General features: G+C 44.8%; 2 protein-coding genes across 4 annotated transcripts; one reads left to right on the top strand and one right to left on the bottom strand.

Annotated features, from left to right (window-relative positions):
• Positions 1-13,963: 13,963 nt before the first annotated feature.
• On the top strand, positions 13,964-18,001 carry LOC115173957 (TLR4 interactor with leucine rich repeats). Its single transcript, XM_029732481.1, has one exon. It carries the CDS (start codon positions 14,268-14,270, stop codon positions 16,860-16,862), a length of 2,595 nt encoding a protein of 864 aa, XP_029588341.1. The 5' UTR covers positions 13,964-14,267; the 3' UTR covers positions 16,863-18,001.
• Positions 18,002-18,769: 768 nt separating this feature from the next.
• On the bottom strand, positions 18,770-51,938 carry LOC115173958 (cyclic AMP-responsive element-binding protein 5). 3 transcript variants are annotated; one of them, XM_029732482.1, is made up of 11 exons: positions 51,791-51,937; positions 36,765-36,831; positions 36,500-36,590; positions 34,827-34,936; positions 32,812-32,996; positions 29,567-29,696; positions 29,246-29,326; positions 23,804-24,151; positions 23,227-23,463; positions 22,793-22,901; positions 18,770-20,193 (listed from the first exon to the last, which is right to left on the bottom strand). In XM_029732482.1, exons 2-11 carry the CDS (start codon positions 36,816-36,818, stop codon positions 20,066-20,068), a joined length of 1,473 nt encoding a protein of 490 aa, XP_029588342.1. In that variant the 5' UTR covers positions 36,819-36,831; positions 51,791-51,937; the 3' UTR covers positions 18,770-20,065. The 3 variants fall into 3 exon arrangements, with proteins under 3 accessions (XP_029588342.1, XP_029588343.1, XP_029588344.1); XM_029732483.1 differs by lacking the exon at positions 51,791-51,937 and adding an exon at positions 51,337-51,738; XM_029732484.1 differs by having other exon boundaries at positions 20,081-20,193; positions 22,750-22,901; positions 51,791-51,938.
• Between the last annotated feature and the right edge of the window lie 294 nt (positions 51,939-52,232).

Here is a 52,232-nt window from a genome sequence, read left to right as displayed (position 1 = left end):
GTACATGTGTAAATATTTTGTTGTTTTAAGTATTTTGATTGCATTTTTAAGCAACTATTTGTTTTTGTGACTTCTTGAATTTTCTTAATATTGGGTGGTTTTGTCCAATGGAGTTGCTGGACTAATGGCGCGACAGTTTGTTTTCCGCTTGGCTAGGTAGTTGGGTAGCTGGCTATTCAATCATTTGAATGATGCATCAATACAGCACAAGCATTTTTTTTATTGCTGGTTGCATCAACGATGTGGACTTGTGCATGTGACGTTAAATATTTTAAACTTGAGAGAAGCCCACCTCGTAGGGAACTGTTTCCTGACTACTGCCTAGGTGTGGTGGTCTTTCTGTCGCGTATAGCTGTCAAGCATCACCCAGGTGGGTGCTACACTTCAGTAGTGGACTATCCAGCCTACCTACAGAGGAGGAGGAGACAACAGACGAGGTGCCTGATGAAGATCTCTGGGCTTGTCTAAGTAACTGACTGACACTGCTCCCTCTCTGCGCCATCGAAGCTCCCTCTTAAACTACTGCCCAGCCTTTCTGAACTGCCTGATGAAGAGCTCAGAGTCTGGACCTGTCTAAGTAACTGGTGCTGCTCCCTCCTCTTAAACTACTGCCCAGCCTTTCTGAACTGCCTGATGAAGAGCTCAGAGTCTGGACCTGTCTAAGTAACTGGTGCTGCTCCCTCCTCTTAAACTACTGCCCAGCCTTTCTGAACTGCCTGTATGAACAACACCTTATCATCTGAATCTGTGGAAGACCATCGCCCAAGACCTGACAGATCTCTACATTTGTTTTGTTTGTTTTTACAGGGTCTTTGAGATTCTCTTTAATGAAAAGCGCAATATAAAATAAATGTATTACTATTAGCGCACAGGGAGCAGCGCAACCAGCGACGACGTCATCCAAAAACATGAGACATTGTTTGGATGAATATAAAATGTTAATATCTTCGTTGTGAGTGATAAAAAAAAATTGTCCTCAGCGTCAATTATTTGAATAATTTAATGAATGTTTTGTGCACTAAGTCATGACTAAAGTGTGTAATTAGGACTTTTTAAATCTGACTTCTCTAGGGCTCCCGAGTGGCGCAGCGGTCTAAGGCACTACAGACACCCTGGTTTGAATCCTGGCTGGAACACAACCAGCTGTGATTGGGAGTCCCATAGGGCGGTGCACAATTGGCCCAGCGTCATCTGGGTTTGGCCGGTGTAGGCCGTCATTGTAAATAAAAATGTGTTCTTAACTGACTTGCCAAGTTAAATAAAGGGTAAATAATAAATAAATGTGGCCATCTACAGTATGGAAATGGTCTTTCTGGGCTGGGTGTCAGTTAAACTGCAGTACTGAAGCAAAACTGTAGGAGCCGTACAAACCGTGCTTCTAGACCGGAACCCTGGCCCCTTGGGGCCAGCCCAGCAAGGTATCAAGCTGCATTAGCTTAACAAATTTCATTAAAACCTTGAATTTGTGGTAAAACATGTTGGTGTTTGGAAGTTTAGATATTCATAATGGGGATTCAACTGAAATTCAAAAAACATCTTTATTAACCCGAAGGGAAATTCTTGTGATTGTAGCGATTCCCATCTTGCACAGGTTGAGAGCAGTTCTTGACGTGTCTGCATAGAAATGGTTTTGTTGTGGGTGATGTTCCCATTTAGGTCTATTGCAGGGTATAAAATACAGAGTTCCATTAGGGCTACATTTGATTACAGTACAAATGTGATAAAGTGCGTTCGAGTGAGACGGTAAGAATCGCATGCTCTCCTCTCACCTGTGTTAACACTTCCTGGTCACCGGTTTGTGTAACATGTGACCTGCGGCTTATAACCCCATGTGAAAGTGCCCCTACAGGGATTGTCAGAGAGGAAGAGGCAACGTGAGAGGGTCCACTCCCATCAAAATCTGTCCACATGGGAATACATCTCATCATTATGTACAGTATCTCTGGGATTGTCCATCAGTCATCTATAAATCAAAGCGAAATGCTTGTGCTTTAGCTCCGACAGAGCAGTAATATGTAACAAGTTACACAACATATACAACATACACAAATCTAAGTAGGAATGAATTAAGGCTATATACATATGGATGAGCGGAATGGATTAAGATACAGTAGTATAGAATACAGTATATACATATGAGATGAGTAATGCCAGATATGTAAACATTAAAGTGACTAGTGTTCCATTCCTTAAAGTGGCCAATGATTTCTAGTCTATGCCTGTAGGCAGCAGCCTCTAATGTGTTAGTGATGACTGTTTAACAGTCTGATGGCCTTGAGATAGAAGCTGTATTTCAGTCTCTCGGTCCCTGCTTTGATGCACCTTTACTGCCCTCACCTCCTGGATGATAGCGGGGTGAACAGGCAGTGGCTCGGGTGGTTGAGGTCCTTGATTATCTTTTTGGCCTTCCTGTGACATTGGGTGCTGTAGGTGTCCTGGAGGGCAGGTAGTTTGCCCCCGGTAATGCGTTGGGCAGACCGCACCACCCTCTGGAGAGCCTTTGCCGTACTAGGCGGTGATACAGCCTGACAGGATGCTTTCAATTGGGCATCTGTAAAGGTTTGTGAGGGTTTTAGGTGACAAGTCAAATTTCTTTAGCCTCCTGAGGTTGAAGAGGCTCTTTTGCGCCTTCTTCACCACACTTTCTGTGTGGGTGGTCCATTTCAGTTTGTCAGTGATGTGTATGCCAAGGAACTTGAAGCTTTCCACCTTCTCCACTGTGGTCCCGTCGATGGGGGTACACCCTCTGCTGTTTCCCGAAGTCCACGATCATCTCCTTTGTTTTGTTGACATTGAGTGAGAGGTTGTTTTCCAGGCACCACACTCCCAGAGCCCTCACCTCCTCCCTGTAGGTTGTCTCACCATTGTTGGTAATCAAGCCTTCTACTGTTGTGTCGTCTTCAAACTTGATGATTCAGTTGGAAGTGTGCTTGGCCACACAGTCATGGGTGAACAGGGAGTACAGGAGGGGGCTGAGAACGCACCCTTGTGGGGCCCCAGTGTTGAGGATCAGCGGAGTGGAGGTGATGTTTCCTACCCTCACCACCTGGGGGCGCGTCAAGAAGTCCAGGACCCAGTTGCACAGGGCGGGGTTCAGACCCAGGGCCTCGAGCTTAATGATGAGCTTGGAGGGTACTATGGTGTTGAATGCTGAGCTATAGTCAATAAACAGCATTCTTACAAAGGTATTCCTCTTGTCCAGGTGGGATAGGCCAGTGTGCAGAGTGATGGCAATTATACACTCAAAGTGTCTGTGTAAGAGAGAAGTGAGAACCTGTACTACTTGTATAAGTCGGTGTCACATGTTGAGAAGTGGGCACACATACTTTATACTCTTGACAAGCAGTTTCTTTAGGACTTTCTCTTTTGGGAAATAACCCACACTGTTCAAATTATGGTTTTTCCCAAGCACACATATTTCCCTACAGTGGTTTAGTGTGCTTTACTCAGCCTCAATTCTAGATTTGTTTACTCAACAAAACACATTTCTTCCTTTGCATGACATGAATGACACTTCCTGCCCTAGCCTATTGCTATGACAACACAGACAGGGAAAACAAAAAGCAGAAAAAACATTGTCTGAAAGGCTCGCCGCTGTTGTGTGGGGCCGCTGCCCTAGCCTACCATTGGCTTGGTCTAATGGTGGATTTGAGCTCCCTGTGTTCATTGCTATTATTGTGTGTGTGTGTGTGTGTGTGTGTGTGTGTGTGTGTGTGTGTGCGAGCGCAAATCAGAGATCACTCTCCAGACTCACCGTGGTTAATTTCCACATAACATGCCTGACCAGAATAATTGTCCCAATGGTAAAGACACAGCCTGACCACCACCTAATGCAGAGTAGACACACCCTCAGCTACATCTGTCTACAGACACACACACACACACATAGTGAACTAAGTTATGAATGGCATCTACTTATGTACTACTTGTTCTTTCTGATATGTTTTGGTGATGAAGAGGACACACAATGTCATCCTCAACAAAACAAAAAACAGCAGTAAAAGTACAGTACAGTCGACTGTAGCATTTTGGATGCAGTAATTGCAGAATAACTGCACTCTAACTGCAGTTATACTACAGTGGAGGGCAGTTATAATGCACTCTGACTGCAATCTTTTTTCGTAAGGGCCCCTATCCCCTCTCATCCACCATCCCCTCCAACCAACTCCTCCTTAGTCTTTCGTCAGAGCGATGACATCACATTGTTATCGATGCACATACGTTACTATTGCTACAAACATATCTGCATAATCAGATAGATTGGCTCCATTTCAATAGTCTATGGTGGCTTCCTTCCTGGACTGTGCCAATAACAAATCAACAGCCACCACATTTGTGTCACCTATCCTGTGTTCTTTGTTACGATGTACCCCTTCACCCTAAACTACTGTGACTGATCAGACACACTCATCTACAGTAAAATAGCCCAAGATCACACAGGTGTCCTGTACACTGAGTGTATAACACATTAGGAACAACATTAAGATCATCTTCCTAATATTGAGTTGCACCCTCCCCTTTTGCCTTCAGAACAGCCTCAATTTGTCGGAGCATGGACTCTACAAGGTGTCAAGCGTTCCACAGAGATGCTGCCACTTGTTGACTCCAATGCTTCCCACAGTTGTGTCAAGTTGGCTGGATGTCCTTTGGTTGGTGGACCATTCTTGATACACACAAGAAACTGTTGAGCGTGAAAAATCCAGCAGCGTTGCAGTTCTTGACACTCAAACCGACGCGCCTCGTACCTACTACCATACCCTGTTCAAAGGCATTTACATATTTTGTCTTGCCCATTCACCCTCTGAATGGCTCACATACACAGTCCATGTCCCAAGGCTTAAAAATCCTTATTTAACCTGTCTCCTCCCCTTCATCTACACTGATTGAAGTGGATTTAACAAGTGACGTCAATAAGGGATCATATCTTTCACTCGGTCAGTTTATGTCATGGAAAGAGCAGGTGTTCTTAATGTTTTGTACACTCAGTGTATATTGAGGAAAGGGTGTCATCTAGAGGTTCACTGCAGTCTAGATTCCAACTCTGTGCCACTTCCCCATAGCGTTTCTCACCGAGTCTGTGGAGGGTGCTGTTGTACCAGGCCAGTCCTAGAATGTGTATTAGGCTTGCTTGTCAGGCTTGTAGCAGTGAAAGCAGAGATCATTCACAGCTGCCCTTCAGATGTTATGGTCCCTAACTAACCTACATAGTAGCTTGCTTCAGTGGTGAAAACACAATGACATAAAGGCTAAATACTCCTCTCTCTGTCATCAACCACAACTGGTCTACACTGGTCTGTTACAGCTTGTACTTAAGTAGTGATGGTGTGAATGTGTGTGTGTCTAGGAGGCTGTCTTCTCTTCCAGTATGTATGTGTGTCTCAAACAACAATGGAATGGAGTCTAGAGTGTATGTCCCTTTAGTGTAATTATGTGATTGGACTCCATTACGTTTGCAGATGTTATATCAAACACATGCAGTGAAAGGTTTCTAAAGCCCTCTCTCTCTTCATTCTCCACCTCTGCCTTCATTTAACCGCTGCTCTCCCTCTCTCACTGCACTCTCTCTTCCCCTCATTTCTCTATCGCTCCAAACAGTTTCTCTGTACTGTATCGCTTTCTCCCTTTCAACTGAGAAATAGTGTGCTTCATAATGTGTTCCAGATGTCGACCTCCCTCTACCTCTCCCTCTACCCTTCCCTACTCTGTGTTCTCAGAAGGCTGACTGAAGTCCTGATAGGTTGGCCACCCCACATACCACACCGCCCCCTTCCCCTCCTCCTGTATATGTGAGGTGGTACCCAAAACGTCAAGGGTGACTGGAGTTCCCCCAAAACAGTATTGAGAGACTAGTAAATGCATATTCCATATGGTGATTCTCATGAAACCAGTTTTAAAATGAGTTACAATACGATTCATTTTCAAAAATCAACAATCATTCTAAGGACCACAATGTCTAGTTTTTGGGAAAGTGTCTTATTGTAAATACATTTGACATTTTCCCCTGAATTCTCATGACCAAAATGCATCAGGGTTAAAGTCTCAGGTCCTTTTATTTCAACAATTATTCTGATTTGAATAAAACTCATATGTTGCTGTAGTTTGTGCATAAATTATAACAATGTTATACTAGTTGAAGTTTACATTAATCTATAATATTTATTATGTAGAAACACAGTGTCTGTGGACATGTCTCATTACCGTAACACTTTTTCAAGTTCCTGTAAAAACTCCAATCAGTTTTTAAATAAAGTTGTATTCACCCATGATGTATCATCCAGTGGAGTCATCCTTAGATGAGCACAAGTTAAGTTATTAGCTTATATGGTTTCAGAATCAGGTTTGTATTCTCAAAAAAAAACTTTACCCCACATCAAATTGTATTTACAGTGAAATGCTTACTTACAAGCCCTTAACCAATAACAGATTTTTTTAAATGCTCCAAAAAAGTAACAAATAAAAGTAACAAATAATTTAAGATCAGCAGTAAAATAACAATAGCGAGGCTTTATACAGGGGGTACCAGTACAGAGTCAATGTGCAGGGGCACAGGTTAGTCGAGGTAATTGAGGTAAATGTACATGTAGGTAAAGTTGTTAAAGTGACTATGCATAGATAATAACAGAGAGTAGCAGCAGCATAAAAGAGTGTGGGGGGGGGTGTTATAGCTTGGGGGTAGAAGCCTCTTGAACCTAGACTTGGCGCTCCAGTACCGCTTGCCATGCGGTAGCAGAGATAACAGTCTATGACTAGGGTGGCTGGAGTCTTTGACGATTTTTAGGGTCTTCCTCTGACACCACATGGTATAGAGGTCCTGGATGGCAGGAAGCTTGGCCCCGGTGATGTACTGGGCCATACGCACTACCCTCTGTAGTGCCTTGCGGTCAGAGGCTGAGCAGTTGCCATTCCAGGCAGTGATGCAACCAGTCAGGATGCTCTCGATGGTGCAGCTGTAGAACCTTTTGAGGATCTGAGGACCCATGCCATATCTTTTCAGTCTCCTGAGGGGGAATAGGTTTTGTCGTGCCCTCTCCACGACTGTTTTGGTGTGCTTGGACCAAGTTAGTTTGTTGGTGATGTGGACGCCAAGGAACTTGAAGCTCTCAACCTGCTCCACTACAGCCCCGTCGATGAGAATGGGGACGTGCTCGGTCCTCCTTTTCTTGTAGTCCACAATCATCTCCTTTGTCTTTGCCTTCTCATTACCGAAACGGCTAAAGTGCTCAAATTGGGAAAAGTCAGATTTAATCTTATAATTGTATAATTTCATTAGAAAATTATTTTCAGTATTATGTTTAACTCAGGTCTTTCATTAGGGGATGTTAAAACAATATTAGAAATATTGGTTTGTTTTGGGGACTTGTTTTGGGGACTTAACAGTAATTCTAATTTTGTCAACATTTTGATCAAATGCATAATGTCTGATTAAAAAAAACATAAGTCATTATAAAATAGATAAATCAAGATCCTAATCTCAATGATTCAAGAGGAAATTCTGTGAAACATAACACTTAAGAATTGTTTTGGACAGTTTTGTGAGAATGACTCCCATGTTGCAGTAATGTTATAAACCCTTTTGGATTTTTTTCTGGGTTTTTCGAAGTCATTGTAACATTGTAGCAGTGTTGCATGTGAGATGAGACTGATAGCCCAGCAAAGTCTTCCTCACCCTATCCTCTCTCTCTCCCTCCCCTCTCTCCTCACCCCTTCCCCTTCTTCCCTCCCTCGATGGGAACCAGCTGGGCCTAACTGGGGGATGTGTGGTGGGATAGAGAGGGAGAGGGGGCTGGATGGAGAGCAGGCATGGGGCCCAGGTTCCTCCTTCATGCTCATAATACAGGTCTAACACAGACACACACTATCATGCAGGTTTAGACACTCACTGGTTTTGACTTGCACACAGTAACACACACAAGCAAACACAAATACATACACACAAACACGCTCACTGAGCCAGTGGGACCAGAGATAGTTGGTGTGGTTCAGATCTGTGATCTCTGGCTTGGGTTAAAGCACTTAACGATCCAAACAGCTGCTGCTCATGTAAACTTTCCAACCCTCTCTCCCTCCTCTCTCTGTGTCTCTCTGTCTGTCTCACTCTCTCGCTCACCCTGTCCCCCTCTTTCTCCAACTACCTCTCCCCTCTCTCTCCCTCTAAATCTCTAACTTCCTTCTACCAAAATTGTTTGCTCTCTCCATTTTCTCAAGCTGGTTATATGTAAACACATACACCCAACATATATGGATTACTGGAGTATCTGTTATTTGTTGAGTTTTCTCCATTGATTAGTCTGCCTGTTGAAGACTAACCAAAAGCACAAAGGGATCATCTATCCACTTCCTGTACTATCATCTCTGTTGATTGTCATAAGCCCAAAGAGACCAGCCTGGTCTCATAGACTAGATGTAACATACTGTAGTAAACATAAATCCGGCACACTCAAATTAGTTTGTTACGTTTGGTATGGTTACTTAAGGCAAAAACAAAAGTAGGGTGGATGGGTAGGCGTATAACGAACAACTTTATAATTTTAGCAACTTTGCAACTACTTTTGCACTACTTTGTATCTACTTAGCATGTTAGCTAACCTTAACCCCTAGCCTGGCTAATGTTAGCCACCTAGCTAATGTTAGCCTTAGCCACCTAGCTAACGTTAGCCACAATAAATTGGAATTCGTAACATATCATACTTTTAGCAAATCTGTAGCATATTATACCAATTGCAATTCGTAACATATCATTTGACATGAAAGATGGACATCCACAAATGAATACATACCATAGGAAACATAACATATACTAGTTGGAGTGGTCCGAATGTACTTTTACTATGTTACTTCTACCCCTGAGTCCAGGTTGAAGAGATGCATCTTGTTGCATGTGGCATTTCCATTGGTCTGCATGGGGGTCTGTTTCGCATGCAGTTAATCCCTGTTGAGTCTTGAGGTCCTCTGAGAAAAGCAAGCTGCTGTGATTGCAGAACTGTTTTCAGACAAAAAACGCCATGTGTGTCCAATTAGGGGAATTCCGCCGCTTTGTGTGTGTGTGAGGCAGATCATTACCTCAGAGCCCTCTCTCACCCCCGCTGTGTGTGTGTTCAGAGAGCCCTAAGCTGGGTGGTAAATCATCATCACTTCAAGGCCATATCACCCTCTGTGTTTTTATATTTGTATATGTGTATATTTGTCATCCCGGGGAGACCAAAGGCCACTAAAGCTGTTACAGATCTAAAGACTACATTTTTTTGCTTCGTGAACTAGTTCAACTCAAACTGTCACAGTTCTGTTAGATAATTATACATGTGTCATGCGGATGCATAAGGTTTTCAAAACACACAAACAGCGATGCTCTACTTGTCTCACACACAGCCACAGATCCTGCAGAATCACTCAACACAGATACACATACACACAGATCCTGCAGAATCACTCAACACAGTTACACATACACACAGATCCTGCAGAATCACTCAACACAGATGCACATACACACAGATCCTGCAGAATCACTCAACACAGATACACATACACACAGATCCTGCAGAATCACTCAACACAGTTACACATACACACAGATCCTGCAGAATCACTCAACACAGATACACATACACACAGATCCTGCAGAATCACTCAACACAGATGCACATACACACAGATCCTGCAGAATCACTCAACACAGATACACATACACACAGATCCTGCAGAATCACTCAACACAGTTACACATACACACAGATCCTGCAGAATCACTCAAAACAGATACACATACACACAGATCCTGCAGAATCACTCAACACAGATACACATACACACAGATCCTGCAGAATCACTCAACACAGATACACATACACACAGATCCTGCAGAATCACTCAACACAGTTACACATACACACAGATCCTGCAGAATCACTCAACACAGTTACACATACACACAGATCCTGCAGAATCACTCAACACAGATGCACATACACACAGATCCTGCAGAATCACTCAACACAGATCCTGCAGAATCACTCAAAACAGATACACATACACACAGATCCTGCAGAATCACTCAACACAGATACACATACACACAGATCCTGCAGAATCACTCAACACAGATACACATACACACAGATCCTGCAGAATCACTCAACACAGATACACATACACACAGATCCTGCAGAATCACTCAACACAGATGCACATACACACAGATCCTGCAGAATCACTCAACACAGATACACATACACACAGATCCTGCAGAATCACTCACCACAGATACACATACACACAGATCCTGTACACACACACACACACGAGTGCTGACTCAGGTGGGCTTTTTCAAACCTGAGCTGTACAGCCGGGAAAGCCAACCCTCCCTAGACGACCTATATACTGCACTGTCTCATTCACATACACACACACACACACCCTCATGACCTAAACATCGACACACATGCACTTTCACACAAACATTAAATAACCTAGATAATATCTCACTTACACACTTACTGACACATTCACAGAAACAACTTTTCTTTCTCTCTCTCTGTCAGAATGAGGCTTCTCTGTGTGTTGAGGGAGTGAAATGTCGAAATGTCATCTGCGCTGGTGTTGATTGGACGGTCCAAGGCTGTGGGGAATAGAGGGGTGATTGGAGAGAATGGCTGATGAAACCAGACTGTGTCCATCTTTGTGCTCAGGCATACTGACAGACAACTCTGTCCGGGGTCCTGAATGGACCTCTTTGTGAAAGTCTGGAATTGGATCAACTCCAGAAGACTACAGCTCACTGAAAAGAGGTTCTCTGTCTACAAGCATGTCTGCCTATTCTCTCTCTTTCACGCCTTCTCCCTCTTTCTATCTCTAAGTTTCTCCGTCTCTTCTTTTTCGCTCCCCCCTGTCATCAGCTCTCTTTACTGAATATCTGTTTACTCTCATAACTAACATTGACTAGGTCTGCATTACGAAGAGACTTTCCAATAAGACTACTACACTAATTTGTGTGTAATTTACAAAACCATGCAATTACATAGGATCTGTGCAAAGCTGTATAAATGAGTGTGAAAAATCCAATTCTATTGCATGACACTACATAGACTGACTGACAGTGTAATTCGGCGAGTGTTCACGGACAGTGTGTGTGTGTGTCTCCACTGATCCAGGGCTGTATCTTGGCTCTCAGAGAGAACTGGGCTTACAAAAATGCATCGAGAGAGAGAGAGAGAGAGAGAGAGAGAGAGAGAGAGAGAGAGAGAGAGAGAGAGAGAGAGAGAGAGAGAGAGAGAGAGAGAGAGAGAGAGAGAGAGGGGGAGAGAGGGGGAGAGAGAGAGAGGGAGAGAGAGGGGGAGAGAGGGGGAGAGAGGGCGAGAGAGGGAGAGAGAGAGAGTCCTCCCATCGGTCTGTCAGACTGAGAGAGAAATTCATATGAAGGGCCAGACAGGAAATGACCTCGCCGGGGCAGGGGGGTTCCCAGATGGGCTGCATTTCTGACACACGCACACAGCTGCATTTCACATACACACAGTTACTCACTCATAACAGAGCGCCCCTGATCCTAGTTCTGTGGAGAGCCATGACACACTGATCTCTAACAATAGATATGCATGAGAACGGGTATAATGCTCTTCTCTAACTCTGGGTTCTCCCTCACTGTAAAGGCAATCCTAGGAATTTACCGCTACAATAGTAAGAAAAAATGAATTGTCCTGGAAAAATTGCATCACTTGCTTTTCTATAATCTGCGGTTAAAAAGATAAGAAAGATCCTAAAAAAATGCTTCTCTTTGACATCACAGGATAGGATTAAAAGTAAATCACTGATTTTCAAAATCTGCAACGAGTATCTAACCGCGAATCTCAGTGTTTGAAAATCACTGTTTTTCAAATGTTTTAACTTTAGATGATGGCATTGGGTACAACTTTTTAACTACAGATTTTTTTTCTACAAAGCGTAGAAATGCGCTGTTTTCACACGTTTACACTGGTAATGTGCTGGAGATGATGAAAATGAGGTGGAAAGTGGAGTGCTGGAGTTGCCCTGACTGTAAGTCGCTCTGGATAAGAGTGTCTGCTAAATGACTACAATGTGAACATGTAAATGCATGTGGTACATGTGCACGATTGGCTGGGTGGGCGTGTGTGACCACTATTTTAGGACAAATCTGCAACCTTGTCTCCAGAGTCAGTGCTCCTGTAGGATTTACTGCAATGTTCTTTCACTCTGGTCTTCTACAAGATGTTGTGGTTACATTGCAAGTGCACTACCTCTTGTGCCATCAACATCCAGACCTCTTGATTCAAGCTGTGGGGCACTAAAGACTGCGTGTACACAGGCAGCCCAATTCTGATCTTTTGCCAAATTTATTAGCAAAAGATCTGATCTGATTGGTCAAAAGACCAATTTAGTGGCACAAGATCAGAATAGGGCAGCCTGTGTAAACGCAGCCTTTAGAGGAAGCAACGGCTTGTAGAGCTCTTACACACAGTAGGCAGCATTACACAGTCAGCCTGGTCTCATAGACTAGACGTAACATAGTAAATGTAAATCTGGGACTCTCAAATTAGTATGATATGTTACGTTTGGTATGGTTACATAATACTGAAAGTAGGGTAGTTGGGTTGGTGTATAACACAAATGTCTAGCAACCCAAAGGTTGCATGTTCAACTCTCATCACGGACAACTTTAACATTTTAGCTAATTAGCACCTTTACAACTACTTGCTACTTAGAATGTTAGCTAACACTAACCCTAACCTTAACCCTTTAACCTAACTCCTAACATTAACCCTTTAATATAACTCCTAACCTTAACTCCTAGCCTAGCGAATGTTAGCGTTAGCCACCTAGTTAACATTGGCCACAACAACTTGGAATTCGTAACATATAACTTTAGCAAATTCGAAACGTATTGTACGAATTTCAATTTGTAACATATCATACAATTGTAAATCATAACATCATACAAAATGGATGATGGACATCCACAAATTAATACATAGGAAATGTAACATATACTATTTGGAGTGACGCATTTACTATGTTACGTCGACCCCTGAGCCCAGGTTGACAGTATACAGACTACACTAACCTACATCCTACAGTCCACTACATGGCTCACTGCACTGAACCCTGACTACATAGATCATGCTTTGTACCCAGCCTTTCAAGTAGAGATCCTAATCAAAGATTTGGCACCCCACCTCTGTAGTCTTAACACAGGCACCATGACCTGAATTCCTCTTGCATTAATGTGAACCATGTGTGTTTGAGCCCCAGCCCTCTCTAAGGTACCACTGACCAGCCATCTTGAATACATTGGTGTTCATTGATGATGGCATGGAGGTAAATGACTGTCTGCAAGCAATTTGAATTCTAGCAGTTACACACCAAATTAAGTGTTTTTCTTCAGTGCAACATTTGAGATCCTGTGGAATGAGAACGTTTTCTTTTACTGTCTTCCTCTGGTGCTAGGCCTATGCTGTCTGGAGAGATCCATTATGCATTTTGAAACGTGTGCGAGGAGGGAGTCCAAGACTGAGTCACTCAGTCCGGGGTCCCCCGGGGGACCCTCGTGGGAAGGAAGGCTTCCCGTCTGCTTTTTCCATACCGAGTATCGAATCTCACCTCGCGAGCCACAGGGGGTGCGGGGGCACGCGGAAAATTCGGTCAAAGGGTTCAGCCACGTATCTCTCTCTCCATGCCTCGAATACAACAAGATACAGTATATGCGTCCTATCTTCCACGCATTTGATTAGATTTAGAGGACGTGTGTGTGTGTGTGTGTGTGTGTGTGTGTGTGTGTGTGTGTGTGTGTGTGTGTGTGTGTGTTCAATGCACGCGCAGCTCTGAATCCTGTGCGCCAGGCGCTGTACACGAATGGTGGTGGCGGGGACCGGAGATGCGGGGGAGGGGCTGAGCGCGCGCGTGTGTGTGTGTGCTCCGCGCGTGAACCCTGCGTTTTGCGGAGGTCTGTAATTTGCTCCAGATGACCACTTGGGGCCGGGATATGGATCATTCTGGGGAGGTGAGCGTTTCCTCACACGGCATGACAGCGCAGTGCACAAATACATTTATTCTTTGAACAGCAGTTTTTAGCCATGGATCCAGACACCTTGTCACACTAAACTAAGTGGAGGACAACTTTCCTCCAAAATGACGGAGCAACAAGTCAATAATGGACATATGTATCGGACACCAAAGTGAGAGTGGAGAGTCGGGGTAACTGCACGTGAACACAAAGGGGGAATGCCGCATCAGAAGCTTGTGCCAACTGCCGTTTTGGAATGGATACCGGTAATTTCGTGGGTGTCATCTGCTTTCTCATTTTCTCTTGTGAAGGGTTCCTCTCGCCTTCACCCGCCAGCGGCTTCTGTCCTGAGCGCTGCGACTGCCAGCAAGCGCAGCACATCCTCTGTACAAACCGGGGGCTGCGCGCGGTGCCCAAGGTGCACTCCTCGCGGGTCCCAGAGGACGTGCTTGTCTTCAGCCTCGGGGGAAACTTCATCGGTAACATCTCTGCCTTCGACTTCACACGGTATGGAAATCTTATAAGGTTGAACTTACAGTATAATCAAATACAGACCATTCACCCAAAAGCGTTTGAAAAGCTCTCCAAATTGGAGGAGCTGTATTTGGGCAACAATCTGATATCAACAATACCCCCAGGAACTTTACAGTCACTGGCCAAACTGACTACTTTGTATGGCAATAACAATAACATGAAGAAGATCACTCCAGAGCTGTTTGGTAACTTAGAGAGCGTTGTGAGGCTGAGGTTAGATGGGAACGCCATAGAACTGTTACAGAACTCGGTCTTCAAGAGCTTGACTAATCTACATTATCTCCATCTAGAATCGAACCAGCTGAGTCACATTCACAGAAACGCCTTTTCCAAGCTCACCAAACTGCGCTTTCTCAACCTGGCGCAGAACAAACTGACAGCCGTGCGTAATGTGTTTACGTTCTCCCAGCTCAGGTCACTGAATACGTTGCTGCTCTCTGAAAATGAAATACAACACGTCGGAAACCACGTCTTTCAGAATCTGAAAAAGCTTTCTAAACTATCCCTCAGCAATAACAACATCTACCATTTGGAAAGCGAGTCGTTGAAAGGACTGTCGAGCTTGACAGCATTTCTGATTGACGGGAACGAGCTGGAGAATCTTCCTGCAGGACTTCTCGACCCGCTGGAGAGAGTTGAGGAGCTGGACTTTAGTTGCAACCAAATTTCCACGGTGGACCCCTCGGCTTTTGAACAACTGAAGCACCTGAGTGTTTTAAAACTCAAAGACAACAGGCTCACGAGCCTCTCGGGTAACATATTCGCCCTCAACAGCGGCCTTTACGATTTGGATCTCCATGGCAACAACTGGACGTGTGACTGCCGCCTGGGTGAGCTGAAGCAGTGGATGAAATCGGCGCACTCTCAGGGGAAGCTGCTGACCGTTTTCCTGCAGTGTCATCACCCAGCGACACTGAGGGGGAAGTATCTAGATTATATCAACAGCTCCCAGCTGCAGCCCCCAGGGAACTGGAGCCACTTGTGTGAGACCCAGACTGGGCCTGAGGAGAGCAGAGGAGGGGGTGTCCTGGAGAAGGAGCTGGAGGAGAGGGAGAGAGGGCAAGAAGAGGTGAGGAAGGAGATAGAGGGGGAGAGGAGAGGAATAGAGGCAGAGGAAAGGAAGGATGGAGAAGAGCATAGGGAAATTGGGAGTAGAGAGGGAGTGGAGAAGAAGGCAATAGAGAAGGTGAGCAGGAGTAGCGAGGGAGAGGATAGGAAGGAGGGAGAGGAGGAGGTGGGTATCCAAGGGGACCAGGGAGGGCAAGAGGAGCGGGACAAATCCCTGTCGTCGAACAGGAAGAGGAGGAAGAAAATATCCGCCAGCCCTAGGTCGCGACCTTCTGCTGAGGCTTCTGGGAAGCGTGAGAAAGGGAGGTGGGATTCCGTTCCGGGCCGCAGCGTTCCTCAAACACAAGCCCCTCTCCTGAACAACCCCACACCTCCAACCACAACCTGGCCTCAGACAGTTGACCACCAAAATAGCCATGGTAACCATCTCAGTGGGCCAATCACAGAGCTCCTCACCGCCTCTCCTCCCAGCCTTCGGAAAGAGGAGCGGTTTGACCTGTTCAGAGGTGGTCAGGAGGACGTTATACCTGCAGTGACTGACCCCTGTGTGTTCAACCGTCACTTCATCACCAACGTGACCGTCGACCAGGTCGCCTCCAGCACGGCCACGGTCCACTGGACCACACGCGACCACAGCCGCTTCACACCGGGAGCCGGACCGGGACTAGAAGAGGTCCACTACCGAGTGCTGTTTGACCGCTTTGGGTCATCTGACCGTTTCCCTCGGTACGTGTACGCCCGTGGCGGGGCGCGATCGGTGATGTTACGAGAACTAAGCCCAGACGTCACCTACATGGCTTGTGTTGAGGGTGTGGTGGGAGGGTCCGTGTGTCAGGTGGCACCCAGGGACCACTGCGCCGGATTGGTCACTCTTCCAGAAGAGGCTCATCACCAAGAGACACTGACCTCTGACCTCCAGCTGGTCACCGTGGCAACACTGGCCGGCAACGCCGTCCTTCTTCTGGTGATTGGAGGAGCCTGGCTGGGGCGAAGTTTGAGGCGGAAGCTGAAAAGGAGGAAGTCAGCAGTGCATGTGCGCCACATGTATTCCACGCGGCGACCGTTCCGCAGCTCCATGACAACAACGGCGGCGGTGTCAACAGACTTCACAAGTTTCCAGAGCAGCCGGCCGCCACGGCTCGGAACCCTGGAGGAAGGGGGCGACCTTATAGAGTTCCCCTGCGACCGTTTCCTTGACAACAGCCCCACCCGTAGAGACAACAGTGACATGCAAAGGTTCTCAGATTAATAGAACACCAGAGACCTAGAACTTGAAAACTTGTTTGCGCTGTGACCCACTTAAGCTCTAGAATATATATTTTTTTATTGTGAGCATTAGATAATCCATATCTAGAACCTGAGAACACCAAGATGCCATCACCAGGAAGGAACATCCTCAGGAGAATGTGTAAGATGCTGCAGAGACAGAGACAGAAGTGGACTGGTATTTAACCTGTACTCTGGAGCACTTCATGACCATAGCAGGACCACAGCCAGGGTTGAGTTATGACCATAGAACCACAAGGTTGTATTCATGACCACAGAACCACAGTAAGGTTGTGTTCAGGCAATATGACCATATGACCACAGTTATAGTTCTGTTCATGGGTTATGACCATATGACCACAGTTATAGTTCTGTTCATGGGTTATGACCATATGACCACAGTTATAGTTCTGTTCATGGGTTATGACCATATGACCACAGTTATAGTTCTGTTCATGGGTTATGACCATATGACCACAGTTATAGTTCTGTTCATGGGTTATGACCATATGACCACAGTTATAGTTCTGTTCATGGGTTATGACCATATGACCACAGTTATAGTTCTGTTCATGGGTTATGACCATATGACCACAGTTATAGATGTGTTATGACCAAAGTTATCTTTATGGGTGACCAAATAGCTGAGCTCATCAGGGCTGATTCAGACACTACAGGAAGTCAATCTGACAGACTTCCTCTAAACCTCATGCATTTCCTGTTCCATTGCTTTGCACCTGTGTGTGTGTGTGTGTGTGTGTGTGTGTGTGTGTGTGTGTGTGTGTGTGTGTGTGTGTGTGTGAGAGAGAGAGAATTACCTGATTTCATCTGGTGCTAATTGTGTGTAAAATGTCATTTGTAATGTGCTTGAAAATGCAAGAAAAGATGGCTGCTGGTTGGCAGAAATAATTATTCGGTTTTATATATTGTTTTTATACTTTTATACTCAACTATGTATTGTGCTATGAGCACAAGTAAGTAACCATGCATTTCCTGACTGTGTGACTGTTGGACATAATGGTCCATTTGTCTGTATGAAAAGAAAGACAGATGCCTTTGCAAATAATGGTATAAGTCCTTTGTTCAAATGGCTCCGATACAAATAAAGAAACTGATATTACAGTTTTGGTATTTTTACAGAAAGGCAGTATGTTTAACATTTGTAGTAATACTGCATATTCATTCATTAGAAAACATGTTTGTGTGTGTAATGTTTGTGCAAGTGTGTGTGTGTGTGTGTTTCATCATGTACTTAAAGGGTGTGTGTGTGTGCGTGTGTTTCAAGACAGAAAGTCTGGCAATAGTTAGGTGTTTTTTTTGGGTAGACGGGGTGGAGTACCTCCAACACTCAGGCCTGATCAGCTCTACACTCCAAGCCTGTCAACAGTGTGTTACCATAACAACAGCAGACACAGACAGACATATAGACCAGGAAACACGGTCTGAGATATGAAACAGAAACAGCATAATCCACTTCAATATCCTAGTCATATTTGGTTAAGACTGATATGTTGCTTCTTAGGTTTTTGTTAAAGTGGATTGGGCCTGCCCTCTACTGATAGTGAATAAAAGTCATCACTATTGACTTTGGTTAGTTCTTGGCATTTTCTTCACTCAACCTGCTAAAGCTAAGTTATAGACCAATTTGTAAGTCGCTCTGGATAAGAGCGTCTGCTAAATGACGTAAATGTAAATAGACGGGTAAATAAATCTGTGATCGCTGACCTTTGACTCATTCAATCAGGGTGGCTCAAACCGTCTTCAGTTCCAGAAGATATCGCTAGGGGGCAGACTAGACCATTAGTCTGACAGGCCCATTCGATCAAATTACATTTTCTCCTCAGATCTCCTGATGGAGGCAACCGAACTTGAGTAAAAATCACAATAAGATACCAGAGAATAAGTGCTTTTATTTTCGTATTAGGTTTGTAGCGATTGTCAATATCTGTACAAAAAAAAACATGAAACAAAACACAAATCACAATACAGACACAGAAGGATACATAGATACAGGTTATAGGCCAACGTACTGTGTGAGCCTAGTTTACATGATAAATACACTGTAGGAAACTAGTAAGTGCTTTACAGAGGTTAAACAAAGGGCCAGGAGTTATCTTGGTAAAGTGACATGGTCAAGGAAAACTCTGGGCCCAACTTAATGTATGTACAAACATTGCAATACTTTCAAAGGGAAAAGAGGCTCTGCATTACATTGTTACAAAACAAGGGCATCCTATTCATAGGACTTGATATAAACTTGTATAAAATGTACATTTGTATTAGTTTTCGTTCATGTTCTGCATTTCAGAGAGGCTTATGTTACACATACAACCATACACATACGCAATTTAGTAACATTATTTAGTCATGGTTAGAGCCAGGAGTTTAACCTGACCCAGTGACCTGACTAGGTAAAACTCTGGTCCAAAATAACAGGCTATTTTTAAGCCCCAGAGTTGTTCCTGGAGAAACTCCTGGTCCTAGTCATGGTTTAAGTTACAAGACCCAACTCCGACACATTCAACAACAAAACAACTGCCACTAAGAAAAAGGGGATATGATAATGAGTATGTTTGCAGACACAGCGCTATGAAGCAGTCCTGGAATAGATAGCACAGTACTTGTCTGATTTCCCACTAACTGAGACACATTGGTCGACTGATTCCCCCAGACACAATACGATCCAGTTCACAGGTGACTATGATCACACAGTTAGAGAGACAGAGACTAGGGTTGCAAAAACCCTGGTAACTTTCCCAAAATGCACAGGGTTTCCAGAAATCACGGTTGGGAAAGTTACCGGAATTTTGCAAACCTACCGGAGATGTAAGGCTTATAGAGACCAGTCCAGTTCTGCTATACATGTGTCCATAGAGGCTAGGAGACCAGGAGAGGGAGCCATTTTAGACTAATGAGATGCACCCACCTAGGGTTTAATCCCTGATTCCAGGTAGAAGTTGCCTCTAACCACAGATCAAAGATCAGCTCACCCTTCCCCATCCTAACCTTAACCATTAGGGGGGGAACACATGACTGACCTTAGCTCAGTGTTTAGGAGGAACTACATCCTGTACTCAATTGGAGGGGGGTTGATTCTGAACCATAGAGATGTACTAGAGAGTTTGTCTCCTGGGACATTATTGGAAGCTCTCTATCCAACTCTATGTTCCGAACCCACCCGCGCTTTCATTTTGAATTGCTGTGCGCTCCATCGCCCCCTCCAGCTGAGGAGGTGGAGATGCTGTTGGATTGGATGGCCTGCTGCTGCGACCCGGGACACAGGGGGGAGGGACTTCCTGTCGAACTCCCTGGACCTGGGGCACAGAGACAGCTGTCAATCAAATTGACCTGGCTAGTGTTTGACAGCTCCCTCTCTCTCTGTTTAAGATTTGGGTCCAGAGGAAAGTCTACAATAAAAACACTACATATAGAAATAACAAAATGTCACTAGAAATAGAGCAGTCATATGTTATATAATTAATGACAACTCATGTACAGTTCATATAAGGAAAATAGCTATTTTATTTTGACATTTGCTTTACTGTGGAGCAAATAAGGCAAACATTGTAAAATACCAATAAAGTAAATCTGTCTGTGACACCCAAGAATGTGCTCACTGGTTACATCAATTATCATTCTGAAAGAATAGGCATCATAGATGTTTCCATTCAGTCATCAAGGTGCAAAGGGTTTTTCAATCTCACTTTTCAACCTCATACGCCAACCATTGTGAGACTGTAGCCCTGTGTTTCTGATACCTGTATTTTTGACTCTGGACGTTTCTTGAATTGGGGAGACACTCTGACAGGGGAGCTACACAGGGGCGTCAAGAAAACTTTAGGCTTTAAGCTGCTATCCTGGACATGTAACATTTTGCCGGTGTGCGAGGCACTTCATCAAGTGTTCTTGGGAGTGAATCATACCTTGAATTTATGAAAGTTTTACGCAGAGCAGCACAAGTCTCTCACAGGGCCATCCCACTGGGCACATTTCAATGTCTATTCTACGCTGGTTCAACCAGTGGAGGCTGCTGAGGTAGGACGGCTCATAAAAAAGGCTCTAATGGAGCGAATGGAATGGCATCAAACACATGGAAACCATGTCTTTTATGTATTTGATACCATTCCACAGATTCTGCTCCAACCATTACCACGAGCTCATCCTCCCCAGTTAAGGTGCCACCAACCTCCTGTATGTTCAACATAATTGAATTGAAATGACGTGGAAACATCGTTGATTCAACCAGTGGGTTGCTGCTAAGACCCAGGTTTCATTAAAAACAATAGGAGTGTCTCACACTCTGCAAAAGTGTCCTGTGTAGCAGGCCCATCACACTCACATGGGACCATGTAGATGGTACACATAGTACAGTATGTATCCTTGTGGGTACAGTCTGTGTTTTGGGATAGCAGTAGGAGTCTGTGTTTGGGATAGCAGTAGGAGTCTGTGTTTGGGATAGCAGTAGGAGTCTGTGTTTGGGATAGGAATTGGAGTCTGTGTTTGGGTTAGGACTAGGAGTCTGTGTTTGGGATAGGAATAGGAGTCTGTGTTTGGGATAGGAATAGGAGTCTGTGTTTGGGTTAGGAGTAGGAGTCTGTGTTTGGGATAGCAGTAGGAGTCTGTGTTTGGGATAGGAGTAGGAGTCTGTGTTTGGGATAGGAATAGGAGTCTGTGTTTGGGTTAGGAGTAGGAGTCTGTGTTTGGGATAGCAGTAGGAGTCTGTGTTTGGGATAGGAGTAGGAGTCTGTGTTTGGGATATGAGTAGGAGTCTGTGTTTGGGATAGCAGTAGGAGTCTGTGTTTGGGATAGGAGTAGGAGTCTGTGTTTTGGATAGAAGTCTGTGTTTGGGATAGAAGTCTGTGTTTGGGATAGGAGTAGGAGTCTGTGTTTGGGTTAAGAGTAGGAGTCTGTGTTTTGGGATAGGAGTAGGAGTCTGTGTTTGGGATAGCATTAGGAGTCTGTGTTTGGGATAGCAGTAGGAGTCTGTGTTTGGGATAGCAGTAGGAGTCTGTGTTTGGGATAGGAGTAGGAGTCTGTGTTTGGGATAGGAGTAGGAGTCTGTGTTTGGGATAGCAGTAGGAGTCTGTTTTTGGGATAGGAGTAGGAGTCTGTGTTTGGGATAGAAGTCTGTGTTTGGGATAGGAGTAGGAGTCTGTGTTTGGGATAGCAGTAGGAGTCTGTGTTTGGGATAGGAGTAGGAGTCTGTGTTTTGGATAGAAGTCTGTGTTTGGGATAGAAGTCTGTGTTTGGGATAGCAGTAGTAGTCTGTGTTTGGGATAGGAGTAGGAGTCTGTGTTTGGGATAGCAGTAGTAGTCTGTGTTTGGGATAGGAGTAGGAGTCTGTGTTTGGGATAGCAGTAGGAGTCTGTGTTTGGGATAGCAGTAGGAGGCTGTGTTTGGGATAGGAGTAGGAGTCTGTGTTTGGGATAGGACTAGGAGTCTGTGTTTGGGATAGGACTAGGAGTCTATGTTTGGGATAGGAGTAGGAGTCTGTGTTTGGGATAGGAGTAGGAGTCTGTGTTTGGGATAGGTGTCTGTGTTTTGGGATAGGAGTAGGAGTCAGTTTTGGGATCGGAGTAGAAGTCTGTGTTTGGGATCGGAGTAGGAATCTGTGTTTGGGATAGGAGTAGGAATCTGTGTTTTGGGACAGGAGTAGGAGTCTGTGTTTGGGATATAAGTCTATGTTTGGGTTAGGAGTAGGAGTCTGTTTTGGGATAGGAGTAAGAGTCTGTGTTTGGGATAGGAGTAGGAGTCAGTTTTGGGATCAGAGTAGGAGTCTGTGTTTGGGATCGGAGTAGGAATCTGTGTTTTGGGATAGGAGTAGGAATCTGTGTTTTGGGATAGGAGTATTGTAGAGGGTAGGGGTATACCTCTGGGTGTTTTGAGGATGGGCGGGGTCGGGGTGTTACTCACTGAGGTACCCCTGTGATTCTCTCTGGCGGGCGGAGACAGGACAGTCTTTATGGGTCAGCAGGATTTGCTTCAGCTGGCCAACCTCTGACCTCAGAGTGGTCACCTCGTTCTGGAATGGCATGAGGGACAGAAACGTTAGTGATAGTGTGACAATGTGTGAGTGTATGTGTGTGTGTGTGTGTGCGTGCGTGCGTAAACTCATGTTGTCTAGGGTTGTCACCATACCAGAGGAAAACGTCCTAATGTTAGAAACAACCTTATGTCACCCTGAATCATTTTTTGATTTCCGTGCTATAGCACATAATATTTAACATTAAATAGGTTTTTAAAGGACCAAAGAGTTTAGTCTGCTTTGAGTTTTACTTTTGTCCAGGGAAAATCAGTTATGGTAGTATCGCTGTACTGGTATGGTGACAACCCTCGTATAAACCTACCTGCAGCTGCATGTTGTTGTGCGTCAGCTCCTCTGCCTTCTTCTCCAGAGCAGACACCCAGACCTTCCTCTTCTGTCTGCATCGCGTGGCCGCAGCTCGGTTGCGTTCCAGGAACTTCTGCCTGCGCTCGTCTGGGTCCTGGTCCACAGACCTCCTGCGACGTCCTCCAGTCGCCTGGCCTGCATGCAGGGAATGTGTCTGCTGGGCTGAATGCATCTGCTGCGCTGCTGGAGACAACTGCACAACAGTCAAACACGGGTCATTAAACACGGGTCATTAAACACGGGTCATTAAACACTATTTACTAAGAACCTGTAAAACTTTGGATCCTCTGTGATAAGGACTGTCTTCCAAATAGCACCCTAATTCCAATTAACTTTTGAGTGCACTACATAGGAAACAGGTTAATTTGGGATTCAAAAGGTCTATGCAATAGTGCCATAATATTGATGCAAAAGGGGTGATGACAGGCAATTTTACAGATGTCAGATTACAGCTATTGGCAACCACCCTCACGCTAAACTAACAAAGCTTGATATAGAGTGGTTGTCATGTCAACACCTAGGTAATACTGTACCTGAGCAGCTATGGAGTGGAGGGGCAGGTGAGGCGAGGTCTGGTGGGTGTGGCTGGCCTGCAGGTGCGAGGGAGGTGATTGGTGAACCGGATGATGTGGCACGTTCCCTGATTGGTGGCCCAGGCTGTGGGCGTTTCCCAGGTGATGTGGAGGGGCGTGGCAGTGCTGCTGGTAGGAGATGGGCGGAGCCTGCTGCAGGTGCTGATGATGCTGCTGCTGCAGTTGACTGTGCCGTTGGCGCGGTGACATCTCCATCATGTTACCCATGGTGGGACCCATGTTGCCGTTGGCGACAGCTCCCGGGTGTTGGTGTTGGTGTTGGTGGAGGTGACCCACGGTTTTAGCTCTCTAAGGAATAAAAACATAACAAAACATAATACCATGAAATTACAATTAAAACTGATCTCTACAGGCCATTTCTTACCAACACCCAAGTGATTTTATTTTTGTCCAAAATCCAGACTTGGTCCAAAAACCAGACTTGGTGATTAAAGGCATTAAAGCATTTCCAACAAACATCACCACTGAACTGAGGAAAGGAATACAACTGAATGTCGTCATTGTGTTTCTTATTCTTTCTCTTCTTTTACAGCTGTGAAAACAGTTAGAGGTCAAGAAGTACCAATCATCAATGACACTTTATATCTTAAGTTAAGTCAACAGTGTATCACTTGATATCTTAAGTTAAGTATATCACTTGTGTGTATCACCTTATAGGGGCGGCAGTTAGCCTAACGGTTAAAGAGGTGAGCCAGAAACCGGAGTTAGAATCCCAGGTCCAACGACGGACCTGGGATTCGAACGGAAAGTGAGCTGGCAAGCAGGGGGTTGCTGGTATCAAATCTCAGGGCTAGAGGCTTCACTACAAACCCTGGTTTGATTCCAGGCTGTATCACAACCAGCCGTGATTGGGAGTCCCATAGGGCAGCGCACAATTGGCCCAGAGTCGTCCGGGTTTGGCCGAGGTAGGCCGTCATTGTACATAAGAATTTGTTCTTAACTGATTTGCCTAGGTAAATAAAGGTTAAATAAAAATAAATAAAATAAAATTCACCTGCGGGATCGTCTGAGAACAGCCACCCATACAGCTGATGAAACTGTGGGTTTGTACAATCGAAGAATCTCTGCACAAACTGTCAGAAACTGTCTCAGGGAAGCTCATCTGTGTGCTCGTCGTCCTCACCAGGGTCTTGACCTGACAGCAGTTCGGTGTCGTAATTGACTTCAGTGGGCAAAGGCTCAACTTCGATGGCCACTGGGACGCTGGAGAAGTGTGCTCTTCATGGATGGATCCCGGTTTCAACTGTACCAGGCAGATGGCAGACAGCGTGTATGCCGTCGTATGGGCAAGTAGTTTGCTGATGTCAACGTTGTGAACAGAGTGCCCGATAGTGCCTGTGGGTTTATGTTGTGCGCAGGCATAAGGTACGCACAATGCACACAATTTCATTTTATCAATGGCAATTTGAATGCACAAAGATACCGTGATGAGATCCTAAGGCCCATTGTCGTGCCATTCATCCGCCTCCATCACCTCATGTTTCAGCATGATAATGCAGGGCCCCCCGTACACAATTCCTAGAAGCTGAAAATGTCCCAGTTCTTCCATGGCCCGCATTCTCACCAGACATGTCACCCATTGAGCACGTTTGGGATGCTCTGGATAGACATGTACGACAGCGTGTTCCAGTTCCTACCCAATATCAAGCAACTTTGCACAGCCATTGAAGAAGAGTGGGACAACTTTCCACGGGCCACAATCAACAGGTTGATCAACTCTATGCGAAGGAGATATGTCGAGCTGCATGAGGCAAATGGTGGTCACACCAGATACTGACTGGTTTTCTGATCCACGCCCCTACTTTTTTTTTAAAGGTATCTGTGACCAAAAGATGCATATCTGTATTCCCAGCTATGTGAAATCCATTGATTCGGGCCAAATCATTTATTTCAATTGACTGATTTCCTTATAAGAACTGTAACGCAGTAAAATCCTTGAAATTGTTGCATGTTGTATATATCCATTGTTTAGCTGGAATGGAATGTTCGTATCATGTATTTGTGATTGATATGTGGTTGTCTCACCTAGCTATCTTAAGATGAATGCACTTACTGTAAGTCACTCTGGATAATATCTTTTTTTGAAAAAAATATATAAATTGTCACATGTATAATTTGTACAGTTCTTTATAAAAAATGTAGTTATTTGTTATATTTGACTGTGTAAAACATAATAGTACTAAATTTTTCCCTGAGAGTGAGGAGGATATTTGGCATTTTGCAAAAAAACATGATCATTGGTCTCTCTGAAGTGAAACCATCAAGTGATAGATTTTAAACAAATACATGTCTGTCACTGAACAACCCCCATGATGCCATGATTAGATAAAAAACACACAATTCCATTAAACATTAAAAGCAAATTGACAAACATTTCTGAAAATGAATATATAGCGATTTGTAATGAAACTCTTCACTTCTATTATAGAATATAAATAATTCATAGGCAAGTTATTTTACATTTTATTGTTTTATAAAGTGGGATTAAAATGTATTTCATTTTCATTTTTTGGCAACAATCTACACAAAATACTATGTAATGTCAAAGTGGAAGATATTTCTATTTTTTAAATAAATAAATTCATAAATAAAATATTGTCGTTGCATAAGCATTTAGCCCCTTTGTTTAGGCAACCCTAAATTAGTTCAGGATTAAAACAAATCACATAAATTACATAGACACATAGTGTGTAAAATAGTAGGGGTTGATATGATTTTTGAATGACTAACCCTTCCTCTGTCCCCCATACATACAACATATGTAAGGTCCCTCAGTCAAGTATTGTATTTCAAGCACACATTCAACTACAAAGACCAGGGAGCTTTTCGAAAGCCTTATAAAGAAGGGCAGTGATTGGTAGCTGGGTACAATAACAAATCAGACATTGAATATCTCTTTAAGCATGGTCAATAATTATGCTGTGGATTATGTACTAAACCACCCAGACACATCAAAGATACAGTCGTCCTTCTGAACTGAGCTGCAGGATTGGAATGAAATTGCTCAGGGATGTTACCCTGAGGCCATTGGTGATTTTAAAAAACAGCTACAGATTTCAATGTCTGTGATGGTAGAAAACTGAGGATGGATCAACAACATTGTAGTATACAAATATACAGAATAAAAATATTCCCAAACGTGCATCTTGTATGCAACAAGGCACTAAAGTAATACTGCAAAAAAACACGGCAAAGGAATACACTTTTTTGCCTAAACGCAAAGCCTTATGTTTGGGGCAAATCCAACACATTTTTTAAATGTTTTTATTTAACCTTTATTTAACTAGGAAAGTCAGTTCACAGCTCTAGCAGTGAGCTCTCACACTCAGCAAGAGAGGCCAGGCAAAGTCTGTGTCCCAATTGGCACCCTATATAGTGCGCTACTTTTGACCAGAGCCTATAGACAGGCCATAGGGCTCTGGTCAAATGTAGGGAATAGGGTGCCATTTGGGACAGAAACAGAGAGTGTTTCTGGGGAATGACATCATCCAACATTACTATTGCTCTCGGTTATGCAATATTTCTTTAAGAGAAGTAGTTTATTTTTTCTGTTCCATTCACCAATGAAAAAATAGAGTACATTTAGAGAGTGCCAACGATGAGGTCATGTAGCTGTCTATGCCAGTTTGCCAGCCACACAGACACACACACACTCTCTCTCTCTTTCCTCTCTCGCACACACACACACACACACACACACACACACACACACACACACACACACACACACACACACACACACACACACACACACACACACACACACACACACACACACACACACACACACACACACACACACACTCAGCAGCAACAGTATAAGAGTCCTGGAGATCTGTTTACTACATTAAAACCCTGTAACACTGGCTCTATGATTCCGTCACAGTTCTATACTGGTACATTACTCCAACAGGTTGATATTTCTGTCTGGCTGATCACCCTGAAACCATGGTGTACTGTACTCTACCTCATGTGACAGAGTCAAACAGATATCCATCACTGTTTCACACATGGAATACGTCCCAAATGGCAACCTATTCCCTTTATAGTGCACTACTCTGGTCATAAATTATGTAGTGCACTTTATAGGGAAAAGGGTGCCATTTGGGATGCATACAATCCCTCACTGAAGGCCTCACTATTTAACTTATTAAACTTGCAGAGTTCTTGAATTCTAGAACGGAGCTAACTTGACCTACTTTCAGTAAAGCTAACCTTCTCTAATCTGCTGAGCCATTTGTCAAGCTAAACAATAACATGTTTAAAATACATCAACTTTAGAATATATTTTTCCCAATACAAAGTCCAGAAACGAGTCATTCAATTCATTATAAAATTCCAAGACAAGCAACAGTTGTACGTTGGCCATGTCAAAGTCCTCAGGTTAAAACAGGTACAGATATGAGTCCATAGAGAGAGCTGCTACTCAGACGAGAGGAGGAGAGTGTTAGAACACAAAGGCCAACCAGCCCCAGGCTGTGGGTCAGATGTTAGCCAGAGACCTTTCTGGTTCAGACACATGACACCATATAGTCCCCAAGCACAGGGTCAGCACGTGAGCCCATTTCCTGTGTGTGTTGTGCGTTTGTGTGTGACTGGGGAGTCTCTTGGAGAGTCTAGTGCCTGTTTAACGTTGTAGATTGTGAAGTGTTTTGTGTGTGTTTTGTGTGCTGGATTTTACTTAGAGCAAATTCTTCAAGACAGCCTTTAAAAACTAAAAAAGGTGAATAAGTGAGAAAAAGGTCAAGTTAAACAGAGAATCAGAAATATGTAACTTTTGAGTGAATTACAGGGATAAAGAGGGCTAGAGGGAGAACATGTAAACTGTGACTTCCTCTGGTTGGGGATAGTGTATGTAAAGGTGTAGAGTTACACTCCATTTCCTCTCTGTTCCAGCCTAGGAGGAATGAGAATAGCCAGAGGGTGAATGGGGCCCCACAGAGAGAGAGGGAGAGAGAGAGAGAGAGAGAGAGAGAGAGAGAGAGAGAGAAAGAGTGTGTGTGTGTGTGTGTGTGTGTGTGTGTGTGTGTGTGTGTGTGTGTGTGTGTGTGTGTGTGTGTGTGTGTGTGTGTGTGTGTGTGTGTGTGTGTGTGTGTGTGTGTGTGTGTGTGTGCGTGTGTGTGTGCGTGCATATGTGAGAAGGAAAAGGTGAGAAAGTGCAAGAGCATAGGCAGCATGAAAAACATGACATACATAAGAGGTGAGTAGCTGTTTGTACCATGTTTGTATTGGAAGAAATAGTTCAGGATAACAAGCCCAAACAACAGCTCCTCTAATCTCTGTCATCATAGAGAACCATGCAGAAACATGAACATCGTGTGAAACAAGAAAGAGCCTTCTAATTGGTCGGTACCATGAAAGAGTATTCTGATTGGTCAGTACCTGAGGTGAAGAGCAGGCAGAGTTGTGGGCGGGACCTTGGATGCTCATCATACTGGATCCCATAGACATCTGTCTTTCCATCTGAGGAACATAACAAATTACTTATTATTTCTACACAATTTAACCTTGAAAACAAGTCAAATCTATTGAGATCTATACAGCCTGTAAATGCTTCCCGTTTCAATCAGTTCCAAAGGATAATTACTAGATAATTACAATGTAATACTAGGACTTGGTAATAGCAATGTAACAAGCAATAGGTATTTGTCAAGTATAGGCTCATTAAAGAAGGCCAGTGTAAGTAACGTTGTATGTACTCACAGACATGTGCTGGGCAGATGCTCCCTGCATGGCTGGGTCTGGCAGGGTGCCAGGCATGGAGGCGGCCAGGGGCTGTCTCTGTCTGTTGTTCCTCAGGTGCAGTAGGGAGGAGAGGGGCCCAGGGACAGGTCTGAGATCATCAGTGGGAGAAAGAAATAGTCAGACGTCAGAGAACCTCAGTAACCAGCCTCTACACTGGTCTCAGATCAGGGACAGAGAAAAGAGAGAGAAACATGGGACAGTGGTAGAGTGGAGAGGATGAAGGAGACAGAAGAAAGCGATTGAGATGTAAAGGGAGAAAGTTTGATGTAGCTGAGAAAGAGATGGAAAGTACGGTGAGATGAAGCGATAGAAAGAGAGGAGGTTCAATTAAAGTGATAGAGGGATAGAGTGATAGAGTGAGACAGAGACAGAAAGATGGAAAGTAGAGGGGGAAAGTAATAGATTGAGCAGAGGGAGAGACATGCGCCACAGAAGGGGCTGGGGTGCGATGTGATGATGTAATGCATTTGGCCCTCAGCCAATCAGACTGCGTGGTCCTCCCTCGCTGCGCTGAGGTCATCCCTGGTGATGTCACCACTGACTCTGTAGCAAGCAGCGAAATAAACGTGCAAAAAGAAAAGAAAGAACCCGAACCAAAACAACGCCTCCTAACGTAACCATAACAGTCCGCCCGGGCCAACAGCCAGACACTCGGAGATGGGGTTGTCGTAGAAACCAGTGGTAAACACAGGGAGAAACAGTCAGATCCCCAGAATCCAACACGGATCACCTCATTGCTAGCTCGGCCTGGGCTACAGAGCCATGTGATATGGTCACTTCCCTTCCCTAGTCAATGTGCTCTAATAGGCAGTACTATGTTGTAATCAACTGGACTGTACTACTCAACTGTACTATGCTGTGGTGTGCTCTGCTGTAGCTAAGCCCACTCTAACTCTTCTGAAGAACTTCTGTTACTTCTGAAACTCTAGGTTTGTGTCCCAAATGGCACCCTATTCCCTATATAGTGCACTACTTTTGACCAGAGCTCTATGGGCCCTGGTTTAAGGAATAGGGTGCCATTAGGGACTGAGAATAGACCTCTAGCAGCAGTGTCTTGAAGTTCTGAAACATACATTCTGAATCAATCAATGAACATCACCGATTGGCCAGAGAGCGAATGTAAGGGCTCATAAAGGTATGTTAGAAGGTATCCATAACACACCATCTTTCCAGCACATGGACTGACTAGATAGCTCAACTCGCTGCCTCACACACCAGAGATTCACGTAGCTACCTAGCTCTAGTTAGTAGCTGTATGTGTGACAGGTTTCACAAAGCAGGGCCAGATGTCTGGAGTTGAGAGGAAAGACAGAGCCGTGCCTAATCTCCATGCGCTGCAGTGTGATAACCACAGCCATGTAACCCACACCACCACACTGCCCTGGGCCCGGGCTGAAGCAGGGGCTGGAGTTGGTTGGGTTGGGCCCGGGCTGAAGCAGGGGCTGGAGTTGGTCGGGGTTGGGCCCGGGCTGAAGCAGGGGCTGGAGTTGGTCGGGTTGGGCCCGGGCTGAAGCAGGGGCTGGAGTTGGTTGGGTTGGGCCCGGGCTGAAGCAGGGGCTGGAGTTGGTCGGGGTTGGGCCTGGGCTGAAGCAGGGGCTGGAGTTGGTCGGGTTGGGCCTGGGCTGAAGCAGGGGCTGGAGTTGGTCGGGTTGGGCCGGGGCTGAAGCAGGGGCTGGAGTTGGTCGGGGTTGGGCCCGGGCTGAAGCAGGGGCTGGAGTTGGTTGGGTTGGGCCCGGGCTGAAGCAGGGGCTGGAGTTGGTCAGGTTGGGCCCGGGCTGAAGCAGGGGCTGGAGTTGGTCGGGTTGGGCCCGGGCTGAAGCAGGGGCTGGAGTTGGTCGGGTTGGGCCCGGGCTGAAGCAGGGGCTGGAGTTGGTCGGGTTGGGCCCGGGCTGAAGCAGGGGCTGGAGTTGGTCGGGTTGGGCCCGGGCTGAAGCAGGGGCAGGAGTTGGTCGGGGTTGGGCCGGGGCTGAAGCAGGGACTGGAGTTGGTCGGGGTTGGGCCGGGGCTGAAGCAGGGGCTGGAGTTGGTCGGGGTTGGGCCGGGGCTGAAGCAGGGGCTGGAGTTGGTCGGGGTTGGGCCGGGGCTGAAGCAGGGGCTGGAGTTGGTCGGGGTTGGGCCCGGGCTGAAGCAGGGGCTGGAGTTGGTCGGGGTTGGGCCCGGGCTGAAGCAGGGGCTGGAGTTGGTCGGGTTGGGCCGGGGCTGAAGCAGGGGCTGGAGTTGGTCGGGGTTGGGCCCGGGCTGAAGCAGGGGCTGGAGTTGGTCGGGGTTGGGCCGGGGCTGAAGCAGGGGCTGGAGTTGGTCGGGGTTGGGCCCGGGCTGAAGCAGGGGCTGGAGTTGGTCGGGTTGGGCCGGGGCTGAAGCAGGGGCTGGAGTTGGTCGGGGTTGGGCCCGGGCTGAAGCAAGGGCTGGAGTTGGTCGGGGTTGGGCCCGGGCTGAAGCAGGGGCTGGAGTTGGTCGGGGTTGGGCCCGGGCTGAAGCAGGGGCTGGAGTTGGTCGGGGTTGGGCCCGGGCTGAAGCAGGGGCTGGAGTTGGTCGGGTTGGGCCCGGGCTGAAGCAGGGGCTGGAGTTGGTCGGGGTTGGGCCCGGGCTAGAGCTTGGGACCAGATGACTGGTTTGTGTCAACGGCCGAGGGAGAGATGACGGGTGAGGAAATATGGGGAGAGATGGAGAGAAAGAGATGCAAAGGGAAAGACAGAGTGATAGATAGGGGGATGGGGGTTGAATGGGACCAATGGTGTATTTTAATAGCCAGTAGCTCCTCCCTCCCTCCCTCCCTCCCTCCCATCTCTCTCTCTCTCTCTCTCTCTCTCTTCAATTGTTTTCCCTCTCCCCCATCTCCCCATCCCCCCTCTCTCTCGCTCTCTCTAATTCATTAAGGCCTAATAAATGAGACTGTCTGGGGAATGACAGCCTGCTACAGACAGAATGAGTTATGGTTAGGACAGCAGAGGGGGAGGGGTGAGAGCTACAGGGAGGGAGGGAGAGAGAAAGGTGAGAGAGAGGGGTGAAAGGTAGAGGTAGAGGACAGTAGCATGTTGACAAGATGTGTTTGTGTGTGTATGTGTGTGTGTGTGTGTGTGTGTGTGTGTGTGTGTGTGTGTGTGTGTGTGTGTGTGTGTGTGTGTGTGTGTGTGTGTGTGTGTGTGTGTGTGTGTGTGTGTGTGTGAGTGGGTGTGTCTGAATCTTTGTCTCTGTGTGCTTACCCTGAGTGTGTGAGCATGGAGTGGGCCTGGGTGATGACTGAGTTGGACTGGGCAGAGGGCAGTGCTTGCTGTCCAGCCATACTGCAGCTTAGACCCCTCATACCACCATGGGACTGTGGTTGGTGTTGGGAGTGTGACTGGGGTTGGTTCACACATGATGATCCATTCTGAGGGAGACTCTGAGTCTGAGAGACAAGGAAGAGAAGACTCGTTTTAATATGCATTCTGTTGTTGTTTGAATGAATACACACTTCTACATACCAATTTTACATCTTGGAGTGTGTGGCATTGTGTGTGAGTGTGTGTTGTGGGTCTGCGGCAAAGTGTGTGTGTGTGCGTGAATGCGTGTGTGTGCGCGCGTGTGTGTGTGTGTGTCTGTCCGTCATGTGTCAGTCTGTCTAGCTGCTTACCCTGCCAATAAGAACGTGATCACCTGGTGTTTCTTACCTGCCGCAGGTCAAATATCTAAACCTGCCTGAATGTCTGTCTGTCTGACTCTCACTCACCAGTCACTCAATACTTCCCCGTCAGTCAAAATACCTGCCAACCTGGCAGTGGTGTAAAGTACTTAAGTAAAAATACTTTTAAGTACTACTTAAGTAGTTTTGGGGGGTATCTGTACTTTACTTCACTATTTATATTTTTGACCACATTTACATTTACTCCACTACATTCCTAAAGAAAATAATGTACTTTTTACTACATACATTTTCCCTGGCACCCAAAAGTACTCGTTACATTTCAAATGATTAGCAGGACAAGAAAATGGTCCAATTCACTCACTTATCAAAAGAACATCCCTACTACCTCTGATCTGGCAGACTCACTAAACACATGCTTCGTTTGTAAATTATGTCTGAGTGTTGGAGTGTGCCCCTGGCTATCCGTAAATTTAAAAAACAAGAAAATCGTGCCATCTGGTTTGCTTAATATTAGGAATTTAAAATGATTTCTACTTTTACTTTTGATACTTAAGTATATTTGATCAATTCCATTTTCTTTTGATACTTAAGTATTAAGACTTTTACTCAAGTAGGACAGTTGGGTACTTTTTCCACCACTGACCCTGGTGACGGTCTCCTATTTGCTGGTCTGTTCCATTTGCTAGTTTCATACAACAGCCTCGAAACCTTGCTGGCTCTTTCTGGGTATCTGTAGAGCACATTGTGACAATTGCTGATGTAAAAAGGGCTTTTGAAAATATATGTGATTTGATTTGAAAACTAGCATGCAAGACTATCAGTATGCTCTCTTGATACGGTGTTTGTTTAATGTGCTAGTACAGTAATTACTGTCATGATAAATTACAGTTTTGTTAGTTCAAGTCCATAGAGATAGAAAACTCTATTGCCCAAAAAGCCTGTTTTAGCATGGGCAGTGCCATTGAGGACTTTCACCATTTTGAAGTAGTCAACTGGGTGGAACTTCCTATGGGTTAAGGAAGGATCACATAATTCCATCCAGGTCACCAGGAGCCAATGAATTATACTGTGGCTCAGTTGGTAGAGCATGGTGTGTGCAACTCCAGGGTTGTGGGTTTGATTCCCACGAGGGGCCAGTACAAAAAAAAAAAATGCATGAAATGAAATGTATGCATTCACTACTGTAAGTCGCTCTGGATAAGAGCGTCTGCTAAATGACTAAAATGTAAATGCAAATATTCCATTACTGCAGGTATATCGCCAACCTTGGCTTTATACCAGTTCAAACAACACACTCAAGGTGGCAGAGTGCACCCTTTCAGTTTGTTTGCCAACTCATAGAAGTAGTAGAAGTGGAGATGGCCTTCAATGGCACTGGCCGTGCTCTCACAAATGCCATAATTGGACATATAAAATGAAGCAATGTCTATGCTAGTCGGAAACATTTAACTGGTTGTACACGTGCCTCGTTCAACGAATCAGAAAGTCTGACATTTTGGAGTTTCCTAGTTCCAGCTAGCATATGTTCAAGTCTCATCCGCTTGCTCTATATGTCTGAGGTTTCATGGGAAATGTAGTTTTTTCGGGTGTAACCTGTTTATTGTTCTGCTCCTCCTGTGCCTGGCGGAACTCCTGTTCGATCTCATTGAAGAGGCCCACCTCCTCACAGTTACGCAGGAAACGGGTCGGCGTTGGGGTCTGGTCTGATCACACAGCACAGAGAGAGCAGACAGACGTTAAGCATCAAACAGATATCATAACAACCATGATATTGTTACATTTACATTGTAGTCATTTATCCCGAGTGACTTATTAGGTTTGAGTGCCTTGCTCAAGGGTACATCAACAGATTTTTCACCTAGTTGGTCCAGGGATTCTGGCCCAATGCTCTTAACCACTAGGCATATGGAGGTACACAGAGAGGTTTTGGTTGTGGCAGAGACAGATCTAAATAGCACTTCAGGCAGCTTACAGCTGGCATGGTTTCAACATCACTGGAACTATGTTCAACCTGCTTTGTGTATCCTTCCCTACACCACCATGACAGCCTTCCCAGCCACAGGCTCAGGAGCAGATCACGATGCTGTAGGGTGATGTTGCCCCTAGCCACTGATCTTGGGTCAGTTTTGTGTCTTCCTCACTAATGGCTAAGGTTAGGATTGGGGGTGGGGAAGCTGATCCTATATCTGTAGGGGAAACTTCACCCCAGAGCGATCACCATAGTAACCAAGATAAGATCAGACAGAGACTGATTCTCTCACCTATAGTCTAAACTATCAGGGTTGAAAGGTCGCGAGGTCAGGAATCAAGAGTCACAAGCTCGGCACTCCTTTGTTTTGACAGGACATTTCCTCCAGGAGGGCTGAGTGTCTACAGGCCCCTGCAGGATAGAACCTGGCTGGTGTGGGTCAAAGGTCAACAGAGATGTTTAAGCCCAGAGACAGACAGCCGTTGCCACGGTAACAGACAGACAGGGTCTTCGTCTGGCCTGCATGATTGAGAGTGTGTTTTTGTCTGAGGCTGAGCCTTGGCCACCAGTGCTCTAGTCTGCTGTGGACTGACTGTTCTCGTCTCTGTATGGGCTGCAAATACTATAATATCTTACCACTACTGGTTAGCAATACAACTCATCAGTATACTGTACTGTTCTCTACGTCATCATTTTATCATCAACCACAGAAGAGGTCCCACGCGCATGCAAGCATGTAAGCACACACACACACACACACACACACACACACACACACACACACACACACACACACACACACGAACATGCATACACATGCTCACACACACACGCATACCCACACACACGGACACACAGGCACACATGCCTGAACCAGACAACACTACGCTTGAGTGACAGACAGTCGGTCAGAGAGGTGAAGGGGGGAGGGAGGGAGGAGAGAGGAGAGGGGGAGGGATAAGACTTAGAAGGACACTTGTATTCTACCGATCGGAAGGGACGAGAAATATTGTCATACCAGTCAGACACACAAACTCTATACTAAAAAATCCTGACAGACTGAGAACATTAGTGAAACATAAATAAAGAACTCTGGGTAATAAGTTAATAAGGGTCAGGGTGAAACAGGGGAACAGAGAAAGATAGAATGAAATAGTCAGGGTGAAACAGAAAAGGAAAAAGAGGGACAATCTATGGCAGTGGAGGTTATCCTTGACTGGAAACAGAATAGAAATAATCATCATTACAAAACTAATGTCCTCTCTATGCTGTCTACATCTATACATGTTATTCTCACCTGCGAGAGGATCAGCCTTGGTGGAGGAGAACTTGAGGGTCATCTCATGCTTGTGTCTGTGGATCATCAGGTGGTCTTCTGTTTGGAAACACTGTATGGGGGCGAAGAGAGAGAGAGGTCAACTTAGCATGCTCACTAAAACATTGATTTATGGAATGACTTAAGTGGCATAGATGTATCAAATCTGACTTATGATAAAATAAGATATTAGATATCAAATCATCATGCAGTGAGGAGATTGTTTACTAGAGGTCCACACACACACCTGCGAGCAGCCAGGAGCGCTGCACCTATAGGGCCGGTCCTGTTCATCATTCATCTCTATTACAAACCTACAGTCAGAAAGACAAGAGAGACAAACCCACAGTCAGAGAGACAAGAGGAGAGACAAACCCACAGTCAGAAAGACAAGAGGAGAGACAAACCCACAGTCAGAGAGACAAGAGGAGAGACAAACCCACAGTCAGAGAGACAAGAGGAGAGACAAACCCACAATCAGAGAGACAAGAGGAGAGACAAACTCACAATCAGAGAGACAAGAGGAGAGACAAACCTACAGTCAGAAAGACAAGAGGAGAGACAAACCCACAGTCAGAGAGACAAGAGGAGAGACAAACCCACAGTCAGAGAGACAAGAGGAGAGACAAACCTACAGTCAGAAAGACAAGAGGAGAGACAAACCCACAGTCAGAGAGACAAGAAGAGAGACAAACCCACAGTCAGAGACAAGAGAGACAAACCCACAGTCAGAAAGACAAGAAAGACAAGAGAGACAAACCCACAGTCAGAAAGACAAGAGAGACAAACCCACAGTCAGAAAGACAAGAGAGACAAGAGAGACAAACCCACAGTCAGAGAGACAAGAGGAAAGACAAACCCACAGTCAGAGAGACAAGAGGAGAGACAAACCCACACTCAGAAAGACAAGAAGAGAGACAAACCCACAGTCAGAAAGACAAGAAGAGAGACAAACCCACAGTCAGAAAGACAAGAAGAGAGACAAATCCACAGTCAGAAAGACAAGAAGAGAGACAAACCCACAGTCAGAAAGACAAGAAGAGAGACAAACCCACAGTCAGAAAGACAAGAAAGACAAGAGAGACAAACCCACAGTCAGAAAGACAAGAGAGACAAGAAAGACAAACCCACAGTCAGAAAGACAAGAGGAGAGACAAACCCACAGTTTGAGAGACAAACCCACAGTCAGAAAGTCAAGAGGAGAGACAAACACAAATGGTCAGCATTTTAAGAGTGACTTAAAGTCAGCAACAATTTGGACATCCTTTTGGTTTAAGATCAAGTCAGATGCGATCTGACATAATCAAATCCCAATAACACTGAGTATACAGTATATACAGTATACATGACTAATACAACTTGAAATGAATCCAATTCTAGCAGTAGTGGCCCATACCCACTGATGATGAATGACTGCTGGGACGGAACCTTATCTCAAAGACAATGATCCAGTCAGGGTCACTGTGAGTGTGACACACCGTAGGGCCCTGAGTTTTTCCAAATCAGTATGTGACAGAGAAGATTCAGGGCATCATTTTCATAGTGAAAAAGAATTGTACAAACTGCAAAAATGACCATAAACCTCATTATAATTACATTTTACATTTTAGTCATTTAGCAGACGCTCTTATCCAGAGCGACTTACAGTAGTGAATACATACATTTTCATTTCATGCATTTTTTTTGGTACTGGCCCCCCGTGGGAATCGAACCCACAACCCTGGCGTTGCACACACCATGCTGGCGTTGCAAACACCATGCTCTACCAACTGAGCCACAGCTTGATTTAATTACAAACTTTTCTTCAACAATGTGCCTTATAAACAGACAAATGGCTGTTAATATGTCGACTAGACCTGACTGAATGACCCTGCTCTTAGGTAGAGGTGGGCGTTATGGACAAAAATGGGTAACACTTTACTTGACACCCAGCGTCATAACACACTAGGACATGGTCATAACCATGTCAAAATGTCATAACAGCTGACATAACTTGTCATAACATGGTCATAACACTGTCATGACCCATATATTTACACCTGTTGTGACATGTATTGTGTTATTTTATGGCTGATTATGACACATACATAAGAGTGTCAAAACCCATATATATTCAGATGTGTTTTTTCCCTGCCAAGAAGTTTCCTTTTGTTTGAAAGTTGTTTTCTTAATTTCTTTGTTGTTTTGTAATGAATTCTTTACAGTCACATTTTTTTCCCTCTGATTTTAAATAACTTGTAGAAAATACACTCTATGACACTGTCAAGGAGCATTATGACCATCCTGTGTCACTTTACTTAAACTAAGAAAATAAACTTTATGACACTGTCAAGGAGCATTATGACTATCATAATCATACAAGCCAGATAAACCTATTATGTACATGCAATTATGTCATTCATCAGTCAAAAAGAGAGTGTCTTGTCCTGCTAATGAAATCTGCTCCTGCGTTCATCCAATGTCATCCGCAACTGAGCATTGGGGTCGGTACATGTCTGACATCAATGTGTATGCAATTACAATGCTAATTTAATATGGTCAATTTCAGAAAATGTTATATAACATAAACATACTGTTGACAAGTAGGTTATGGTGTAAAGTTTTGGAATGTTTTGCCTTGTTTGTTAGGTTTTGTGGGTTTTGAAACTTATTTAGGTGTCATAACCAGCCATAAAACAACGCAATAAATGTCACAACAGGTGTAAATATGTGTGTCATGACAGTGTTATGACCATATTATGACAGGTTATGACAAGTTATGTCTACTGTTATGACATAATGACATGGTTACGACCATGTCATAACGTGTTATGACGCTGGGTGTCAAGTGTTAACCAAAAATTCATATTGCGATAAATTGCCTGAATTGATGCTTTAATAATAAATAGAAGAATAAGTTTATAACATTAATGTGCACAACTGTTCTTTAAATGACCTTTTCAACTACTACTACTAGACTGATGCTTGTAGCCAATCGCCAATATTAGCAAACTTATTTCATTTCAAACTTCACATTTCTCTAGTATAGGCTACTTATCGTAATGATATGAACAGCACATCTCTTGACTTGAGACGTGATTTAAGCTTAAGTAGACTGTAGGCCTATGCTGTCATTCCCTTTGTTAGAGAGCACTGAAGAAGTCCCATTTCTGAACAACACAAGAATTGAGACTTGAGAAAGACTTGAGAGAGATTTGAGAGTGAGGGACAGAGGGTTCATGCCAACCCCAAGCTGACCCCTACCACAGCAGTGAAATGAAGACGGAGGAGGGAGGAGGAGGGGTTGATGGGGGTAATTATGAATTATTAGAAGTGCAAGCCCTTCATTTTCCACTGAGACCAGGATCTAGTGAACTCTGACACGCCAGACATTCCTCATGGCCGTGTCGAATGCGTCCCGCGGCCCAGGGCTCTGGTCAAACGTTGTGCACTATATAGGTAATAGGGTGCCATTTGGGATGCAGACAGAGGTGTGTCTGAGTCAGGACACAGATTTTCAGGAGAGCTGATGCCTGGGTCTTATGAGGAGAGCTGATGCCTGGGTCTTATGAGGAGAGCTGATGCCTGGGTCTTATGAGGAGAGCTGATGCCTGGGTCTTATGAGGAGAGCTGATGCCTGGGTCTTATGAGGAGAGCTGATGCCTGGGTCTTATGAGGAGAGCTGATGCCTGGGTCTTATGAGGAGAGCTGGGTTGGTTGGTTGGTTGGTAAACTCTTCAAAGGTGTTTTATTTCTTAACTGGCAGCGTCCTCTGAGAAGGCCGCTCCTGTCAACTTTAGAAAGACAACAGAAAGGCACCCACAGGTTATGCTGCCAATTGCCATCTTTATTGACAATGTTTTGATCCACAACGATCTTCGTAAGGTCACTTTATATCAAGGCAATTATGGTTTCAGCTTGTGCTCTTTATGACCTTAGTCTCTCTAGCCTTGAAGATGGAGTCCTTAACGGTCAAACTGCCACATCCGTTTCTGATATTACAACAACAAAGACTGCAAACAACCAACACTGTTTTTTTCCTCAGACATTATTGCATGTACGATAGAAAAGCAGCATATGCACTGCAATTTTTTTTCACCTTGATGCTCGATGCTCCCCAGCTCTGCATCATCAACAAAACAATAACATTGGCTGTGGGGCGGACAGTGGCGCTGTTTCCCCTACTGCGGATTCCATCAGTGACCATGATGACCAGCCCTGAGCATGGATGCAGAATACACCAGTCGTTGGTTGGCCATAGAGGTTAGCCACCATACTTGTCATTCAGCAACATTACAGCGGTCACTAAGGCAACTATTTCTGTGGTGAAGTGTGATTCATCACTCCAGAGAACGCGTTTCCACTGCTCCAGAGTCCAATGTCGGTGAGCTTTACACCACTCCGGCCGACGCTTGGCATTGCGCATGGTGATCTTAGGCTTGTGTGCGGCTGCTCGGCCATGGAAACCCATTTCATTAAGCTCCCAACGAACAGTTCTTGTGCTGACGTTGGTTCCAGAGGCAGTTTGGTACTCGATAAGCAGTGTTGCAACAGAGGACAGATGAGATTTAGGCGCTTCAGTACTCGGTGGTCCCGTTCTGTGAGCTTGTGTGGCCTACCACTTCACGTCTGAGCCGTTGTTGCACCTAGACGTTTCCACTTCACAATAATAGCACGTACAGTTGACCGGGGCAGCTCTAGCAGGGCAGATATTTGACAAACTTACTGGTTGGAAAGGTGGCATCCTATGACGGTGCCACGTTAAAAGTCACTGAGCTCTTCAGTAAGGCCATTCTACTGCCAATGTTTGTCTATGGAGATTGCATGGCTGTGTGCTCAAATTATATACACCTGGCTGAAATAGCCAAATCCACCAATTTGAAGGGGTGTCCACATACTTTTGTATTTTTATTTTACTGTAGACTCCTCTCTTCTTTAACAATACTACGTTGTTTACTGTAGACTTCTTTAACAATACTACATTGTTTACTGTAGACTTCTTTAACAGTACTACGTTGTTTACTGTAGACTCCTCTCTTCTTTAACAATACTACGTTGTTTACTGTAGACTCCTCTTCTTTAACAATACTACGTTGTTTACTGTAGACTCCTCTTCTTTAACAATACTACGTTGTTTACTGTAGACTCCTCTCTTCTTTAACAATACTACATTGTTTACTGTAGACTCCTCTCTTCTTTAACAATACTACGTTGTTTACTGTAGACTCCTCTCTTCAGAACGGGACTACGTTGTTTACTGTAGACTCCTCTTCTTTAACAATACTACGTTGTTTACTGTAGACTCCTCTCTTCTTTAACAATACTACGTTGTTTACTGTAGACTCCTCTCTTCTTTAACAATACTACATTGTTTACTGTAGACTCCTCTCTTCTTTAACAATACTACGTTGTTTACTGTAGACTCCTCTCTTCTTTAACAGTACTACGTTGTTTACTGTAGACTCCTCTCTTCTTTAACAATACTACGTTGTTTACTGTAGACTCCTCTCTTCTATAACAATACTACGTTGTTTACTGTAGACTCCTCTCTTCTTTAACAATACTACGTTGTTTACTGTAGACTCCTCTCTTCTATAACAGTACTACGTTGTTTACTGTAGACTCCTCTCTTCTTTAACAATACTACATTGTTTACTGTAGACTCCTCTCTTCTATAACAATACTATGTTGTTTACTGTAGACTCCTCTCTTCTTTAACAATACTACGTTGTTTACTGTAGACACCTCTCTTCTATAACAGTACTACGTTGTTTACTGTAGACTCCTCTCTTCTATAACAGTACTACGTTGTTTACTGTAGACTCCTCTCTTCTTTAACAATACTACGTTGTTTACTGTAGACACCTCTCTTCTATAACAATACTACGTTGTTTACTGTAGACTCCTCTCTTCTATAACAATACTACGTTGTTTACTGTAGACTCCTCTCTTCTATAACAATACTACGTTGTTTACTGTAGACTCCTCTCTTCTATAACAATACTACGTTGTTTACTGTAGACACCTCTCTTCTTTAACAGTACTACGTTGTTTACTGTAGACTCCTCTCTTCTTTAACAATACTACATTGTTTACTGTAGACTCCTCTCTTCTTTAACAATACTACGTTGTTTACTGTAGACTCCTCTCTTCTATAACAGTACTACGTTGTTTACTGTAGACTCCTCTCTTCTTTAACAATACTACGTTGTTTACTGTAGACTCCTCTCTTCTTTAACAATACTACGTTGTTTACTGTAGACTTCTATAACAGTACTACATTGTTTACTGTAGACTCCTCTCTTCTTTAACAATACTACGTTGTTTACTGTAGACTTCTATAACAGTACTACATTGTTTACTGTAGACACCTCTCTTCTTTAACGGCACTACATTGTTTACTGTAGACTCCTCTCTTCTTTAACAATACTACGTTGTTTACTGTAGACTCCTCTCTTCTATAACAATACTACGCTGTTTACTGTAGACTCCTCTCTTCTATAACAATACTACATTGTTTACTGTAGACTCCTCTCTTCTTTAACAATACTACGTTGTTTACTGTAGACCCCTCTCTTCTTTAACAATACTACGTTGTTTACTGTAGACTTCTTTAACAGTACTACATTGTTTACTGTAGACACCTCTCTTCTTTAACAATACTACGTTGTTTACTGTAGACTCCTCTCTTCTTTAACAGTACTACATTGTTTACTGTAGACTCCTCTCTTCTTTAACAATACTACGTTGTTTACTGTAGACTTCTTTAACAGTACTACATTGTTTACTGTAGACACCTCTCTTCTTTAACGGCACTACGTTGTTTACTGTAGACTTCTTTAACAATACTACGTTGTTTACTGTAGACTCCTCTCTTCTTTAACAGTACTACGTTGTTTACTGTAGACTCCTCTCTTCTATAACAGTACTACGTTGTTTACTGTAGACTCCTCTCTTCTTTAACGGCACTACGTTGTTTACTGTAGACTCCTCTCTTCTATAACAATACTACGTTGTTTACTGTAGACTCCTCTCTTCTATAACAATACTACGTTGTTTACTGTAGACTCCTCTCTTCTATAACAATACTACGTTGTTTACTGTAGACTCCTCTCTTCTATAACAATACTACGTTGTTTACTGTAGACTCCTCTCTTCTATAACAATACTACGTTGTTTACTGTAGACTCCTCTTCTATAACAATACTACGTTGTTTACTGTAGACTCCTCTCTTCTATAACAGTACTACGTTGTTTACTGTAGACTCCTCTTCTATAACAATACTACATTGTTTACTGTAGACTCCTCTCTTCTATAACAATACTACGTTGTTTACTGTAGACTCCTCTCTTCTTTAACAATACTACGTTGTTTACTGTAGACTCCTCTCTTCTATAACAGTACTACGTTGTTTACTGTAGACTCCTCTCTTCTTTAACAATACTACGTTGTTTACTGTAGACTCCTCTCTTCTATAACAATACTACGCTGTTTACTGTAGACTCCTCTCTTCTTTAACAATACTACGTTGTTTACTGTAGACTCCTCTCTTCTTTAACAATACTACGTTGTTTACTGTAGACTCCTCTCTTCTATAACAATACTACGTTGTTTACTGTAGACTCCTCTCTTCTTTAACAGTACTACGTTGTTTACTGTAGACTCCTCTCTTCTATAACAATACTACGTTGTTTACTGTAGACTCCTCTCTTCTTTTTTACCTTTATTTTACTAGGCAAGTCAGTTATTTTCAATGACGGCCTAGGAACAGTGGGTTAACTGCCTTGTTCAGGGGCAGAACGACAGATTTGTACCTTGTCAGCTCGGGGATTTGATCTTGCAACCTTTCAGTTACTAGTCCAATGCTCTAACCACTAGGCTACGCTGCCGCCCCAAAAGTATATAGTGTACACACACTTCACTTAGGTAGGTTTAGCCTGAGAGAGAGTGGGGATATTTTGTTTGTTTTTTATTTAACCTTTATTTAACTAGGCAAGTCAGTTAAGAACAAATTCTTATTTACAATGATGGCCTACCCCGGCCAAACCTTAACCCGGACGACGCTGGGCCAATTGTGTGTCGCGCTATGGGACTCCCAATCACGGCTGGTTGTGATACAGCCTGGAATCGACCAGGGTCTGTAGTGACGCCTCTAGCACTGAGATGCAGTGCCTTAGACCGCTGTGATACAGCCTGGAATCGACCAGGGTCTGTAGTGACGCCTCTAGCACTGAGATGCAGTGCCTTAGACCGCTGTGATACAGCCTGGAATCGACCAGGGTCTGTAGTGACGCCTCTAGCACTGAGATGCAGTGCCTTAGACCGCTGTGATACAGCCTGGAATCGACCAGGGTCTGTAGTGATGCCTCTAGCACTGAGATTCAGTGCCTTAGACCGCTGTGATACAGCCTGGAATCGACCAGGGTCTGTAGTGACACCTCTAGCACTGAGATGCAGTGCTTTAGACCGCTGGGAGCCCAAGTGACGTTTTGGTTGAGGGGGATATATGGGCACTCACACTAGGAGGGGTTGAGAGATCTAAAAGGTGAGTGACAGAGAGAGGATGAGTGGTATAGAGAGATTTACACTGAGTGTATAAAACATTATGAACATGATATAGACTGTCCAGGTGAATCCATGTGAAAGCTATGATACTTTTTTGATGTCACTTGTTAAATTCACTTCAATTAGTGTAGATGAAGGGGAGGAGACAGGGTCAAGATTGACTTTAAACCTTGAGACAATTGAGACATGGATTGTGTTGTGTGCCATTCACAGGGTGAATGGGCAAGAAAAAAGATTTAAGTGCATCTGAACAGGGTATAGTAGTAGGTGCCAGGCGCACCGGTTTGTGTCAAGAACTGCAACACTCCTGGGTTTTTCACGCTCAACAGTTTCCTGTGTGTATCAAGAATGGTCCACCACCCAAAGGACATCCAGCCACCTTGACACAACTGTGGGACAACTGTGGGACAAATTGGAGCCAGCATCAACATGGGCCAGCATCCCTGTGGAACACTTGACACCTTGTGAGTCCATGCCCCGACGAATTGAGGCTCAATTCAATATAAGGATGGTGTTCTTAATGTTTTGTACACACAGTGTAAAAGGTTAGTGACTGACAGAGAGAGAGAGGAGGGGTAGAGATATAAAAGGTGAGTGACTGACAGAGAGAGAGAGGGGGTAGAGATATAAAAGGTGAGTGACTGACAGAGAGAGAGGAGGGGTAGATATATAAAAGGTGAGTGACTGACAGAGAGAGAGAGAGGAGGGGTAGAGATATAAAAGGTGAGTGACTGACAGAGAGAAGAGGGGTAGAGATATAAAAGGTGAGTGACTGACAGAGAGAGGAGGAGGGGTAGAGATATAAAAGGTGAGTGACTGACAGAGAGAGAGGAGGGGTAGAGATATAAAAGGTGAGTGACTGACAGAGAGAGAGGAGGGGTAGAGATATAAAAGGTGAGTGACTGACAGAGAGAGAGGAGGGGTAGAGATATAAAAGGTGAGTGACTGACAGAGAGAGAGGAGGAGGGGTAGAGATATAAAAGATGAGTGACTGACAGAGAGAGAGGAGGGGTAGAGATATAAAAGGTGAGTGACTGACAGAGAGAGAGGAGGGGTAGAGATATAAAAGGTGAGTGACTGACAGAGAGAGAGGAGGGGTAGAGATATAAAAGGTGAGTGACTGACAGAGAGAGAGGAGGGGTAGACATATAAAAGATGAGTGACTGACAGAGAGAGAGGAGGGGTAGAGATATAAAAGGTGAGTGACTGACAGAGAGAGAGGAGGGGTAGAGATATAAAAGGTGAGTGACTGACAGAGAGAGAGGAGGGGTAGAGATATAAAAGGTGAGTGACTGACAGAGAGAGAGGAGGAGGGGTAGAGATATAAAAGGTGAGTGACTGACAGAGAGAGGAGGAGGAGGGGTAGAGATATAAAAGGTGAGTGACTGACAGAGAGAGAGGAGGGGTAGAGATATAAAAGGTGAGTGACTGACAGAGAGAGGAGGAGGAGTAGAGATATAAAAGGTGAGTGACTGACAGAGAGAGAGGAGGAGGGGTAGAGATATAAAAGGTGAGTGACTGACAGAGAGAGAGAGGAGGGGTAGAGATATAAAAGGTGAGTGACTGACAGAGAGAGGAGGAGGGGTAGAGATATAAAAGGTGAGTGACTGACAGAGAGAGAGAGAGGAGGGGTAGAGATATAAAAGGTGAGTGACTGACAGAGAGAGGAGGAGGGGTAGAGATATAAAAGGTGAGTGACTGACAGAGAGAGAGGAGGGGTAGAGATATAAAAGGTGAGTGACTGACAGAGAGAGAGGAGGGGTAGAGATATAAAAGGTGAGTGACTGACAGAGAGAGGAGGAGGGGTAGAGATATAAAAGGTGAGTGACTGACAGAGAGAGAGAGGAGGGGTAGAGATATAAAAGGTGAGTGACTGACAGAGAGAGAGGAGGGGTAGATATATAAAAGGTGAGTGACTGACAGAGAGAGAGAGGAGGGGTAAAGATATAAAAGGTGAGTGACTGACAGAGAGAGAGAGAGGAGGGGTAGAGATATAAAAGGTGAGTGACTGACAGAGAGAGAGGGGAGGGGTAGAGATATACAAGGTGAGTGACTGACAGAGAGAGGAGGAGGGGTAGAGATATAAAAGGTGAGTGACTGACAGAGAGAGAGGAGGGGTAGAGATATAAAGGTGAGTGACTGACAGAGAGAGAGGAGGGGTAGAGATATAAAAGGTGAGTGACTGACAGAGAGAGAGGAGGGGTAGAGATATAAAAGGTGAGTGACTGACAGAGAGAGAGGAGGGGTAGAGATATAAAAGGTGAGTGACTGACAGAGAGAGAGGAGGGGTAGAGATATAAAAGGTGAGTGACTGACAGAGAGAGAGGAGGAGGGGTAGAGATATAAAAGATGAGTGACTGACAGAGAGAGAGGAGGGGTAGAGATATAAAAGGTGAGTGACTGACAGAGAGAGAGGAGGGGTAGAGATATAAAAGGTGAGTGACTGACAGAGAGAGAGGAGGGGTAGAGATATAAAAGGTGAGTGACTGACAGAGAGAGAGGAGGGGAAGACATATAAAAGATGAGTGACTGACAGAGAGAGAGGAGGGGTAGAGATATAAAAGGTGAGTGACTGACAGAGAGAGAGAGGAGGGGTAGAGATATAAAAGGTGAGTGACTGACAGAGAGAGAGGAGGGGTAGAGATATAAAAGGTGAGTGACTGACAGAGTGAGAGGAGGAGGGGTAGAGATATAAAAGGTGAGTGACTGACAGAGAGAGGAGGAGGAGGGGTAGAGATATAAAAGGTGAGTGACTGACAGAGAGAGAGGAGGGGTAGAGATATAAAAGGTGAGTGACTGACAGAGAGAGGAGGAGGAGTAGAGATATAAAAGGTGAGTGACTGACAGAGAGACAGGAGGAGGGGTAGAGATATAAAAGGTGAGTGACTGACAGAGAGAGAGGAGGGGTAGAGATATAAAAGGTGAGTGACTGACAGAGAGAGGAGGAGGGGTAGAGATATAAAAGGTGAGTGACTGACAGAGAGAGAGAGAGGAGGGGTAGAGATATAAAAGGTGAGTGACTGACAGAGAGGAGGAGGGGTAGAGATATAAAAGGTGAGTGACTGACAGAGAGAGGAGGAGGAGGGGTAGAGATATAAAAGGTGAGTGACTGACAGAGAGAGAGGAGGGGTAGAGATATAAAAGGTGAGTGACTGACAGAGAGAGGAGGAGGAGTAGAGATATAAAAGGTGAGTGACTGACAGAGAGACAGGAGGAGGGGTAGAGATATAAAAGGTGAGTGACTGACAGAGAGAGAGGAGGGGTAGAGATATAAAAGGTGAGTGACTGACAGAGAGAGGAGGAGGGGTAGAGATATAAAAGGTGAGTGACTGACAGAGAGAGAGGAGGGGTAGAGATATAAAAGGTGAGTGACTGACAGAGAGAGAGGAGGAGGGGTAGAGATATAAAAGGTGAGTGACTGACAGAGAGAGAGGAGGGGTAGAGATATAAAAGGTGAGTGACTGACAGAGAGAGAGGAGGGGTAGAGATATAAAAGGTGAGTGACTGACAGAGAGAGGAGGAGGGGTAGAGATATAAAAGGTGAGTGACTGACAGAGAGAGGAGGAGGGGTAGAGATATAAAAGGTGAGTGACTGACAGAGAGAGAGGAGGGGTAGAGATATAAAAGGTGAGTGACTGACAAGAGGAGAGGAGGGGGTAGAGATATAAAAGGTGAGTGACTGACAGAGAGAGAGGAGGGGTAGAGATATAAAAGGTGAGTGACTGACAGAGAGAGAGAGGAGGGGTAGAGATATAAAATGTGAGTGACTGACAGAGAGAGGAGGAGGGGTAGAGATATAAAAGGTGAGTGACTGACAGAGAGAGGAGGAGGGGTAGAGATATAAAAGGTGAGTGACTGACAGAGAGACAGGAGGAGGGGTAGAGATATAAAAGGTGAGTGACTGACAGAGAGAGAGGAGGGGTTGAGATATAAAAGGTGAGTGACTGACAGAGAGAGAGGGAGGGGTAGAGATATAAAAGGTGAGTGACTGACAGAGAGAGAGGAGGGGTAGAGATATAAAAGGTGAGTGACTGACAGAGAGAGAGAGGAGGGGTAGAGATAAAAGGTGAGTGACTGACAGAGAGAGAGGAGGGGTAGAGATATAAAAGGTGAGTGACTGACAGAGAGAGAGGAGGGGAGGGATATAAAAGGGTGAGTGACTGACAGAGAGAGAGGAGGGGTAGAGATATAAAAGGTGAGTGACTGACAGAGAGAGAGGAGGGGTAGAGATATAAAAGGTGAGTGACTGACAGAGAGAGAGGAGGGGTAGAGATATAAAAGGTGAGTGACTGACAGAGAGAGAGGAGGGGTAGAGGTATAAAAGGTGAGTGACTGACAGAGAGAGAGAGGAGGGGTAGAGATATAAAAGGTGAGTGACTGACAGAGAGAGAGGAGGGGTAGAGATATAAAAGGTGAGTGACTGACAGAGAGAGAGGAGGGGTAGAGATATAAAGGTGAGTGACTGACAGAGAGAGAGAGGAGGGGTAGAGATATAAAAGGTGAGTGACTGACAGAGAGAGGAGGAGGAGTAGAGATATAAAAGGTGAGTGACTGACAGAAAGAGAGGAGGGGTAGAGATATAAAAGGTGAGTGACTGACAGAGAGAGAGAGGAGGGGTAAAGATATAAAAGGTGAGTGACTGACAGAGAGAGAGAGAGGAGGGGTAGAGATATAAAAGGTGAGTGACTGACAGAGAGAGAGGAGGGGTAGAGATATAAAAGGTGAGTGACTGACAGAGAGAGAGGAGGGGTAGAGATATAAAAGGTGAGTGACTGACAGAGAGAGAGGAGGGGTAGAGATATAAAAGGTGAGTGACTGACAGAGAGAGAGGAGGAGGGGTAGAGATATAAAAGATGAGTGACTGACAGAGAGAGAGGAGGGGTAGAGATATAAAAGGTGAGTGACTGACAGAGAGAGAGGAGGGGTAGAGATATAAAAGGTGAGTGACTGACAGAGAGAGAGGAGGGGTAGAGATATAAAAGGTGAGTGACTGACAGAGAGAGAGGAGGGGTAGAGATATAAAAGGTGAGTGACTGACAAAGAGAGAGGAGGGGTAGAGATATAAAAGGTGAGTGACTGACAGAGAGAGAGGAGGGGTAGAGATATAAAAGGTGAGTGACTGACAGAGAGAGAGGAGGGGTAGAGATATAAAAGGTGAGTGACTGACAGAGAGAGAGGAGGGGTAGAGATATAAAAGGTGAGTGACTGACAGAGAGAGAGGAGGAGGGGTAGAGATATAAAAGGTGAGTTACTGACAGAGAGAGAGGAGGGGTAGAGATATAAAAGGTGAGTGACTGACAAAGAGAGAGGAGGGGTAGAGATATAAAAGGTGAGTGACTGACAGAGAGAGAGGAGGGGTAGAGATATAAAAGGTGAGTGACTGACAGAGAGAGAGGAGGGGTAGAGATATAAAAGGTGAGTGACTGACAGAGAGAGAGGAGGAGGGGTAGAGATATAAAAGGTGAGTGACTGACAGAGAGAGAGGAGGGGTAGAGATATAAAAGGTGAGTGACTGACATAGGAGGGAACATAAAAAAGTGAAGACAGGCACAGCAGGATTAGAGCACAGAGAGAGAGAAGGAAAGAAAGAGAGAGAAATAGGTGGTGGTAGAAAGAGGGAGGGCGGAGGGAGATCGAGGGAGGGAGTGTTGTGGACACACACACCCTATTCCCTAAGTGCACTGCTTTTGACCAGGGTTTTGATCAAAGGTAGTACACTATGTAGGGAATAGCTGCCTTGTGGGGTGCATGGAGAGCGCTGTCAGAGTTAGGCCACAGAGATGGAGGGAAGGAGTGTGCTGAGGAACAGCGCAGGGCAGGCTGAAACCTGCTCTGAAGCAGTCACCATACTCCTCCCTGCTCCACAGAGACGGAGGTGACTTCATAGGTGTGTGTGTGTGTGTGTGTGTGTGTGTGTGTGTGTGTGTGTGTGTGTGTGTGTGTGTGTGTGTGTGTGTGTGTGTGTGTGTGTGTGTGTGTGTGTGTGTGTGTGCACATGTGTGTGCACATGTGTGTGTCACTGTTATCATCATCATCATCATCATTATCACCCCCACAATCTTCATCACTACAACCATCTGAATCTGAATACTAGTTTCTAGTTTTGACTAGGTTACTAGGCTACTGAAATTGTATTACAAACTCAAACATGGGCTATAGTATGATGTGTCATGTTTTAGGGCTAAACAATGATTGCACTAACGCAAAAGACAATAACGTTTAACAAATCACTCGGCATCATATGGAAACACACACACACACACTCTGAATTCACCTGTCAGTTTGATTTCACAAAATGCTTGTCGTGCGCAAAAACTTCAGCAGTTGTTTTCGAAACAATCAACTTCCAACTTCCCTTTTTCTGTAGTCTGTACCAAGTCCTAAATGAACCCAGATCACCTACGGATAAACTGCTACTTCACGTACAGAACATCTGATAGCCTTCAGTCTAATGTGAAGAACATGACCCGCGTTAAATGGATCAACCCGAGCCCCTCATAAACAAGCCGACACCGTTGGGGATTGCGGTCACCCCCCCCCCCCAAATAGACAAGCAGCTCGTTGATGAACCAAAGCGGGACCAGCACTGCACACACCAAACTTTAAGAAAGCAAAATAAAAAATGTATCGCAAAATCTACCAAATACTGAACTCGTTCCAGTCTAAAAATGATTTTGAATACAGCCGAACAGTTGTGGGCTATAGAAAGTTCGTTGTGATAAACTTACCCAACAAGTGGAGCGGACAAGCGGCACTGAGTTGAGAGGAACCACGTTGGACTGAAGCAGGATTACAATACATTCTATTTACAGAAGCATTACATCACCCCTAGGGTGACGTCACGTGGGATTCCTGAACTTCTAAATCATTGCGGTCCCTTCGGAGGGGGCGTGGTTATCTACTACCCGGGCTCGGAATGCGTATTATAGGCAACAGTAGGCTGGCATCTCGCTCAAACCTCCACCGCCTTCAACAGCTGTCTGTCTGCCTGGGACTGGGTGCGCGGGACGCGACGGTACGCCAGACAGGCCTTGGGGACAGAGGCATCGAGGGAACTGGGAAGGAGATCAGGGGAGAAGGGGGAGGAAGATGGGAGGCGAGGTCTATCTGTCACTAGCCTTTGCGCAGAGCCGTACAGGACGTCCCAGCGGGGTCTACCTCTGTACAGAA

The sequence above is a fragment of the Salmo trutta genome, chromosome 34 (genome assembly GCF_901001165.1).
Source record: "Salmo trutta chromosome 34, fSalTru1.1, whole genome shotgun sequence".
Taxonomy (NCBI): domain Eukaryota; kingdom Metazoa; phylum Chordata; class Actinopteri; order Salmoniformes; family Salmonidae; genus Salmo; species Salmo trutta.
The sequence above is the reverse complement of the archived record's forward strand: the minus strand, read 5'-3'. Positions and strand labels throughout refer to the sequence as shown.

Coding starts and splice junctions, on each gene's coding strand:
- LOC115173957 (XM_029732481.1), top strand. CDS start 14,268: ATGGATACCGGTAATTTCGTGGGTGTCATCTGCTTTCTCATTTTCTCT.
- LOC115173958 (XM_029732482.1), bottom strand. CDS start 36,818: ATGAATGATGAACAGGACCGGCCCTATAGGTGCAGCGCTCCTGGCTGC. Junction 34,937..36,499: donor CAAGGCTGATCCTCTCGCAG/GTGAGAATAACA, acceptor CTGTGTGATCAG/ACCAGACCCCAACGCCGACC. Junction 23,464..23,803: donor TCCACTCCATAGCTGCTCAG/GTACAGTATTAC, acceptor ACTGTTGTGCAG/TTGTCTCCAGCAGCGCAGCA.